Raw genomic sequence first — 70,756 nt, 5'->3', positions numbered from 1 at the left:
TCAAAGGCGTCTGGTTAGTTTGAGAAAGTGCGTTTTATACAAACCAGTGTGGATTGGCATCATTTTTAGTGACCTCCTTTAGTTCTTAGAGCACTGTGCCAGCTGTTGCATTATTTGGCCTATATCTTATTTTACTTTATTAGTTTGACTCTTAACCCTGTCCTGCAATAGAGCCCTGAAGCAGTTAATGCGAGAGTCCCATCAGCTTATATAGAAATTACCTGGCTAATTTCCATTCTTGTAGTTTCTCAGTTTATTCCACTCCTAATCCAAAAGTAAATGACAAATTTTGAAGTATCCCCTGGAATTAAAATTCACTTTACAAGTGTATTTTGATTTAATTGAAAGGTTTTCAATAAAACAGCAGCTCTGCAATGTTTTATTAAGATCAGAACACTTTGCTTAAACAAAGAAAAGTGTAATTTTTTTCAAAATCAGTACACAGGGCATTTTAATATGTGTAAAAAGGCAATCTCTAATAGAAAAATGTTTGGCCAGAACATTTTTGATCAGCTCTGCGTAGGATGAGTGAAGAGAAGATGCGCAGCGATGCTTCCCAAATTATTACCTCCCCAAGTCTGATGCCGTACGAAGGCCTGGCACCTTGCGTGGTGCTCGCTAGCTCTTCTCCCGGTTTGGTTGCAGTAAGTCCCACCAGAAGAGAAGGCAGACCTGCTGTGTGCACTGATAGAGATGTACGGCACTGGCATCCCACGGCAGGTCTGCCTGCATACCTGCTGGTCAGAGGAAGAGTAAGGGTCTTTCTTTTCGAGTCAATTAATTATAAATAGGAAAGGAGACAAGCCTGGGTGCTTGATGTTCATAACAACTGGGGGAACATCAGCCTTTCTGGCCAAAGGGGAAGGGGGGAAAGAGGGCGACTCGGTTTTCCTGAGTTGACCTTGGTTTATATCACTGTTTTTTACAGCCCCAGAAGAAAGAAATCAACTTTTTAATTGGAGCTGTAGCAGTTTATACATTTACATCTGGCAGTCGGGGCTCAGCCCCCGGCGTTGCCTGTGACGGCAGCAGCAATACGGGCTCAGCGGAGGCGCTGATGCCTCAGAGCGGTGAAGAGGTCTCAACAGAGCCACGTCTGTGTCCGGCTATCAGCTATTCCACAAGGAAATAAAAAAGTCTTAGGAATCCCTGTTTTACCCTCCTTAGCCAAAGGGTAACAGTTTTTGTTGCCATAGCTCGTGCTGCCTCCGTGGAAGCGGGGAGGTTACCAGGGGGCTGGTGGGGTGTGGAAGGGGGAGCTGGAAGATTTTTGAGGTGCATCCCTGGACCAGATGTGGTACCCCTGGCCCCAAGTCCTGATGACCTTTTGCTCAGCTGGTGGTTTGTGCCCGTGGCTGCCACGTCCTCAGTGTGAGCAAGGATTACCTTTCATAATCAGGTATCATGAATGGAGAGTACTTAATCAGGCTTTTTTTGTGGCTGTTGTTCTTATGGTAGAGGAAAATATTCTCCCGTCATGTATTTATTAACATTTTGTACAGAGGTAGCATGTCTTAATCTGCATCTCTGTTACAGCCAAATGCAAAACCTACTGTTTTCTGTTCTTACTGTATAAACCAGACCCCTAAGTAAGGGAGGCAAAAAACCCCGCTGTGTACTGTGGAAGATTTCCGATGATTCTTTCTTAAAAGCTGCGTGTATTTCATTGAATATCTATCGTATTATCGTTTGACCTGATAGTCTAGATACTTCGTCTCCTTGACGACAGACAACATCCAGCGTGGCGTATCCCGCTGTCGCCAGATGCTGCGGGAATCTCGCCGCCCCGGCGGGCAGGAGGGCTCAGCCCGGAGCGGGAGGCGAGGAACCTGTTAGCGCAGGGTGCCTGCCAGGGGAGGCAGGCAGCCGGTAGCCAGCCTGCCTTCAGCCCTGCTGCGCTCAGCCCCAGGTAAGTCTGAAAATCTACGAACCACAACAAAATTAACTTTCCTGCTTTTCAGAAATGTAAAAACTCAGTGCGATGGAATAATTAATGCAGCTGATTACAGGCGAAGATTCCACATTAACAAAGGAAGATAAGCGTTTAATTTCCAGCCTTATTGCATTTCAGACTTGAATATTGGTTCCAAAGGTGGCTGCAGACTTATTTGCCTTTCTATATATGTATGTACATGATATACATATGTATGATTACAATCTCCTGCCCTGCTTTAATAATATTCTTAATTGCTTTCTGGCCCCACCCCAAGCTGCCTAAATTCATTTCACAGGGAAAAGATTATTTGCTGTTGGCCTTTAGCAAATAAATTGCCTGCCATCCTTAATCTGGGTAATAAAAGGTACTGCATCAGGCTGCTCGCAGTTCTGCACGTTGCATCTGCTTCCACGCAAAGTATTACTGACAGCTATTTTCCTTGTGCCATCCCCAGTAAAAGGAGTGAATATGTAATGTAAAATGTAAACCCAACAGATTTGCTGAGAGTCGGATTCCTTGTCTTCCATTACTCTTGCAGTGACACTAAGTAAATTATTTGCATGACATTTGCATTTCATATTACATCTACCACGCTATCTTTTAAAATGCCATGCATTATGATAAATGATAAATATACAGATGCAATACTTGGATGAACTCGCATGTTTGCATATATGCATACCTACACAGGAAAGCACACATGTGCACACAAAATACACTCGTACATCCACACATCTGCCATCACAGAAAGCATGGCTATGGTTCATACTGTTCATGTCAAGAGGCTTTTCCCCCGAAGTATTATACTATGGGACACAAATTGAGCTGGAAAGGGGAGAAGACACATAAAAGAGAAAGAGGGACCAGTGTTCAGGTAGGATTTTTCCACCTGAGGAGTCGCTGATGTGGTATTTTTCATTAAGGGAGGGCAGCAGGAGGCAGGATTGACCACGAACGGCGGGAACACGCAGCCCTTCACTCTTACCGCTTTCACTTGGGGGACTGTGGGGATGTAACGGTCCACGGTCGTACAGATGTCACGGCCAGGCAATTCCCAGAACATCAGGTGTGAGGCTGCGAAGATGAGAAGCACGTCCCATGCTTTAAAAGTAATCCAGTGGGAGGAAGGAGCTCCTGAAGATACCGTGATCTCCTCCTTGGGGTGCATGCTGCACATCTTAAGTGCTTAAGCTTTAGGCAGCTGTGAGTGTCTTTAGTGGAAGAATACAGGGCATTGAAAGCTTCCAGATTGCTTTTATCTTTTTTTTTTTTTTATATATCAGGAGGAAGGGGTAGGAGGTGACATTTTTTCTGGTAAATATCAGACACATTCCGCATTCGACTTACCAGAAAATAAGGACAATGCCAGCAAATGTCAGCACAAATTTTGCCATAGCCTCCTTTTGTACTGGTTTTGTTCAGCTCCCCATCAAGCGAACGGCCAGAAAGGGCATGAAATCGTGACAGGTGGGACATGGTCGGGACTGGGACACAACCTGCAGCAGAGAAAATTGATCAAGGTTGGTCCCCAGCATTGGCAGACACAAAGGAGTACGGGATAGATTGGGCATGGGTTTGGTCCTCAATGTACTTCACAGCTGGTGCCCATTTAAAGCCAGGCAGATATGAAAACATATGGGATTTTGCCAGCCTGCCTGGTTTAATGATAGTAAAATATCATTCCTATGGGGGGTGGGCACCTCCTCAAAGGCAGGAGGTAAAGGCAGTAGTTAAAGTAAATTGAAATATGCTGATGAGCTCAGGAACAACAGGGCAAGAGGGGAGGTGGGTGCCCAGCAGGGAAGTGCTCCCTCTGCTCCTCGTGAGGGGGGAGAGCTGCACCAGCCCCCCTCCAGCCCGTTTTATCTCCTGGGAAGAAGCATCCTTTGCCCAGGATGTGAAGTAAGAGATTTCCCCTGTGGTTGTGCCTGAGCCTTCCTCACGTATGGGCTCTGTGTTGGCCTTCTGGGTGCTCTTGGGCATGGGCTGAGAAATTGAGGCAGTCATGCTGCTCCTTCTTCACCTGTGCTGTTTTCCAAGATGGGCCAAGTGATGTTCAGCTGCATCCCTGCTTCACCTGCACTGTGGTCTTTCAGTCATGCCAGGAGCTGGATCCGGACAGCCTGGAGCTGCCAAGGTACTCGCAGGCACATCCAGCAGGATCATCACCATGGCTGAGCACGCATCAAAAGGAAAACAGTGAGACTTTCTGAGTAGAGGGCAACACTGTGCACAGCATGATAACCTCAGACAGAGCATCACACTGATGTGGCTCTTTCTACCTGTATCTCTGTTGCCTCATTGTGAGGTGCCCCAGGTTAGCCAACATGGCTAGCGCTGCACTGCTGGGCAAAAAAAGGCAGGCAAAGGTAGGGAACGGCTTCCGCAGGAGGATGGGCTGGATAGGCTGGGATGTATCGGCCTGAAGAGAGATGGCTGTGGGGCAAGGGTGAGTATGCAAGAGGTCTGGGAAAGAAAGGGAAATGGGAAGGAACTTTAATTCTTTCTTACCAGACTTAAAGTCATAATGTAATTTTATTAGGCAGCAGGTTTAAAAGAAACAGAGGAAAAAACAGTATTTCAGCACTTAGTTGCCCTTTGAGATTGTTGGCATGGGATAGTGTGGGTGCCAGGAGCTTTGTAAGGGGTCAGAAAGCAGCTAGACAAATTCAAGAAAGCAAAATCCTTCAAGGGCTGGTAAACACATGGATGTCACCTCAAGCCGGTGAAGTCCCTGAGCCACCAGGTGGGATTGCCCTGGGCGGACTCGTTGCATGCCTGCCCTTCCCTTACGCCCTCCCTAGACATCTGCGCAGGCCGCTGGCGGGGTGGCTGGCTCCCCAGGACGGCTGTTTTCTGTTCTTGCAGCCTGCTGTGCTGTTTTGACATTCCTCCCGAGTGAATCACCTCGGCCAGCTTTGCCTCCTGGAATTAGACGTTGCAAGGGCAGAAGCTGAAGGGACCCGGCACGCTTAGCCCATCAGCCGAGCAGGGAAGTTCCCCCCTGAGCAACACGAGTCCCAGGCTTCGTGGAGGCCCGAGTGTATTGGCATCCCTGCCACACGCGAAGGCTGCAGTGAGCAATTGCGTGCTAATGAACGGGCTGCTTTGCAGATCGCAAGGTACTCTAGAATACGTTGCACACATTTGTCACAGGGCTCCTAACTTGCTCTGGCCCTTTTTTATTCCCACTTCGGGAGTAAGGCAGCCTCGGTTTTCCAATAGAATATTTTGCTACTTGTGAATATCATGAGCAGCAATGATTAATGGCAGATTTAAAAAAAAAAAAAATTAAATATGAATTTCAGAGTTTCTCATCTGGTGTCTTTCAATGCCATTTCATTGTGCAGCTTGATGACACTTAAAAAAAAAAAAAAGTTTCATGAAAACTTTCTGGCATTGCTGCAGCTCCCTGTTCCTGTAGCTCTGGGCTGAGAAACACCAAGGCTACAAGGAGCCCTGAGCCTGACTAAGCTCACGGGGACAGAAAAACAGAAAACTTCATAACTTGGTTCTCAGACCTGCTGCCTGCTAACAGCAAGGGAGCTGGTTTTAATTTTAGCGGTGCAAATTAAACTGTACAGGAACAAACTGCGAACAAAAACTAAACCACACAGGTGAAACTCCTAAAAACTGAAGTGTATAAGAGGAAAGGGAAGGCAGGCTGTGCTGTCTGGGAAGAGGCTCCCCAGAGCCTTCACTGCAAGAGCCCCCAGAGGCTGCCCCTGGGGAGGTCCCCGAGGACGCTTGTGGGCCAGCCAGGGGCCGGCTGGCTCATCAGGTTCCCGTCGGCTTTAATTGCACTGCATCTTGCATTTTCCTCCTTCCTCCCCCTCTTTCTCACAAAGCGAGTCCCTCAGGACAAGCAAGGGGTCACGAGAAGAGGAACACTGCCTTGGCAAGCCCTTGCAGAGCCCCGGGGACCGGAGACTGATAAGTGATTCTCTGGACTTTACCCTTTATCTTTCCAGGTACAGCAGCCATGTCTGACCAAGGGCTGGCTGAGGCCATCGTTTCAAAATCACACCAGAAAGGTAAAGGTGCTGCATGGCATAGCCCTTGCCCAGGGCTTGGCTGTCTCCTCCGGCTGTTGGCTTCGTGTCTGAGACGGCAGAGCCGGGGGCAGCAGGAGCTGGTGGAGGGGCCGTGCGTGCTCCCAGCAGGCAAAGGAGACCCAAGGGAGCGCTCCTTGCTTTGGGAGAGGGAGAAGAGGTGGTGGGCAGAAAGCCTGGACAGCCTCGCCAAGGTGACCCATGGGAGGAGTGGCAGGGGAAGGGGGCTGGTGTGTACCCATGTGCGGCCACACCATCCCTGCTGTCATGCGTGTCCTTGACTCGGACCCCTCGGGACCTCCCGTGGGAGGGGGCTGGGGATGCTGGATGCTGGGTAATTGGGCCATTCTCCTGCCCAGAGGCCATGGCCAAAGGGCAGGTGAAAGGGGCCAGATTTCTCCTTACCAAGTTCATGGAGCACATGGGAAGCTTGGGGGCTGCTGGCAAGGCAGCTGTGCTTAGGGCACACCAGGAGCTTTCAAGGGAGGATCATCTGCATCACTTAGCACCAGGTCTCAGTTTCAACTTTAAAATCTTAAAATCTAAGAAAAGCATTTTTTCCTTTGGTTTCTGTTGGAGGTGGACTCAGACTGAAGCCCTGGGCGCACACTCTGGCTCAAACTTGATATATAAATGAAAATCTGGGGTTCCCAGGCTCCATCATTACCCAGGGCTGCAGCAGCATCCCAGGCACAGGCATCAACGAGGCTGGGAGCGCCTGGAGCCAGAGCTGGAGAGCCGCTTGCATCTTGAGTCTCTTTACTTCATTTATTCTTAATGAGAGCTGGAGTTGCCTGTGTATGTAAATCACTCTGCTTATTGTAGTTTTACTACAGCACCATCTGCTTTCATGGGACTTTGTGGCCATAAAGATAGTTGTCACCATGAGTGTTCGTGTATATATTTACACAGGGTGTATGGTTCAGGTATCCTCAGCTATCCACAGGCAGCAGCCCTGCTGGAGACTATATAATAGTCCACGAAACTCTGAATTTGGAGGCAGTGCACGTCCACACACAGAGCAGGTGAGAGACCTCAATTGTTTCAAGACAGTGACTGGAGCATTTGTTAAAAGGAGTATCTGTTTCCCGATACCCCTTGCTCATAACGAAACCACCTTCCGTGGCATCGGTAGCCTGATGCTGGGAATTTTTCTGCCCTGAAAGCCTTCTATTTTAATGCTTTTTAAAGTTACTAGCATAAAGGAAGGGATGGGTGTTCTTTTCCCCAGTTTAGCTCAGCTTTTTCTAAAGGAAAAGCTTTTTTTCTAAAGAAAAAGCTTGCTCCAGCCCAGGCAAGCAGGTTTCTGTTTGTGAAACTGGCATTTGCACCAGGGCTGGAGCAGCAGCGGGTGACTGGCAGAAACACTGGGTGCACCCAGGGCTTAAAGCATCCCGAGCAGAGCCAGGCAACATCAGCCCTGGTGAGATGATCAAGCCCTGGACTGTGGAGATGAAGCACAAAGACCTGCTGTTGGAGAGAACTGCAAGAGGAGCAAAGGAATAAGTCTGTTAAAAAAGCAAGGTTTTGTATATCCAACAGAAATAACATTTCAGACCTGCAATAACACATAGCATTAAATTGAGCAGAGCATTTGAGCTAATATATCTTGTTGTCATGTTTCTTCTAGGTTTGCTTTGTGCTGAAAGGATGCTGTCAGAAAGCCTAAGCCAAAACCTTCAGGTTTATAAAACAAAAGGGTCTTTGAAATTTTTTTTCATTATTTCAGTAAAATAAAATGTCCATTGCTTGTTTAAATGTCCCTGGCTGGTCTTGGGAAGAGAAACAAAGCAGGGCTCTCTGACGCAGGAGGAGCAGAAGGCGTCAATGGCAGCTGGGCGTCCTTGTCCTGGCCGAGCAGGACATGAAGCATGAGCCTACTGCCTCAGCCCAGGAAAAAACATTGCATCCTGAAATGTGCTTGGATAAAAACACACCCCAGGGCCGAAGGGCAGCTCGGGTGAGGAGAGAGAAAAGGAGTTAGGGGGCTTTCATCCCCTCCTCAGCTTTAGCAGGAGGCCTCTGTGTTTGATAATATTCTGCATATCGAAAAATGCAACCGCCTTGCTGAAGAAGTTCAGGGTTATTTTTAGGCATTTGGGATTGTTTTTTGTACCCAAAAAGCTCTCTCCAGGACTACAAACAGGAGACTAGCTGGAAAGCTCAGGTTTTAGGTTTGCTTTGGACAGCCAGCACTTCCCAGAGAGCTGGGGATGGTTTGCCCCAGCCCCCGGTCCCCCAGCAGGGTGGTGGCACCAGTAGCAGGGGTGCTGGCCATGCAGGTGCCCCACATCGCGGGGACGGGGCACAGCACTGCTGCTGGCCCCAGGGTTTGGAGAGGCAGTGGGGATGACGCCCTGGAGCACCGTAGTGCAGGTCCCTGCGTGGCAGCCCCACTGGCTGGGTTGTGCTTTGGGAGGGTAAGCTGCTGCTTTCCCCCTCCCTGAAAGGACCAGGATAGAAACATCCTGGTCTGAAATTCTGGGGCTTTTTGCTGATTTGTTTTCTTTCTGCTCCATGCTAATGCTGTGCTGGAAGGCACTGTGTCCGTCATGGGGGCTGGCGTGTATCCGCTGGGGCCATGTGTGCAGCCTGCTCAGAGTGATGGTTGCAGTTGTGTAGCTGTGCCCCATGTAAGGGTGGGGGCACAGAAAGCCACATTTCCCATCTGCACATCTCACAGTGATTATTTATGGCCTTTTGAAGAGATTCCAAAGATTTTTTTTGTAAAAACGGTTCAAAGTCTTTGAATGGGGGCTGGACCCCTGAAAAGCCAGGCGCTACCTCTGGCAGGGCTCGTGAGCTCAGTGCAGGAATCGCTGGGTGAAGCTTCATGGCTGAGTTGCGAGGAGATAAAAGCAGGTCATGGTATTGGTCTCTTCTGGCCTGACTATGGATGGGTCAGCCAGCAGGAGAGCGCCAGGCTTTGCAGGGAGCGGGACAGAGCCTAGCTTAGTAAAACCAAGGCGTGGGGGAGGCTGTTCTGCCCTGCAAGGTGGAAACAAGGCTGTCCCTAAAGCCGTACCTCCCAAGTACCCTCCACCAATTTTGGCATCTGGATGGGGATCCGCAGAGGACATTGGAGACGGGAGCTGCGGGATGCTGTGCAGCGTGGCCCTCCTTTGCAATCCTCCTCAGCTGAGCTTGGACTGTGCTTTGCCCGTCCCGTTCGGCCAACCCAGGGTGTGCAAGGAGATGAGCAGGAGAGAGGAGCTCCAAAAGTCCGTTGCAGTGGCCCTGCTTTTACAGGCAATTAATAATGAACCACAGTTGAGCAGGCTGCAAACTGAAGGTTATAGCATTGTCAGAGGAGGAAAACCCAGCAGGAGCAGGTGGCAGGAGAGCTGACTCCAGGTACTGTCAGCTACGCCGGCTCGCAAGCAGATGGCATGGAGAAGCGGAGGCTCTGAATTAGTGAGTTTTGGGTTTATTTTAAGCAGGCGACAAAAAGCACTATGGAAAACTGACCCAAGGTGCATGCCCGTAGTCGTGATTTTTCCCCAAGTGTTTCTGCAGGGCTGCACTAGGTTGTCACCTCAGGTGCGGTGCCGGTTCCAGCTCTATATTTACCACACGGGGAGATAAGCCCTGTGCTGCTTGTGCATTACGCCTTCTGCTTTGCGGTTACTACCTGCCAACAACAAGCGGGATGTTTGTTATAAAGTAGAGCCATTTTTAGAGCAGGAGGCCAATTGCCGGCCGCCTCGTGGTTATCTCCAGACAGGCAGGCAGCCGCACACTAAACCCTTCCCTGACCTCCAGGGCCGGCGGTGGGAAGGCGAAGAGGACTTTTCACCTTTAAACTTTTCCATGAAGCATACCCAGGTGACTCGCAGCAGTAAAAGCTGTTCCCAGCACGGGCCGGGTAAGGACGTTGCCGGCATGGCTCCCCAGCAGCCCATAGCTGGCATAGCTCGCCCCGCGGGGAGCGTGCTGCTCCAGCCCCAGCTCCTGCAGCGGGCATGCTGCCCTGTGCTTCTCCTCACAGCATCTGTTTTGTCTATGGGCTAATATTTTCCATTCGTTGCATCCAAAAAAAATACAGCCCAGCTGGGCAGGAGAGTTCTCTGTACCCTGACACCCCGGGGCTGCAAATATCCTCCCTCCAGCAAAGTCCTGCAGCCGGAGCTGTGCGCTCCCACAGCCAGTGATGGCTTTTTTGCCTCCAGGCACCCCTAACACTGGCTCCTCGGGACGGCTGGATGCTGGGAGGAGAGACTGCGCTTTGCTTGTCTCTGAGCGGATGGCTGAGCGCTGGGGCGAAGAGATGCCCCGGCCGGCCATGGAGCTGCCAAGCCTCTGCGCCGGCACCTGGGAAGGCAGCAGAGGATGTAGACACCATCCGTCCCGCGTGTTAAAGGACAAACTGCCTGACCGGGGTTGTGTGCCTCTCTTTAAAATGGCTGGTGGAAATGAAAGCCATAATCTGAGGCTGGCTTTGGGCTCTTCTGCCTCCTCAGGGCTGTATCCCATGGTGTATTTTCGGAAAGCATGGTTTTGCACAAGGGGAGGTTTCCTGACAGGTTCTCCCCAACCTTTGTGTAGGAGGAATGGCTCAAGGTGCCAGACAAAACCAGCACAGCGGTGACGGCCTTGCCGAGCGGGAAGTCTGCAGGTGTGCGGCTGCATAGCATGGCAAGCAGTTTAATAAGCTACCCGTCCCTCACAGCGAGCTCAGGATGGACCCTTCGAAAGTGGTGGTGGTGGGGAAAGCCAGGGTGCGTAGTGCAGACCCATCATTGCACGTCTGCCTTGGCTATCGCACAGCAGCCCGGCGGCTGCTGCATGAGAGCATCGTGCTTGGGCAGACCCAGCAAGCAGCCTGCCCCGGCACAAGGGCGTTTGACTTGGCAGGGCTGATGGCCAGCCAAAGGAAAAGGCAGCAGATGTGAAACTCGTGACCCCACAATGTACTGAGAAGATGAGCGGAGAAAGAAAAATGAATATGCGCCAGGAAAGCAAAAACTACAGTGGGGGAGGGATGTTTGTATAAATAAAACTAATTGCCCGGTGTGGCGATGGCTCTAGTTTTGCTGTTTATGTCTTTTCTTTCCAGGTTCTGCCTATCCCAGATTGCAGTTGCAGCACAGCTTCCTGCAAAAAGCCGCAAAGCAGACCAGCGGCAATGGGAAAACTTCCCCGGATGCCTCTCCCATGCCTCTGGAAGAGTTGCACAGCACAACCTTGACACGCACAGCAAAGAGAGCAACGTTGCAGCATGGCCGGGAAGCTGGCAAGGGCAGCAGCAGCACCTGCTCCTCCCCAAAGGCTCATGAAGAAATTCAAGCCTGATTCTGCGAAGGACATGAGGGGTCCTGAGTACTAACACACCTTGCATAATCACGACTGGGAAATCACCCCATCACAGGAGGGAAAGTATGGCAAAACAGAGACGGAGGGAGAAAATAAGGAGCTGGGATCATTGTTGTGAGGATAGCTGTAAGAGTGATTCGCAAATTTGTTAAGAAGGCCGGTGGTGTTTAATGCATGCCTTAATGGTCTGGAAAAAGAGGTGAGCAGTGAGGTGGCAAATCCGCAGATGGCCCCAAATTGTTGCAGTTGGTCGGGATGAGGCTGTGAAGAGCATTTTTACAGCGAGGCCCCTGCCCAGGAACTTGGCCCCCAATGCGGGGCAATGGAGGGCGGTCCTGCTCATTCGGGGCTTGCTGGTGGCACCCTTTGTATTCTGGCTATAGCACACAAGGCGGCGGGGCTTCAGCTGCCCCATCTTTCAGATAGGTCCTGAAATAAAGCATGTGACAGCAAATTTTGGAGTCCTCCACCAGTTGGAGAGCGCACACCCTGGGGTACAGTGCAAGCGGAGTAACAGGCATGGGGGGCGGCTGTGCGGGCAGACGGGCAGCTGGGAATGAAGAGATGGGGAAGGCTTTCCTGAGGCACAGCCTCTCAACTGAGGTCTGAACGAGGGGGGCTCCCATGTCCTTATCTCCTTAACTCTGCCCCCATAAATCCACCCTTCATTTATCAAAACCAAAGGAGGCTGCTGCTCTTTTCTAAAAAACAGTGAGACTCTCACCTAAGGCTGAACTTCAATGCACCACCGGGAATCAAAACAGGCACTTTTGCTGGGCCAGAAATGCCTGCTTTCCCACATGTTCCCTATACAGTCGAGTGGTGGCCAAGAAGGGGTAGGATGGCACTCGGAGTGGGCTGCATCCCTCCGCCCGTGCGCCCACGGTGGCCCCTGCCGGGGCCCTGGGCTGTGTCTGGGCTGCACGCGTGCCCCCCTTGCTGACAGTGAGTTGCTGCGTGTTGCACCTTGCCAAGTCGAAGGAATGCAAATAGTCATGTGGAAATATAACGCATAATCAGAGCTTAGTCATATATATATATATATATCTCTGTAACTAATATATTTATATGGAGTTGGTATAAGAAACAGTTGTGAAACATTGGGGAGAGGAATCAAACACACTATGTCACAACATTTTGTTTTTCAAAGCCTGTGTATAAAACAGAGAGAGTGCTTTATACAGCGGTGGCCTGCTCGTTGGTGTTTGTTAAGATGCTCGGACATTGCTAAGGTTGCAACCACACAAGCAGGCAATAGAGTGGCCCTGTGATCCTTTTAATAAGAGTCTCATTAATCTAAAAATTAAATATAAGGTGTTTGAGATTTACTGAGAATGGAATGGATGGAAAAGAAGAAGAAGCTTTTTCCTTTTTCTTTCCCATTGTTTCCACTGCCTTCAGCCATACTGTGTCTGAGCATCTCCCAGTTAGGCTGGCACGCCTGTTCCAGCAGGTTGCAGAGGCAAAGCCCGGTGCGGTCCCGCACCCCAGAGCAGGTGAGGGATGTATCTGCAGAAGCAAAGCTGAGTTTGTTGTACTGAAGGTGATCACTGTCATTAGCTGGAGAGTGAAGCAGCAGCATGTTCTCAGTAAGTTGGCTTAATACCCTTATCCATTTTCCTGCTGGCACCCATCACTTGAATGCCAGGCAGGATGAAACACACAGCCACATGCCCAGGCTGGCTGGGGGAAGAACCTTCAAAGCTTGTCCCACCTCAACATGGAAGTAGCTCATACACAAAACTGATTCGTTGTCTGCTAAAAGTTTGTACGCTGCCCTTAGCCCTGGCACTCCTCTGGGCTGTGCTCAGCCTCTGCATTCTCCGAGTGTGAATTTTGAAGGTCACTCTTCCAGGCGAGGAATCATCTGCTCGATGGCGCTGTTTTGCTTTCCTCTGACATTATAGCTCTTCTGTGGCCTAGTTTGCTTCGCTTGCTTCTACAACCACACAGTATGTTATCAGCACTCAATAAATGCCACAGCCATCTCGAGGTGAGTTAAAAGATATGAAATATGAATGCATGACTGGTTTTTTGGTTTGGGGCTTAATCTATCACAGTATCTCAAAAGGTGGCATGTTTCCTGCTGTTTATAATTTGTGTTTTACCCTGTGAAATGGGATCGTTGCTGCTTGCTAGCATTTGACATAGTAAAAATGACTACTGGAATGCTACAGGTCACTAAAGGATGTTGGCCACAAAACTATGAGCGTTTGCCACCTTTAAAAGGATTTTTTCCATTTGAAGCTTAAGATTTATGATACCATAGTATTCTGAATTTGCACAGAAGATAAACAGAGTTGCTGGTTTTGGTCTCAGCAAAGCTCAGTCGTCGTGAACCTGATAGACAGCAGCATGGTAGTGCCGTTGACATAGTTTTATGCTTGGTTGAGCTACTGGTGACTTTGATCTCTCATTCCTGCATGGTGCCCAAAGTATAAAAGTGGCGTATCTGCTCCCTTTCTGGGGACAAATGTAAGCATATTCAAATTTAAGCTGTCCTAAGTCAACCAAAGCCTAGCTGGCTCGTTGAGCTAGAGTAGTTAAGGCACATAACATGGTGTGGCTAACATTATCTTCAACTGCCTCTGACTCCATGGGCCAGATCTGCATTTATAGAGGGGCAGGCAGGGGAGGTGAAGGCACAAATGAAGCATGGCAATTAAAAGCCCATCTCTGGACCCATAAAATGTGTCATGCACTTCTCTGTACAAATACTGCAGTCCAGAGGTGAAAGCAGTGGAGCTGCAAGGTTTTCACCCTGCCAAAGATCCCCTACAAAGTAGGCAAACTATTGGCAGCTACAGCCAAAATGTTATTTTGCTTCAAGCACACAATTGCTCAAGGTCTGTTTGGGGTGGGCAGCAATCAAAGGGACATCAGTGGCCGCCCAGTGACACACCTTGGGCCATGAGGGGTAACCAGACGTGGGGTGGGGGTCTGGCAGAAATGACAGCAGAAAGGCAGTAACTGGCAACGAGCAGGGGAGGGAAGGGAGTCAATGGGCGCCAGGAGTCGGAAAGAGGGCACAGCAACCTCTCCCCCCATGGCCAGCCACCAGCCACCATGGCCACCAGCCACCAGCCACCATGGCCAGCCACCAGTGCCACGGACAGTTGGCAGTGCCCACATCAGGCCATCCGGCTGCGTGGCACAAGGGGTACCAGGGCTGGGGAGCAACCCTGCTGCCTGGATCCAGCCTACAGCAGGGGAGTGATGAGTGGCCCCAGGACCCACACCCTCCATGTAGGAGACCTGAGAGCTTAGCTGAAGTTCCCTCCACAGACCCTGGCCTGATTAGGTCCAATTTGACCTTCAGGTAAAGCTGTACAGATGCTTGCATCCTTCCTAAGGCAATGGGGGGCTGGGTGAGGCAGGAATATCCTCATTTCCCTTTCATTGTCCAAATAGCCTTTGTCCTGGAGGGATTGCACAATGCCTGCAGCTGGACAAAATCCATCAGCCTGCCTTGGCTGTGCTGCGGGGAGTATATCCAAAAGCAGCTGGGTGACATAGGTGCTCATATCGTCTTGCAAGTCAACAGGACTTGTGCTGCTTTGAAAACTTTTTCTCTGCATGAGCAAAGGCCTTGAAGTATTTTTAAAGCCACTCAAGAGGCACATAAATATTTGGGTACGGTCAGCCCTATTTTAGACAAATAAAACTGCCTACAGGGACCCTCAGAGATGCTCACATTATGCCAAAGATCAGTGTGGGGCTTATGCCTCCTCTGAAGGTTGCTTGTTTGATCCATTTGCTGTTCTGATCCTTCTCTCCTCCTCCTCTTCAACCCCTGCAGAGAAAAGTGGTGACATGATTTATAGATGTATTTCAACGTATTTGAATATTTCCAGCCAGCTACCTCATTCCTGCTACCTGCTCTGATGGCTGCTGTGCCGAGGGCTCCCTGAACAAAGGCTCAGGACAAATGAATCCTCGCCTTCACTCCCAAGAAAGGTTTAAAAAGAATCACCTCCTCCTCCTATTATTTCCTTGTCTTGTTATTTTAGTTTTTTCCCCTGTGCAGACAGCAGCATTAAGCCCACTAAAGAACGAATGAATACCAATGAGATAAGGCAAAGATGGAATACGCAGCAGTTTTTTTCCCGAAGTTATAATGAAAATGCCTACAGGGAGGTGGCACATGCAGCAGATAGCACACACACACACGCATACACGCACACACGCATACCCCATTTTTGGAAAACATCCACATTTACTGAAAAATATGCCTATGTGGGCAAGTTTCTAAATGTCCATTCAAGTTCATGGTGCACACACTCTTTTAGCAATTCTATATAGTGATTGCCTCCTCTCGGTTACAGAGGGCTGCAACAGGCTGGGAACACTAGAAAGCCAGACCTGGGCTTTGCTGTGAACTCCCAAATCAAGGACTGTTTCTAAATATAAAATGCATTACTTGGGTATTAAAGGAATTGATTCCTTGCTGGCAGGGAAAAGAGGGAGAGATGTGTTTCTAACAGAGGACAGAGAGGGAGAGACAGTGTCTGTCCCCTCATAGACACTGCGCCAGATACATCCTCCCTCCAAAACTTTCTGCTTGCCCTCTGTCTGAGCCCAGCCATTTGCCCAGGCTGCCTTTTGGCAGCGTCCCCTCCTCTGCAGCCACGGGGATGCCCTCGCAACCCTCCAGTTTCATTAAAAACCAGGAGGGAATTGAGTGTTTTAGTGAGACAGGAACTCAAGCCCAAAGGTGGGGCACGAGACCGGTGTCCACAGCAGGAGCCGGTGGCTCCCCAGGTACTTTCCCCTGGTCTCCCTCCTTTCCATAGTCCTCCAAACCAAGGGAACAACAGCTGGGAACTACAGGACACGTTTCCCTTACAAGGCTGCCCAGGTAGTGCCCAGCTCCGGAGGCTTTCATGGCCTGGGTGAAGGAGGAGGAGTGGCACGGCCCTGGTGAGGCGCAGACCAGAAAGCAGCATTTTCCATGAAGCTGCGAGCAAAGAAATCCAACCCTGACCTCCCCCTGCCAAAATATTCACAAAAAATTGCCAGCTTTAAAAGGAAATTTTAATTAAAAGCTAGTTGATAACACAGTTTTTGAAAAACATGAGTGCTAGGCTTTTCGCTGCAAAGAAATGACTTGCAGCGTAGTAAACACTTTGCGAGCATTGCAAGCATTTCTTGCAGTGGAAAAAACATTTCCCATAGAAAGTTCTGATGGTGAAAACAGGCTTTTCCGACAGGAAGCATAAACAGAATTGGCTTCTGGTTTTGGTTCTTCGCAAGCTGCTGTCCCCTTACCAGGCACAGGGGCAGGGTAGCTCCCAGGAGGGCTGTGCAAGGGCTCATCAGCCCAAAGCTCTGCACAGCCGCCTCCTGAAAACCCCCGTGGGACAAAAGGGACAGAAGCGATGGTACAGCGCACCCCATTCCGGCAACGCTACGTATGCAGCGGGCGGAGACACGGGTGCCATATCCATGTAGGTTTTGAGGGTGCGATGGGGAGGGAGGGCTGGGTGGCTGCACAGAGGGGATGGTAAGCAGACAGCAATGAGCTGAACTGCTGGGAGGGGGAAAAATATTAGAAGCCGTGAAGCATGGCACAAAGCTTGCCAGCAGCTGGTGCAAGGGGTCAAGATACTGTTAAAAGAGGGGTAAAAGAGCTGCTGTGGGAGCAAGAACCAGCAAGGGAGCCCAGGGAAGGACGGAGGAGGCTGTGCCAGGGCGGCAGTGCGCACAGATGCTCCTGCCAGCCAGTTGTGCCACTTCTCTCATCCAAACGCTTGCTGCCGCTGCATCTGCTCTAAGTGTGAGGCCGGCTGCGAGTGTAAATGTGGCTTACTCTTGTGGCTCCAAGCAGAGGCGGAGGAGGCTGCAGAGCATGGCAGCAGGCTGGGGGAGCACAAAAGTGCGGGCAGGAGATGCTCGCTCTCTTGCAAACCAGTCCTCGTATTAACTCTGCAAGGCTGAAAGTCAAGCAGCAAGAGGTTGCCAAGTTTTTGCAGAAAGCACCTTTTTTGCAACTAAGCAATGTCGGTTGACTCGTGCTTTGTGTGTAAATACTTCCCTTTCTCTGACTATGGTGGCAGCCCTGCTTTGGGGTTGTCTATGCCTAGAACGCTAGGAGCATCACTAGTAGCAGACAGCAATATAATTGTTGTTTCTGTCGTGACTGAAAACCGTTTTCCCTTCATCTTCTTTATGAACTGCGTAATCACTGGAGAGCCAAAAGAGGTGGGGGTTTTTTTTGGGGTTTTTTTGTATGATAAAAAACTCAATGCTGCCCTCTGTCAGAAATGCGGCAGTACTGGTCTTAAATTGCTTGTCCTTAATTAACAAGTACGATGGGTTCTTTCCGTGGGGCTGCTTTTAACCATAAATCCCCCTCATCACATCTGAGCCCACTCATAAAGACAAGGAGGCAATCCAACTGCTTTCCGCTGCGCTATTTCATGTGCTAAACATCTGACGGTGATTAATAACCCACCTCAACTGCTCAGCTATTTACGGTGACGGCTAACCTAAGGATGACTTAATGAAAAGAAGACATATTACTGCCCAGGTAAAAAAAAAGAAATAGTGCTGTTACTCTTGTGTTTATTGCAGTTTAAGTGGAAGAATACACGGGCTTTCTTTTAAATGCTGATTAACCTAGCGTGAAGGATAATTTCCCATTTCATGAAGGCCAAGTTGAGGGCAAGCCCCCCAGGTATACTGGGAGAAAGACAACCCCCGGAGTCTGGCACAGCCCTCCCAGCTGGCCTAGCTCAGCCCCGTGCAGTGTGGCTGTAAAACATCTGTATGGTGGCAGCATCCGTCCCGCCTGCCTGGGGCGCAGGGCTTGTGCTGCCTAGACCTCTGCCCAGGGGTGGGTTTAACACACCAGGAGAAGCGATTGCCTTTAAAGGGATAAAATACAGCTCTTAGCAATGTATCTATCAAATAAATGGCTAAAGCCAGAGCTGTTTGGTCCCAGCACACTGTGCCGTAGTCTCTTAAGAGCAATCAGAAAAAGAGTGCCATTACAGGGGACGCTGCCTGGCTAAGTCACCTCTCAGCAGGGGCTGGCGACGTTTACACACCGCAGACTTACAGGTTGCTGCCTGCAACCCCCAGCAAGCAGGATGCATGTGCTGGGCACCCCACAGCTGCCACCGGAGCACATCTGAGGCACCTTTTCTCCAGCACCATGTCCTGCAGGCACGTGAGTCTCTCTCCGCAAGTGCGTGACAGTCGCAGAGGGGATCAGATGGCCAAGAGGGCGATGAGAGCCTCCCTCCTCCTTGCACCCCAACACGAGTCACCTTTGCACTCCTGCTGGGGTCACCAACATGCAGTCCTTTCACCTTCCTACAACGAGATACTACGGGGGAGCCCACCTTGCGGGCACCCTGCCGGCAGCCAAAGCAGGTCTGCCCTTGGAGGCCATTTCAGACACACTCTCCAGTGCGGGCTGGCAAGGCCAGCAGCCAAGGGAAGGAAATCTGCGCTTGTAAAACACCACATTTGGTCTGGAGCCACAAGCACAGAGCACCGCGATGCATTGCTTTTCAGGCGGGTGTTGCCCTTGAGAAGGCGCAGAGGTCTGGGATGAATTTTCCTGAACACTGACTGAAGGCACTGCAGATTTCACGTGGTTTCACAATGAGTCACTGAAACTCGAGAAAGGCAATTCACCGGGGAAATCAAAAGGAGTAATTAAGAGAACATAGTAATTAAAAATGTATCCTAAGAGATCCTGTACGTGACATCCGCACCAGACGGAGAAGCATGCCTGTACCCACCCCAGGTTACACGAAGTCTGGGGAAAGCTGCAGCCACAAAGTCACCATGGTTACAGAGGCACAAAACTGAGAGCGATGAGATGTCCTGCTCTGCCACAGCGTGCATCTTCGAGCTGCAATTCTTTAATTGACCCTGAATTATCCAATTTAAAATGAAAGAACCCCATAAAGTCTTAATATATTCAGCGATATAAAAGTAGACAGATTAGAGAAGAGATTGTAATATCTGCACACTGTACAGGGTGTGGGGAGGAATAGATATTATGTTATTGGACTGTAAATTGAGGTACTCATTATGCAGTCCTCATTTCGCATCCAAAACTTCGGCTTAGATTTGTATATATCACCTTCTGTCCTAGAGATGCCTGCATTTAACACACTGATGTATTATGTGTGTATTTGTGTGCATGTATACTAAGATGGAGTTGTAATACATCATAAACCCTACGTACTAATTATCACATGCTAATGTAGCAAATTAACTGTACGTTAGTTTCCATTAAAAGCAGATTTCCTTTGCATACAAGGTGCCAGATACAAACCCATGTGGCCTGATCAGAGTGGAAATGATGGGTGCATAATAACCACTTGAATACACTTTCCATGCTATTTTGCTGACATAAATCCTAGTAATAAAAGCATAAGAAACCACTGAGGGTTTTAACATCACCGTGTTTACTGCACATGATAAGGAAACTGGATTTCACTGTCTGAATGCATTCCCAAGGGCACAATGATACACAGACATGGTTTTAGGATAGTGGTAGTAAAATCCAACCTCACTTTTCAGATTTCTTAAGCTGGCTTGCTATTTTTTCCAAGCGCTATCTTCATCTGATGCTGAAGGGCTGCCCTGAGCTAACACATAAGCACTGCCAGAGCAAACTTAGCAGGCAGTATCTTGACTCTATAAGCGAGTCTATAGGCAGGAAGCAGCTGTCTGGAAACACAGGCTGTGTCTATAGTAGAACATAACTCACCTAAGGGTAGGACCAGAGCCAGGTCCTGTCTCTGGCCCTGAGGCTCGCAGTCCACAGGACTGCATTGACCCAGACCCTGTCCCAGTCACCGGAGAGCAAGCAGCTTGTCTGTGGCAGTGGGGAGGCCGTTCCTCTCTCCTCGAGCATGCATACATGTGGGACAAGCGAATTACATCCTCATGCTCGTACTTCTTGCATGGATGTGGCTCCTAGCTATGATTTAAGGCTTGCTGAAGGTGCGTGGATGGACGTACAGCAGCTTCCACTGAGCCACAGGATCGATTGCATCTCACCGGCAGTTTACAGGAGTGCTCTTCTGAGATGAGGCTCGCTCTCAGCAGATGCAACAGGATAGCTAGCCTTGTTTCTGGGAATAGGAGGAAACTAAACAGCAGCCTTTTTGCTCAAAAATTTGAGCTTTCTTTTCAATATACGGGTTTGTAATTGCTAAGCTACAGATACGCAGTATAAAAGGTAAAACGGTTTTCCTTGGAAGCACTGGAAACACCTGCTCTGTAGATAATAATGCATCATGACACAGAGCAACCCGAGTTTCAGACATTGAATTTCAGTAAACCTGCTACAAGTAGCGGTTTGTAGGCAATGAATTTACTGGCAGTATTCGGCTTTAAAGGATTGTAACTGCTGGGCTGGTAATAGGACTCAGGCATTACACAAACCCTGATTAGAAAAGGAGTCATTTGCCTACCTGTACACGATTACACCTTAGTCATGTCACACTGCCGTCTCGGCTCAATTTCCCTGTAAATAAGGTGACCAGGGACTGTAATATCTACCGTGATGTGCACCTGCGAGCGTTTTGGTGCGAGCTGTGCTGCATGGTGCCCCTGCAGCCCCCATGCAGCCCATTCCCGTGGCCTGGACAGGACTGTCCATGGGCTTCTGTGGCAGCTGGAACGGGTGCTGAAAGTTTAACTTTCAGCTACTGGGGCTCCTTCCCCCAAAAAAATCAAGGTCTTGGAACCAGCCTTTTCTCAAAATCTGAACTTCTATGAACAGTTGCTTTCCTCTGTGCTACCCAGTCATTTAATTGTCCGGAGCATCAAGCTGCCTGTCTCTGCTCCTCCCACAGGTTCTTGCTGCTTGTATTGGCCTCATTGCCTTTGCCGGCTGTTCGAGACATCCCTTGAATGGTTCAGATATCAGTAGGGGGCATTATTGTCTGTGGCTGGCTAGTCTGGGAGCGCTGCCTGTGATTCCTTATTTTATTTTAATGAAGACTGTGTCCGTTAGGAGATTGTGTGGCGACTAGAGAACTAAGCTCACTTTGGTGGATAATCCTACAAGGATGATCCTAGTACCAAAGCCACAGCTGAGAGGCTGGGACCATAACTATCATACTCACTATCTATTTGAAGAAATGATCTGTAGCATAAATTTGTCTATAATACTCCCATCGGTAGAATCAGATGTTTATAGCTCAGATGAGTTTTGGGGGCAGCTTCTTTGCTATGTTAAATACCACTGCGTCTCATAAGAAGGAACAGAAGAGGAATATAGTCTACTGCAAGTTAGATTCAAAGACGGGAACATGTCTCAAGGTTTCCAGGTAGAAGAGTGGTATTTTGCAATTTTACTGTTATAACACTTAGACTTTTAAAAGAGCCCAGATCCCATTCACCTCCAAATTTTCACAATGTGTCAGCACTCAGTGTGTTTCCTCTGGTCAGATTTCCTTTCGCTAATTCTTTGACTTCAGAATTAATAGAGTCATCTTCAAACATGACCTACAGCAGTGCTCTGACATGAACTTGCGCTTGTGCCTTGGATCCAATTCATTCATGTACAGAGGAACTAGCAGAGGGATCTATGTGCCACTAACACCCTGCAAATAGGACTTACGGAGTCTCTTTGCATACTTTGGCCTTGAGAGCACTAAGGAGGGGTGAATTTTAACTCAAAATTGGACTTCATCTTCAAGCTAAAATGTGATTTTCACGCCTGGGCTTTACTTACTAAAGATTTCTGTTACAGCCCCAGGACAAAAATGCTAATCCAATAGCTTTCATCTTTCTAGAGTCTCCGTCCCCTCTCATTCCCCAGCCATATTCTGGGATCTGCTCTGGGTAGAAGGATATGCTGCAAGGAAGGCTGAACAGATTGCCCGGTGTTTCTTTAACAGTTGTTTATTTAGCCACTGGCCACTATGGAAGAGTTGGAATTATTTTTATTGCATAGCCTTCTCTATGAAATAAGTCAGTCATTTGCTCCAAGAAGGAGCAAAGATTCCTCCTTTCCTCCATCCCTGCTCCAGTGCTCAGGTGAGACCCATCAGATCTGCATCACGCACAGTGAAGAAGTGCAGAGGGTTATTCTGTCTCTTAAACTGGAACTTAGTTGGAGACACCAGCCTCATCTAGGGCAGCACAGGAATTGCCATCAGGAGTAATTCCTCAGGCCATCTCATCTGGTGCTCTTCCCAAGAGAGAGACCAACACCATCTGACTTGGAAAAAGAAAGAAGAAAACCTGATAGTGCTGCTACAAAGGTTAGCTTTGGTCTGGGACCATGAGGACTGGCAGCTTCTAAATGCTTTGCATGGTACATTGCTGGTGAACGTAACTCTTGGCTGTTCCAGCTCTCCATATGGCAGCAGCTTCTTTCAGACCAATAATAAAGAAAGCCAATGGTAAAGACTGGGGCATACTAGAAAGCTGCAAACAATTCACACATTTAAATCAAGCTCAGGTGAAAGAAGCAATTTCCAAAGTATTGGTTTGCATATGTACTGTATGGTATGTATCCCATACTAAGAACTACTCATTCCTGGCAGCATTCTTGCCTGTGGAGCACAGTAATTGCAATTACACTTCCGAAAGAAGTCCAGCACTTTACCTTAAACAACCCAAAGGCCTTTTGCCAAACTCACCTGCAAGGAAATATTTTTGATGAAATGTTTGAGAAGTCACGACAGCCATCGGGTCTGACTTCAGTGTAAGCATCCCTTCACGTGACGCATCATTTTTGCGTGTGGAAAAGAAAATTAAAGCTCTTTCACCACTGGGTGCTACTCTATAAGCTAATCACTACGTTGATGTGCAGATGTTCTTTTGATACGACCTTTTTTATACTCCGCACAGCGGGCTGTTTAGGTTTTCTGTGAAGAAAATGGAAAGAGACCCAGTGGGTGCCTGATGTACTGCGTGTTTGTTATTATCCGCCTCACTCATCGTAACATCATACGAGTCGATGTGCCTGTGATTTCTTTTTTTTGAACATCTAATGCAGTCACTAGGAGTTGCCACTGCAGCGGTGCTGTCTGTGGAAAATAAAAGGATCGAGGAGAGAGGACAGGCTTAAAATCTACAATTTAAATCCAAATGGCACAAAAGGAAGAGCTTAATTTTCTATATCATTTCAGGCGTGAAGCAGCAGGTGACCCCACGGAAATCATTTTAATAATATAAATGAGGTAGGATGTGTCACCTGGAAGTGAGGGAGCAGGGGGAAGGCAGCCGCGGTTCACAGGGGGCTGTAGCTGTGGGGAGACAGAGCGGCTTCAGCTGGCGATGATTCTTCTGTCAGCACAAAGCGCGGGAGGGGAGAGCCGGAGCACGCTCACAGACAGCAGTGCTTTGAGAGCGGAGGGAAATGATGCTGCCTGAGAGACGCTCTGCTTTTCTGTGAGATGAATGCAAGGAGCAAAATACATGGACAAATGTTATATATTTTTGGCTACAAGAAAAAAAAAAAAAAGGAAAATTAAAGACAAATAAATAAAAAAAAAGGGAAAAAAAAGAGTGCCCAGGTTGCCCTATGTATACATCCTATGTATACATTCTCTGGTAAACAGAGAGGTGCTGAATTTGTGTTACAACCTTGAGGTCCTGTGTTCCCAGCGGAGCAGAACCTTATTCTTTGTCTTGTTTTCATTTATTTTGCTGTGTTAGTTAAAAATTGAGGTCCCAGGAACATATTTCCTGGGGCAGGCAGAATCCAACAAGGGGAACCAGCTTTAATAACAAAATGGGCATTAGCTGGCCGTAACCCTCCCAATTCACTGTTCTCTTCAACTTGTGTAATACGTAGGGCTGCTACCGAGCAGGGCACAGTTCTAGTGAGTTGTGTGCAAGTCCACAGGGACCAAATATTCCCACTTCAAAGCAATGCTATGCAAGGATTGGCAGTGGGTATGCTTGCCTTCTGGATGGCCTGGATCAGGATCACCTAGAAAAGGGGGACAGCCGGTTTCGCTTCTCGGTCACGGTCCGGCCCTCAGAAGAGGAGACAAAGAGAGCATTTGTTTCATGGTCACTTTGGGCACCTGAAAAGAAAAATCTGAACCCGTTCAGGCTGGAGCCAACCAGTCCAGGCTCCTCTGTGGATGAGACCTGCTGGAGGAGCAGTGGGAGAAGGGTGGGTCTACCTGCACTTCCCCAGGAGGCTGGCAACAGGGATCACTGAGCAGAGGAATCAGCCATAACTCATGCCTGCTCAGTTTTGGGAACCACAGTGTTTGTGCTTGCATGATAACTAACAAATTTCTGAAAATGAAAGTAATCTGTCAGAAGGAAGACTGGGGTGAAAAGCAAGGATTTCTTAGCATTAGGTTTGATGTTTCGCATTGTTTTTCAGGATGGACACAGCTCTCAGCTGCAGCCAGTGCAAAGCTGCAGTCTTGGAAGGGAGTATAACACCTCCTCACTTTCATAGCCATGTGTCATTAAACTAAGGTGACAAAAGTTAGGCTATGCCACACTGGGACAAAGCTCACATCATACAAAAAGCAGCTACAAAGAGCAACGGGCTGGACTGCTGTCACAGCTCAACCATCAAGTGAAGCAGGAGTGGTTATCTTCTATGTCCAGACCTCATACCTTCGCTATGGAAGTGTAAGACATAAAACTGTTTGCCTTACCTCTAAAATGGCTTCCTAAAAATAGAACATGCACCCCAAAACCGTACGTGACTGGAGGGCATCATAGCTCGTTAGAGATGCAGGAGGGATTCAGAGAGTGAGGATGATCTGCAGGATAAATACTCTTAAAAGAAAAAATCAAAATTCTCTCCTGTGCGATGACGTAGTACCAATGTCAATAATCACTCAGGATTTCAGACAGGTGACCTGGAAGAGATGGCTGAAGAGAGACTCTCCAAAGGACTGTTCATCTCAGCGAATTTCAGGTTAAACTTCAGCATCTGAGCTAACGAATGACATGGTCACCTGCTCAAATCAGGCATCCTAAAACACATTCTAGCTGCAAGATACTGGATGTTTTCCTCAGAGGTACAGATGGATACTTGGGAGCCACAACACAGGCTTAAAAAAAATGGAAATCAAATATTCTGCTAACCACAAGTTGTCAGAAAGAACTGTTAAAAATCCTGTCTCCGAAGAGCTCATGAATAAAGGAAAGAAGCTCTTTGGAAAGAGAGACAGAGCGTGTGAAAGCTGAGGTGAACCACATCTTTGTTTGTTATCACCAGCCTGAAGAATTAACCACTCTTTTATTTTATTATGAACAGTTACGTGTAGAGAAAAGGAAACTACTCCTCTTTGTTTTTTTATTAAAGAACAAATGCCATTTCAAGGTACCACTTGCTGATGTTTGTTAGTTTTGTTTCTCGAACAGTAGCGGGAAGCCCTGTGGTACTGAAACCCAGCTGATACATCACCCCGGTACTTCTAGCAGTAACATGTAAGTGGTATTTTATTTAGTTTATAAAATCAGGTGCTTAAGGTTTGACGAAGGCAGATCTGCAGCCTGAATCCATCCCCTTGTGACTACAGACTGGAATCAGCCTTTACACATGCATAGTTTACAGGAAGAGGCAGAAGGAATAGATGGGGCATATTATTAAAAAAAAAAAAAGTGAATTGATAAATTATACATTACGATATAAAATAAGAAGGTAAGACCAGCTGTATCAGCCCAAATCAAAGGTCCAAATTTATGTAGTCACAGTTCGAGTTGCAACAGTCCGGTGAATACACAGATATGTTGCACATTTTTAGTAATGTCTCTTACCAACAGTAATTCTCACGGAAGCAGGAGACAGTCCCATGTTAGAGGAATTCCTGCCAGCAAGGATGGGAGAATGAAAGAAGTCGTGGTGATAGAAGCTCCTCTTTATGGAGAGCAGCAGATGTGAGAGGGTAGGTCAAGGCACACAGGGCTGGGGAAACTGAGTCAGACAACCGAGAGGCAGGAACATCATCGAATATGGGGGTCAATCTCAATGACAGGGACATCAGGCACTGAAGTTGGAGGGCTTGTAATGCCAAGATGTGGTTAGCAGGTCTCGTATCCATCCTGTATGGAAGAAGAGCGATTAAATGCATCACATTCCCCCTGCGTTCAGGTGATCCCCCCTCTCACACCCTGCCAGTGGCAACGGCCAGCATCGCTCCTGCTACTTCCAAAACTGCCTCTGGGTTAGACATTGCTGAGTGCAGAAGGGAGCTGGTCTCTTAGGACCTGTGTAATGCTTCTCATGGGACCCGCACCCGTGTTCTCCCATTTTCTGCTGGACAACTCTCCACCTCAGCAGTTAAATGTGTGATGGCGTTGTCACCTTAAATGGGCAGATTACAGAACACCACAAATAGCAGAGCATCATCAATTCAGTCACTGCATGACATGAGGTACTAAGAGTGATGAATCTTTCCTACCCGGACAAGAAATGATTGATTTGAATAATTGCCCGAGAATATTCACATAACACTCGAACACAGTCGCTGTCATCATTACCAATGTCTCTCTTCCTCACAGCAAGTCTATAATTGGCAGGAGTGTCTCAGATAATTTATACAGCAACAAGATTTTCACACTTGCCCAGTTTTGGATAGTTGCTAATATTTCACGAGACAGTCACTTTATCATACAAGGGAGCTTTCATGAGCTTTTGGCACATCTATTGATGCCGACTGTTGCTGAATTTCTCCATTTTCCTGTCTTTTTTATTCATTGTCACTAGTAACTACCTATTCCTTCCTTGTATCGTGGAGGTTTGTATTTAGTCACGGTATTAGATTAGTGCAAGTCTTTTTCTGTATTTAAGAGGAACATCTACTTAGAGTCCATATCTGAATCTCTATACAATCCTGTTACGAGGGAAAATTCCTTATTTCTCCAGTCCCTCAATAGCTTGCCTGTACCATGTTGTTAAATAAATGAATGGCTAATAATAAATAAGGTGTTTGCTCATCTAGCTGCCCTGCGTTCCAAACTAAGCAGACCACTCCAAAACCAAGCAGAAGTTGTCGCCACTCCACGAGGAGCTAGAAAAGAGCTACCCTGTCTGTCGCTTTGCTGTCGTGCTCGCCCAGACTGCCACATGCTGCTCACTTCTGCCCTCAGCGGGATCTGATTGCTAGCGGCAGAAAGCAGGGGTCAGTGCCCTGGTTGTGGGACTGGTAACTCTTTTTGTTCTCTTAATACCACCATGGAACTACTGCATAGCTTTAACTGACATTCTTACAAGTTTTTTCAATATCTCTTTCTATAGAATAGTCACGGTTGCTTACCCGTTTAACAGCACATGTGCTCATTTCACCTCATTCTACCTGCAACAAGAGAAATAAAGGCTTAACCTTCCTTGGCAACACCAGCAATTACCCAGCCCTTGGGTTCGAGGAGCAAAACACTGGGATCAGCACTGCGCTTTCAGAACACCAAGTGCCCTCACCGCCTCGTAGACACAAGTCGCTTCAGTGGCAGCGTTGCTCAGCAGCAGATTTTTTTATTTCTTTTTTTTACTCTTGCATGTGTTCGACATCAGCATGTGAAAAATTGACACCAGGGAGTAGGTACTGATCATGATACAGCTGTTACTGGCTGTCAGGTGCTCCAGAGAGTGGGGTCACTGCTTGCATTTTCCAAATGAGAGACAGGTTAATGAAATCTTGCTCTTCAGAGGCAACAAAGTGTCTATCCCCTCCAAACAAATTCATACACCTGAGGGGTAGAAAGATATAAATATGTATTATTACTTTAGTGAATTATATGAATTTCTAAGAGAGGTTTGAGGCATGTGGCACTTTGAAAATCCCTCATTCAGCTCTTTCTGCTGCCTGCATTTAGAATATGCCGAGCCGATGTGCAAAGAGTTACATGCTGCCTTTAGTCCCACATGGCTCCACTGACGTTTTTGGCTGAAACAGTGCTCTTTGGCAGCATGATCAGATAGCAGCACACTCCATGGATGTCGCTTATTACATTTTACCAGACTTGAATCACTGGTGCTCAACCAGTTTTACATACTGGCTGGTCAGCCCACAAGCTCTGCTGAGCTGTGCTTACACCACAGGCAGACTGCCACATCCCTTGGGCTCGTACGTCCCCCTATCCCCACCTAATAAAATTTACAAAGCTGACATTTAAAAAAATCTGGGTGGCTCAATCCCAGCAAGATCCTGCCAACAACTTATGCTGATGCTTCTGTCTGTCTGTCCTGGTGTAGAAAGGTTAACAGCGCCAGCGCCCACCAAATATTCATTTGTGCAGCACACACAGACGTAGTGCAAACTGAGGGGGAGCAGAGGTGTTAGGCAAACAGGCAAAAGAACTGAGGCAACATCGCGCAGAAACACAAAAGAAAGAAGCTGGTGGCTCTAGTTGGCTTCAGCTGAGCAAGGCTTGGAGCGCTGCAGTCCAGCATGTTGGTGTTCATGAGCAGGCACATCAGCGGCTCCGCTGGACGGGGGCAGCTTCCAGGATCGAGCCCTCTGATGTTTTCTCATTCAAAGAGGTTGCACATGCAAAGGGAGCTGTAATCCAAGCGCAGAAGGTGAGGTGAGGACGTATGAGGTCGAAGCATTTCAGTGTTTGCTTGAGGCTGGAGATACAGCTCTGTCTATTGGACTGTAAAAGGTGGCTCAACTGTTCTAGCTCCTAAGTGTGAGCCCATTCTCTGTCCATGTCTCTGAAAGCTGATTTACTCCCTGAACAGTCAATTGGAAGTGATTCGGGCAGTTTAAGTGTGTGGTACTATGTTAAAACTCAAGTTCAGATCAGGCCTCTAGCTGCCGTTACACTGGTTGAGAGTGTCTCAGAGGTCCCATGTTGTATCTACCAGCCTTGTGCAGATGTCTTGGGCAACCTAAACTGTCTAAAATGGCACTAGGCACCTGTGTCTGGACACCTGAAGTGACTGTCTCCACCATTAGCATATTCACACTGCTTTCACCAGGTATACCCTGTAAAACCTTGTATTAAGGAAAACACTTCCCTTATAGGTGGTAGACTTAAACAGATGTGGGTCTCCAAACTTGATACTCCAGGAATAATGAATGAACTATTTGGCATGAAAAGTTTATCAGATTATGCTCTTTTCCCATTGCAGGTTATTCTGAAGCAGACATGACAATAAATCATGGCAATCCTATGAATATTTCATAGAAACACATTTCAGCTTATGGGTGTTCTTTTTTTTCTTGAATGATTATGTCTGTGTCTTTGGCCATTCATCGTCTGTGATACGTGACTGGCCGCTTAATTCAAAATACTGTAATGTCTGGCTTTTTGACTGGTTCATTAAATATTTCATAACAAGGAGGAAAAGTAGCACTGTGGATGACATTTATGTGAATATGCAAACAGGTATTTGTGAGATCTTAGTTTCCAGGCAAGATTTCTACTCACAAATGCTGTGGAGAAATTAGTAGAGAACTCTAAACATTGTTGAAATAAATAGTGACTTTTTATTCCAACAAATGGTAATGAAAATGAAAATGATGATGATGATGATGATTTTGCAGCGTTGCTGCAAGGATGTGGATAAGCAGCATTCTGAAGTCTCTGTAAGACTGGAGTATAACTCACAAACTTAATGAGAAATGGAGTAGATGGGATCTCTTGCAATGAATTTCATTAGTGTAATGGTTCTTGAACAAACTCTGGAAAACGAATTTCAGAAGCCTGACATTTGCCTTATCAGTCCATGGGAGCTCAACACTAAAATTCATAGAGACTGCAATGAAATTAAATTCAGAATAGCAACGAACATTTCTGAAAACCCTCAGTTCTTGTGTGTATCTCTTATAACACAAGACTGTTCTTCGGATCATTAGCTACAAAATCTACAAGACAGAAAAAGAGGCTGGAGGAAAGAGTACTAAGCTATTAAATTTGATTTCCCCCAAATGACTATCAGCTTTTCAGGGGCAAACATTTCAACGGTTAAAGTTCTATATTTATTTCCTGCACGCGTGTTTAGCAATCCTGTCACTGTGGGAGCATTTAGTTATGCATACAAACACCAGCTAATGTGAAAGATGCTACCAAGCCATTAATTGTCCTTCTCATTGATTGAGAGCACTGCGTGGGTGTGGAAATGGAAAGCTCCCATGAGAAATCAAAAGCCTCAGTGAAGTGAATGCCAAAAGCCCCGTTGACGTTGGGAGAGGCTGGGTCAAGGAGAGGTGCCATACCCACGCGCGCCCATGCACTCAGCTGATTCGACCTCTTGTATTGAACTCAGGGTGTTCTCAGCCGTTTATTCAAGCTGTAATAATCTCCAGATTGCTCTGGTGAAGTCTGACGCTATCAAACCTCACTACGTGAACGTGACCTGCCGCTGCTGTCGCGCTTTCCCTGGTGGGAAGAACCTTCCTCCGGTGAAGATGGAGGGGCCTGCTATCTGTCAGGTACTCCTAGTGGATTTGGAGCCAGGTACTCATAATGAGGATGGTTGCCCCCCGCTTTAGCGTGTATATTGTGAGCAGAAGAAATCAAGAGGCCAGGGAGTGTGGGCAGAGGGAAGGAGAGGGTCAGGGAGGGACCCTGAGGGACAGGGGAAGGTCAGCGCGGGAAGGCGGTGGGAGGACAGCGGAAGAATGGAGGCTGAAGGAGATGTGGGGAAGAGACGAGGAGCGGGGGTGAGGAACGCAGACAACTGGGAGAAGCAGAGGGGTTAAGGAAATTGACTGGGTGGGGAGGCAAGGACTGGGCAGCCTGGGGAGAAAGGTGTGAGGAGAAGCCACCCGACTGAGGTGGGAGCAGGGCTGAGGCGGGAGGGTCTGCACCAAACACCCCGGCACGAAGCCCACCCTGAGGAGACGAGGCACCCGCAAACTACACCCCCCAGAATGCCTTTCGCGGCGCCCGGCGCTGAGCATGCGCAGGGGCCGCCGCGCCCCCGAGCACGGCGGGCGAGGGCCGCCCGCCCCCCTCCCCGTCACCCCTCCTCCCCGCCGCCGCCGGGAGCGCGGGGGAGGCGGTGCCGCCCCGCCCCGCCCCTCCGCGGCCCCTCGGCGGACAGCGCCCGCCTGTGAGGCCGTGCGGAGGCGGTAGGGGCGGCGGGGCTGGGCCGGGCCGGGCCGAGGGGGCGGTTGCTGCCGTTGGCGCCGCGGGCGGCAGGTGAGGCGGAGCGGGGCGGCCCGGGCCGGGCAAGGCAAACCCGCAAGGGGCGGTTGGCGGGGGACCGGCGGCTGCCGCCTTTTTTCTGAGGGGAAGGTGGGTGATGGGGAGCGGAGCGATGTCTCTTGTGGTCGGCGGCGGCTCCACGGTGGGGCGGGGCGGGGGTGTGTGTGGAAATAACCCAGGGAGCCCCCCCGGAGCTGGCACCTTGGAGGTGGAAGCCTGCCTTCGCCAGAGCCGGGGAGCGACAGCCGTCCGGGCCGGTACCGGGGGCCGGCGACGCCGTGAAGGTTTGCTCTCGTAGGCAGCTGCCTGCACCACGGAAACGCGGTTCAATTAAAACTCTGATAACCTCCCTGGAGGTCAAAGACGCTGCAGGTTTAAAGCCTAGCAGGGAAAGTAAAGATGTAATTATGTTCTCCCGACAGCTTTCGTTGATGGCTGGGTGCCTTGGGAACCCCCCCTAGACACCTGTCTTCAGCTCTGAGAGCTTACCGCTCCTTGTGACTTTGGCCCCGGTGGATACGGATGCTGAATGTATCGCGTCCTGCCCCTTGTCGTTATCGTGCGCTGACGAAGCGTGGTGGAAAAGTTTCTCTCGCGGATGTCAGCTCTGGGTGCGTTGCACGTGCATGTTCGGAGGTCAGGCTTACCGGTCTGCTTGTGTCCCCTTGCTTCCTTCCGGCCCCGCTCAATTAACCCAGTGTTTAAATGGGTTATTAAGATAATGGCTGCTGCTTGGGGGGGGGGGGGGGGGGGGGGGAAAGAGGCACACTTCTCTGGTGATGAGAATAATGACTGTATCTGAACAACTGGTAAAGGCAAGGGAACATATTGGTGTTTTCACACCAGTACCATAGTTGGATAACTATTGACAAATGCTGACTTTTAAGCGGTGGCTGCTGACTCAGGAGAATCTGTTGACTTTGGTAATAAAACAGTAAGGGCTCCTTTTGATAGTGATCTCAAAACACTTGAACGGATAGATTGGCTTGTTAGCTCAAGCCTTGACTTAGCTGAGAACCAGAAGAGCTCTTGTTCTCTGGGACGACCTTCTCCCCCAAACAAATCTGACCTATGCTAAACGCATCAACGGTAAGAGTGTTTATTTTGCAATGTCATTTTCAAAAACGTGGTAGATACCAAATGCGTGAACTAGATACAGGAAACCTGTTTTGCAGTCTGCTTTTCTGCCAGAGCGCATTTTGAACAGTTTATGATTGCAAGGTGGCAGTTTTACTTGGAGTCTCACTTTTGTGTTTTAATTAGCTGTCATCAGAGCTGGAGTTCAGCCTCCAACACTTGTGAAGTGTGCCATGAACGTATCTGGATAATGTTTTGGGACTAATTACCTAGAGCCCATTCTCTATTAAGCAAAGTACAAAATGGATTGACTATATGGAAATCTTTTTCCAGTTAAATTTCCAATCTCGTGAGTCGCATCTCGCTGTGAACTTACTGAGGTTTGCTTCAATCATGTGAAAATTGGGTATTCTCATTCCTCTTATTCTCACCCCCTTCTCTTAAAAATTGTTGCTTTAAAGTCTTCACTAAGTGCTGTTGATTTATACAGTTCCCTATGACAGCAGCCCACGTTTAGTTACTGTTCCCCAGAGTTTTTAACAGATTTATATCTGGCCTGTGCTCTAACACAGCAAGGTCTTTAGGAGGTGTTTTAAAACATAGAGGCTTAAAGATCCTCCAGTGGTAAAACTATCATTTTGTTCAAATAAACAGAGCCATAGATGACTCCTCTCAGCAGAAGACTTGCTTTCTATTTAAAATGGCTTTTCCAACCGCAGCGTATCTAGACTGTGAAGGAGCGGATTTTTCTAGGAAGTAGTGGGAGGCAGGAAGAATCACGAAAAAGAAAGTGGCGCAAAGGAGAGCGTTAAACCATGGAACTAGAAACAGATCAAAGGTTCTCAACTGTGCAGACCAAATTTTGCCTTCTCACACCGTGGAACAATAATATCTTCAGTTGTTATCCACGATGGGCGCAGAATTCAGTTTTGTGGTTCGGAACAAGGCGTAGAATGGCTCTATGGGTCCATAAAGCTTGAGGAGGAGTGGGCTAGGAAGGGTGAGTGGAGTTTCAGGGAAAATCATAGAATTATTAAGGTTGGAAAAGACCCTTAGGATCATCGAGTCCAGCTGTTAACGTGGCACTGCCAAGTCCACCACTAAACCATGTCCTCAAGCACCACGTCTGCCCGTCTTTTAAATACCTCCAGGGATGGAGACTCAACCACTTCCCTGGGCAACCTGTTCCAGTGCCTGACTACCCTTTCAGTGAAGAAGTTTTTCCTAGTATCCAACCTAAACTTCCCCTGGCACAGCTTGAGGCTGTTTCCTCTCGTCCTATTGCTTGTTACTAGGGAGAAGAGACCGACAGGTGACACTTGCCCTGTTTTGCTGGCCACCTTCCTGGGGAAGCCAGTGGCTGTTCCTAAGGGACTTTGCACAGTCGGCACAGAGCGCTGACTGAGGGTTAGCATTGGTTGGCGGTTCTGCTGTACTGCATGAATGCATGACATGGGACCCTCTTCCTTCTCCTTTTAGGTCTTCACCCTTTTCCTTCACCTTCTGTGGTAGGACGTGTTTCCTCCTCCATCAGCACGCCGCCTGCTCCAACACCATTCTGCGTTCTTACCCCCGCAACTGTCTCTCCCTGTCCTGGCAATGAACTGGTAGGTGTGAGGTGCTGGAAGAAAGTAGGTTTCTTTCTTTGCCCTCCAAGTGTGCAGGCTGGGCCTGGCAGCACAGGCAGTGGAAAGGCGGCCGCTCACATTTGGTCACACTAGACAGCCCTCGGCTCTGCCTGCGCTTGGAGCAAGCTGTGAGCAGGGCATTGAACTCAGCATGGCAGAATTTAAGCTGCGGGTTTTCAAAGCCAATTACTGGACGCAGTCTGTGTCTGACAAGCTTCAGTTTCATTAGCTGCCTCCCAGGAGTATCGAGCTGCGTGGCTCACCTTTGCAGAGATCAGATTCTCCTCTGTGATGTTATTAGGTGTTTTTAAAAATAGCTTCATCAGTCCACTTTAAAAGAGCTGGTCTGCTCTGATAACAGTGCCTGCTGGTGCTTTTCCAGATAAGGAACTTGTCACTTTTCCTGCTGTCATACATGCAGCTTCTGCCCTATTTAGAATACAGCTTAAAAAAACCCTACAAAATAACCACCAGTCTTGTGTAAAGATTTATGCGTTTGGTTTAGGAACAACTGAACACTCCTTATTTAACTGCTTTGGACAGTATTGGTTTATGAAGAAGATAGGATCAAACTAAATGCAGAGTTGAAAGTAATAACATATACCTGTGTCTTGAGGAAATCTTGATTGATGAGATCTCTTATATAACAAAATGAGAACAGGCCAAAGATCTCCTCTTTTTTTCTTTTGGTCCCAATTAGAAGTTCATTAGCTTTTAAAAGGATCTGAAGTATTACATTGTGCGTGTATGTGTGTAATCTATATGGTGGGAAGCAACCAGATGAAACAGTATAAAAACAATTTCAATCTCTTTTGAGGGTCTGAAAAGTAGTTGTGTGGTTGTGCACACCAGGAGTATCATGGGGAAACTGCAATTACATGGCAGACCTAGTAATTCATTCTATAATGGTGTATGCAGGAGCAATGTGCTAATTTACTCATTTCTTTGATGTTTTGTGAGCAGATGGCATTTTTAAAAAGATCTATTAATTCTGTGGGAATTTGATAATGGCTAATTGCTGGTAGATCAGAAGAGAATAGCAGTCAAAGTGAGGCTCCTGACTTCTCTGCTCTCAGAAGAGAGGCAGTCCTCCACAGCCTCATTTGTAAGCTACTATCCTCTTAGAAATCATTGCCCAAGAATATTCACCGATGTCCTCAGCATAAATTGGGAACTTGTTGATAGCTCTTGATTAATTGAACTGTGCTCCATGAACGAGTCACATACTATTACAGGAAAAAAAAGCACTGAGGAGGTCATGGCTTATTGTAGGACCCAGTGCACTGTGAATTTTCATAGGAAAGCCCTTTACTCTTTCCCTTGTTCTCACTTGCTTCTCGGTTTCTTTCCTTTTTCCTTTCTCTGTTTCTGTACCTTTCACCATGCCTTTGACTTAGGTCTATTCATGTACTTTAAGCACCTGCCTAAGTGTTTGCAGCATAGGACATAAGTACTTATTTGCACTGTAACATCAAAGGATCACATTTCAAAATTACAACTTTTCCTTTGAACAAGAAGAAAAAAAGGTTCCTGGTTGCTATGGTGATGAGCACTATATAAATTCCTATAAATAAATAAAATAAACAGCTGATTCTTGGACTTTGATTTGCAGTATTTTTGCTTTTCTAATGAGATATAATTAAATATCAAAATGGGAGGAGGTGACATTTTACCAGTTTTATTAAATATATGTCATTCTTATGCCTTCTGTTTCACAGTATTTCTGCTGAGAACAATTAAATAGTAAGTTGTTTATTTTTCTCTCTGTAGAAAGTTGATGTTTTGAAAAATCATAGTCTAGTATTTATAGAAAAACTTTTAGATGCCAAAAGTCACTCCGCTAAAAAGGTGGCGTCCATTTTAAGTTTAATCAGAACATACATTATGAGCTAAACGTCTATTTTTCTTATCTCTAAGAGACTATTATGTGCTGTCACAACATTTAAGTTCCAGTCAAAAGTGCCTGTAATTATGTTCCTCTGCAGTGTTTGAAACCCCGCTGGTGCACAACAGCAAAACTTGAAAATGTCACTGACTTTTTCTTTTATGTTAAAATGACAAAGGCAGAATAAAAAATTGGATATTCTGTGTTGAAGTTTGAGGAGGGGAGAATTGACTTTTTTGTAAGCCTTTTATGCTCAGGTCCATGATGTAAAAGTAGCTTCCTCTCTGTGCTAAAGGTGATAATTGCAAAATGGATTGGATGGAGACAATAAACTGCTGCTTCAGAAGTCAGCGAGTAGCCGTCAGCCATTGCTAAAAAAGCCCTTTTCATTAGTCATCTCTGGAGCCCAGTCCACTCACTTGCAGTTTCTGAAGCACGACTGCAGCCCAGTTCCCCGCCAGTGCACCGGAGTATTCCCCCTCGCAGGTCTTTCTCACTCAGGAAATGGATGCGCTTTGTTTAACAGCAAAGGAGAGTTTATAATGGAAGGAACTTTCCTTAGGGGAAGGAAAATAGGTATTTGTAACATACAGAAATACTCCTTTGTTAAAGGCTCAGTCTAGTTTCTTGGTGGAAACTGATTTTGCCACAGTGGCCTGAAGAGAGCTTGCTTCAGTCCTAAGCTGGGTAGTGCAGCTTGTGCACTGGCAGGGAGTAGATCTGCTTTCTGCCACAGTCACCGCTTTGTATTCAGAGAAGCTCCCAGATTTCCAAAGAACTTTGAAGCACTGTCCTATCCTGGTAAATGTTTGGTAAAATAACATCACGTTATTCACTGTCTTCATTCCCTCTGTGCATTCAGATTCGTATCTACTTGCTTTACCAATTTAAAATATATTTGACTGAATACCTTTTCCTTCAGAGCATGTGTAATTGGGAGGACAAGGATACACGGTATTTTTTTCCAGTTACACCCAATTATTTTTCACGGAGCGAAACATGCACATCTGCACACAGCTATTGAAGACGGGCAGAACAGGAGCAAGGAATGGTGTCCCTGAAGGTCTTGCTTGAGCAGTGACAGCCTGTGCAGGTTTGATTTATGTTTCATAGGCCTGTCACTTTTGTCCCAGCTGAGCTGCTGCTGTGGCCAGGCAGGTTCTTCCCCCGAAGAAGACCAACAGCTTCAGTGTTTTCCTGGCCGTGAATTAACCCCAGAGCTGCCTCTGAACCTGGTGCTTTGTGCCATGGGACTGCGCTGACCTCCTGGAGGGTGGCACAGAGTCTTGACCCTGTGCCTGCCCCAGCACTGTGTTTTGTGTGGGCTTGAGGCCAGAATCAGGAGCAGGTAGTGCTCTCTACCTGCTGGAAGATGTATCACAGGCAGTTTTACCTGCATTGAGGTTGGGCCTGGACAGTCAGTGTTTGACCTGCAGGTCTCGGCTGCCTTCCCAGGATTGTGTGGCTGACAGCAGACAAGGCAATCCAAGGTCTCTCCCAAAAGGGCCATTGCAAAGGGTGATGAGGTTTGTAGGGAGCCTGAACCCAAGCAGAATCTGTGCTGCCTACAAGAGCAACAGGGAGATGGGAAGGGAGTCTTGAAAGTGCTCCGAGTTTGCAGCTACTCCCAGGGCTAACCGCTTGGGTTTGGTGTACCTGGAGACCATGTTGATGCTGGAGCAGGACCAGGCTCCAGGGTCCTTGAGAGAGTTTTCTCAATTGGAAAGCACCATTATTGCTAGTACATACTGCCTTTTAATGGAGTGGCATCTTTATTTGGAAGCCTTTTCTTAGGGTAGGAGGATGAAATATACATATTGATATTAATGCAGGATGAGCTGTTGAGGACAAGAGGTGGAGCTATTGTGTGTCTTCTTTTCCAGCATGGATAGGACAAAGAGTGAAACAGTGCTTATACCAGATTTTTTTTTCTTCTTCAGAAGTTCTGCTTTTCTGTGTGTTTTTTTTTTTTCTTTCAATTTTTTTATTTTTTTTTAATGGATGGATATGATCCAGGACCATCTGGTGGAATTTGCCGTTGTCACATCTAGGTTTTCTGATGTATTGCCTGTCAAGTTATATTGTATGTTCAGATGAGTTTCTCATATGATGTGCTGACAACTACTGACAGCCCTGAGATAGGAAGTTGGAAGCTTGGGGGAAAGAAGAGAGGGGCAGAGTTAGCTTTAAAAATGTAACCTTGATTGCTCTTGATTGGTGGGATTTAATTTCTGGTACCTATGGTTGACTTTTTTAGTAAAGAAAGGTGAATGAGTGAACTTTAAACCAAGTGCATCTAAGTACACCTAAGGTACTGTAATTAAACTTGGAAGATTTGTAGTCCACTTGTTGATTTTTTTTTTTTTTTTTCTTCCTTCTCTTTGACACTGGGTTCCTCACTTAATCTGTCCTTAGCTCTCCATCTGTAGACACTCTCACACTTATTTAAATTGCAGCTTTTCCTTCCTCCTTTACTCCTCAATCCTTCCCCAGTCCCTCCTTAGAAAGGAGATCTCAAAATGTTTCTGTTTTTATTAGGATACTACCAGGTGTCCTAATAACTGTAGTATCCCAGTATCCTAATCCTAAATCCTAATACCCTAATAATTCTGTAGTAAAATGAACGAAGATTTTTGGCAAATTAGTATTAACCTTTGCAGAGAGACCACACATATGAAAGTAATAAGCAACTCTGAAATAACTACAGTAATTCTTTTCTTGCTGGTGTAATACTCAAATAATTAATTAAAGCAGGTTTTTTTGATGTAGAGGTCCACAGTGCAATTGCATTTCCTCACAGATTGACAAAGATAATGTTGTACTTTGTAAACCAGAATCCAAAGAAGCTATAAACAGTTCAGTTTTGTTCCTCATTTTTTCTGCCTTAATTTGAAGCTGCAAGTAGCAATTAGGGTAGTGACAAGATAAATTTCACAACTTATTATCATTCTTCATTTTTTAATTGGCCAGATCAGTGAAGAAGTTATTTGTGTTTGAACTTTAAAGGTTCTTAGTCTATGTAGTACTGGTAGAAAGCACAGTACAGATATTTGTGAATGGGTTGGAAGGAAACCTGTTTGTAAACGGAAATGGGATTGCACTGCAAAGGCATGTCCAGGTGTGGTTCTGAACGCAGACTCTCCCCCTCCCCACAGCTGTGGTGGTTATACTGGGTCTCCTGCTCATTAGGTCCTACGTAGACATTGACGAAGTTGGAAGTTGCTCTTGGAAGAGAAAATCTTTCTTCCATGGGAGTTTGAAGCTGAAGATGAGAGTCCCCAAGCTTAGGGGACTCTTGTTGCAGTTTCTTCCAGCTAAAGAAGCAGCTGGAAAGTATTTACTTGCCTCTACTTATTCCTGTCAGTAGTGTTGGAGCACGAGTAGTGTCTTCTCTGTGCTGCTTCTTGACCTGAGGACTGCAAGTGCCCGTCTGTAGCTGTGGAGAGATGTCGTGTTAAGCTGAGCAGCCTGAATATAGGAAAAAGCAACCACTGTTTCTGACTCTGATCTTCCACAGTTTCATACTTTGTGAGTATCAGATGAGGAGACTTGGAAATGATCCAGCTCCTGTGCTGTTGTAGGGGAGGGACTGGGGTATGCAAAGGTCAGTGTGAGGGTACAGCAGCTCTCCATGGTGGTGGTGGGTTGTGTTGTGTGGGGCACTGTTCTTGTACTGATCAAGCATCAGCTCAGCTATTGTCGTAAGAAGTCGACTTTGGAGGAAACCCCATAGATGGAATATGGCCAAATTCTCTGTCTGCAACATGTTTGATAGCACCGCAGGGAGGCAAGGCTGGTCTTCGGTCCTTAAACGCATTAAATTAACTCTGGGCGAGCTTGCTGGGAAAAGGGTAATGAAGCAGGTTGGAAACGGGATGTGTGTGCTCAAGCACATGCAGTGGGCTTAATACTCCAGGCAGCATTCCCGCAGGCACGTGGCTGGGGAGCTGTTCGTTAAACGTATCACAGTCCACAGATACAGCCAAAATCACTTGTCCAGGCATAAAAGATAAAGTCAGTTAGGAAGGAGAGCAATCCCATTGGGAGAAACTTGTGAGAGCAGCTGGATGCAGTCTAGCATAATGCTGGCTGCGTAGGGCGTGTACTAGCCAGCACCCTCTTAGGGGTTGCCTGAGTCCATTGCAGCAAAAATTTCAGCTTCTGGTAGGGGAGACTGATGAAGATCTTGACACATCTATTCTGTTGTATCAGGTAAAGGCAGCTGCTGAGTGGATCTGCAATGTGACTGACGTTGTGCAGTGCTTCATCTTTATTTCATGTGACGAGGAGGTGGGAGGGTGGAGATTACTTGAAGTGCCTGGCTAGAGACGGAACGTAGTTTATCAGTGTTCATTTGTCTGGAGGGATACACAGCCCATATATAATTTAGAAACGTGTTAAAAAATAGGGAGCTGTTGTCCTTTAAAATCAGTGAGCACTCAAGTCTGTTGGTTTAAAATCTTGTTTCGGTGACACATAAATGTGCTGCCATGCATTTTGTATTTATAGTGTGTGTACAGTATAAGCGATATGTCTAAAATGAACCAAGAAAGTGTATATAAATGCTACTGATAAAACTAAGCCCTTCATAAACTCAGAGTAATGTGTATTTTCCATATTTAGGCTGAAATACCTGGAACGGCACATGCGTTTATCCTAGTCAGTTATTCTGAGATGATATTTAATTTGGATGTTCTTTTCATATATGATCTGCAAATGGATTTTTTTGTTTATTCGTTGCAGTAAGTATCCTTTTCCTCTACTTTTTATTCTTCTCCCTTTGAGTCTTTTTCCCTTTTTCTGATTCAAGCCTGGTAATGATATGCTATAGCTAAATTATCAGAGGCAGAAAAGGGATATCAGTGTCTTCTACCTTGCTGTTGAGAAATCTGTATTTTTGTCTTCTGCAGTGTAATAAGAGCAAGAATGAGCAGGGTGTTACCATCCCTTATCACAGGCAGAATGATAAATTACATGTCCTGGAAAGTTTAAAGATGTGTAAGAATGCAAATCCATGGCCCACAAGGATGTGTGGTTGAAAGTGCTGATCCAGCCAGGAGTTAAGCACGTGCTTAAATCTAAGCACAAGCGTTGCTTCCATTGGGTGTATCTACCTGGCACCATGCTGTGTGGGGTAAGCAAAGCTCTTGCTATGAAAGGAGGATTGATTTGGTTTAGTGGCTTGAAGTAGGAAAAGGAAATGAGCCTTTTCCAGTCAGCTGGAAGAGTGGTCTATGAGTAGTGCAGGTGCTGCTCTTGTGTTTTTACTGTCCTTGACTCCACAGTGTCAACTGATGTGGCTGGAGACCCTAATGGGTTGGCATTTGCTACTTGGCAGTGCATCTGTCTGCTTTCCCTCCTCACTTTTCGCACTCTGCCCATGTCTGCTAACCATGAGCAGAACACCTTGTCTGTAGTAGGTGGTACAGTAGTGTGGTGCCTCTGCCTGCAAAGGCTGTAGCATTAGAAGAGACAGAGGATGTTACAAGGGAGCGCATAACTTTTCCTCCCTTGCAAACAGGGAAATATGTAGAAATTTTCAGTAGTTTACAATTTGACCCCTTTCCCTCCTGCCTTTGGACCAAAGCTCCGTATAGCAGCTTGCTCTCCGCTAGCCTGAGAAATCCACTTTTCCAGAAGGTTTCCAAAGGAGGACTTTTTTTTTTTCTGATTACTGATGGCAGTGTGCAGTGGACAGAGTCCAGATCTTTTCTTCGTCTGGTTCTTATTCTGGTTGTCCTTTAGCAGAAGCACTCTTTTTGGCTCTGTTCTCTTTCCTCCACTTTAGTTAATTTTTGTGCCACATTTCTTGCTCCTTTGAATTCAACGGCATCTGTGCTTTCTGAGGAACCAGTGTATTCTCTGCTCTGAGTGCTGTCTGTGTACTCCTGGTGGTATGAAGCCATCCATCCCCTTCCTGCTGGATTTGAGCTTGCGTTCAAACTGGGAGGGGAGACATCATTTGTGTGTACAGATGGAAATGTTTTTATTAGTTTTTTTTGGTGGTGAATTAGATGTCATCCCTCTTGCATCCTTGACACTCTAAACAAGAGATGGGAACTGAGTTTTCCTGATGCACTGATTTTATAGCATTGTTCGTTTGCAGTGATTTACCGCCAACTGGTCACACAGCATTGCAGCTGGCACTGCAATTCTCACATCCATCTCCTGTGTTTTAAGTGATTTTGTTTACTTCATACAGTGCAATGAGGTCTCAGGCTCATGATTGGAAATTCCTTGGTGCTTTACCGATAAACACAGATCAAAAAGATAACCTCTCAGTCTGGTCTATTTTTTCTCTGGAGCAGTCTTTGAAGGTTGCACATTCTTCTGCTGTACATCCTTTGTCTACGTGTGTATTCTTTTTGTTCTCTATTCCCTTCCTCCTTGTTTCTTTTCTTCCTTCCCTTTATTTCAGTCCTATGTCTTCTATATTCTTTTGGCTTGCTTTGTTTATGTTTGAGAAGAGACTCACTTGAGTTTAAGTATAGTTGGCTATTTGGACTTAACTTCGAAGTTTTCTTAAGAAATGCTTTGTAAGCGAAGGGCTCAGTAATTTGCCCTTTCAGCTCTTAAAGCTTTTTCCACCAACAGCTGAAAAGTTTCACTAGCTTTTCCAATCCTGCCTGCAGCTTTCATTGCCATTTGACTGTCTCACACACCAAAGCTTGCTTTGTCATGCCTATGAGAGGCTGTGCTGCACAATTCTTATATCTGAACCAACTGACGTTTCCCTTTTCCATGGTAAAATATTTTGCCTTTTCCTTTCAAAACACACATGCCAATGTCCTCCTCTCTCCTGGCCTTTGACTTAGCCTTATAAAACTGAAACAGAGATGTAGATAATTATTGACAGCTGGGCTCCTGCACAGTTGGATCCAGGAGCTCCTTCTTCAGCTGCTAGATGTTCTGAAGACCACATGTGTGTAAAAAGGGGCCAAGGGGCATTTTGATGTTAAACAAGGATTGCTTGGTTCTTCTGTGGAGATGGCATATATGGAGACTGGGATTAAAGATGAGAGGAATAAGAGTTTATTTGATAACAGAAGAGGTTTTTGTATTTGTGGAAAAAGTGGTTTTTGTACCATCCAGCTTACTTGCTAAAGTTCAACTAGTAAAATGTAATTCTCAATAAAAATGGTTTCATTTTTTGGTTGCAAAGATTTTTTTGTATATGGTGTTAATTTCCTTTCCATCTTTTTACTGGTTTACCTTAGCGATTTGATAACATATGTATTTTTGCTCTTGAGAGAGACAGTGGGTGTGATACAATCTCTGTTTTAAACCGTTATCATGTAATTAGCAGGGAAAGATGTCTCTGAAGTCTTATCTGCTTGCTTCTTTGTTGCTCAGGGAGCAAAGAGGAGCTGAATTCTGGGATTTGGGTCCTTGATTGGAAGTCCTTGTGTGTAAATTTGGCATAGGGTACTTCTGTTTCAGAGAACCATGTCTTTCTTCAGCTTAGAGCTGTGTAGATGCTAGGACCATGCTTGCATGAAGCTGAGGAATTATAATGAGTTTCCTAGTCATGCTCTGTGTACCTCTTGTATGAAGTGGGCTTGCACATAGATCTTTCTTATTCATCTAGTTATGCTCTCTGATACAGTAATCAGTAGACCATATAGTTTTTAAAAAATTCTTTTATAAACTCTTGTGGCTAGCACTGAAAAATAAGCTTTGTTCTCCCTTCTTGGAGCTTCCCGTCTTCAATACCAGCGTGTTTGGGGTGTTTGCTACATTCTTCTCACAGCTATGCTGTAAGTTTTTCATTGGTTTTGGAGCTAAAATTTCACGCATTATGTTTTAGGGCCCACTTTTGCATACTGTTCGCTGAATAACACTTATTCCTGACAGTTCAGTTCTCTTCAGTGGTGTACCAGTGTGAATGTGTTTTGTTCTGAGAGTGGTACCCAACTGAGAGTTTAAACCCTGATTTCTTTAAGCTCAGAAACCCATGTGTTGTTTTAAGCTGTATGTGGATTCTGGACCAGTGGTGACCAATGAAACATCTAAGCATAGTCTGTGTAAAATACCTTGGCAATTGCAAATGCCTTGAAGGAATTTGAAACCATCTGGCTCTGTCCCTTCTTTTGTCCCAGAAAAAGCCCTCCTTAGTTTGGATGTAGGGGCTGTGCTCCCTCTTCTGAAGAGGAATGCTTTGTATCGCCAATGACTTCCTGAATGCGATGGGGTTTTGCATTTGCTTCTGGTAAGCAGACAGTCAAATGTAGTTACAGGATGACCACAGCCCATTGCATGGGGCAGTCACTGATGGGCCTTTGATGCACTGGAAATGAGTTAGCCTTAAATTGCTTTGTGTCTTAGTTTGCTATTGGTTTCCCCTCTCCCAGCTGGCCACCTGTAATGTAAATTGAGTGGGATGTTGATGGTTTGTGAGTTGAAATCCCTTTGCACTGGCAAGATTAATTTCCAGTGTTTGCTCCCCAGGCAGATGAGCCTTTCACCCATACCTGTGTGGACAAAAAGCCCTCTCCGGAAAGGTGTGTGACACAAGTTTCATGACTGCTTTTTTTGCACTGACTCACCATATTGTAAGCTCGCTTGTGTGAGCCAAACCAGACTCAGGCTGTTCCTGCTGTTTTGAATTTATTTCAATTTTGTTGTGAATCATCCGTATTTTTCCTCTTATCTTTCACAATGGATGGGAGGCGTGGAGGGAGGGAAGAGGAGGAGGGGTGGAAAATAAAAAGGTGCACAAAGATTAATTTGCTGTGTAATTTACTCTTTTAGAAGGAGGGAGAGACACACTTGGGGAAATAGCTTATCAGACCTCTAAGAACATAGATGAAATACTGTCCTTTGTAACAGATACTCTGGTGTCATGCTGAGGCAGTCACTTACTTGGCACTAAAACTATATGACCAGGTTCATTTTTGAGGAGACGTGGTTTTCTGTGCGTGTGTATTTTTACTGCCTTTAGCTAAGTTAGGGCCCTTGGCACTTACCACTTCTTAATGATTTGTTCTTACCCCTGCTCCTTGCTTCTGGCTGTTTGTTCTTTACTACTTAGGTTATTACTCATGTTCTCATGCAGGGTCCTGAGAGTTAATGGAAAATTAAGATTGGAGTTGTTCTCCCCTTCCCTTCTCCTGTAAGGTTATCTGGGACAGCTTCACACACACATTTATATATGGCTTTGCAGCTTCTTGGCTTCTGACTGTTACGATTATGTCAAAGGTATAAAATGAAAGCTGGGAAGCTAGCAGCTTATTGAAATTAATTTCTTTAAATTTATAAAGCCACTGATTAACTACCTTTTAAAGCAGGTATAAAGTTAAGAGTAATATATAGTCTATATATTAATTTTAATCTTTTATATGAATTTTGTAATAGTTATACGTACACATTATATAGCTATATATATATTTAGCACAGAGGTCACAAAGTCAAGTTATTCAAAAAGTTCCCTAGTCCTTGTTTCATTTATGTGCATGTCTTTGTCCCATTGGAACACAGGGCGCTTAGGTACGTGCTTGTCTTTAAGTGTTGAATATATTCAAGCAAATTAGAGAAGGGGGTTTTTATTTTAGTATATTTCAGGTTTTATTTTAGTATATTTCATCACCTTGATGGTAAAGAAATGGTGGTTATTTTGTGTAACCTTAAATCACTTGGCAAGATGGCTATTTTCTAGTCAGTCCTCAGCCTCTGACTCAGGTGCTTTCTCCTTTCGGATACTTGCTGCATTAATACAGGTGCAGATTTGAGTCTTCATAGTTGCAAGAGGAGCTTTGTGTGCCTGTAGCTTTAATCCCTTTGCCTGGTAAGAAGGGTTAGCTATCTCAGCAGTCTCTTCCTGTCAGCCTTCAGGACAGATTATAAGCACGTCGTTCTGCCATGGAGAAGGTGGAGTTGGATGAGCCAAGGCAGGAAGGATGGTTCTGCCTGGGATAATATATGTCCTCCATCTCAGACCCCTCCAGACTTGGAATGGGTATCACTGCCTATGGCTGATGGATATGTATATCTTAGTCTTGTCTTTTCTCCAAGGTCACAAGAACTATCCTCTTTGAGGATGATGGGTGTGACAGTACGTATGTTTTTACTATGGGTCATCTTGGGAATTCTTTGCAAGTGGGAGGGTTCAGACCTGCTCCAACCCTCCCTGTGCTTGAGTAATGCTGTAGGGCTTCCATAAGGGCTAGATGGCTTCTGTGGGGAATGGCTGCATCAGCAGCAATGCTAACAGAAGTCTAGAGGTGGGGAAGCACATCTTGACGTAGAGTGCTGCCTGCAGTGCCCTTGATGTCTCGAAATACTGTGTAAAGTAGCTGAAAGACCACTCTCTTCTTGGCTTTGCAAATAATCTGCACATGGATCCAGGGCTGTACATAATGAATGGGGGCAGATGTTTTTAAGTGCAGCTGTTTTAAACAGCAGTTGGTTTATCAGGATGATGTTGCTCTGCTCTCAGTGACAGTCAGGTTACACTTCAGTTATTTGAAGAGATTCTCATTGCCAAATACTTGACTCAGCATTTGACTCAACAGAGGCAGCAGATCTTGCCAGTGGGAAGGAAGGGAATAGAAATGAGCTGCTGCAGCAGGGTTGGGTGAGGAATCTCCTGTCATCAGAGGGCCACCAGTGAATAGCAACTATGTCAGTAGGTTTGCAGATGTTCCCCTCCCAACAGATATTTTCTGCTTTTTCTCTGAAACTGTCACCCTCTTGTGTGCGTTAAATGTCATATCAGCTATTTATGTGGGTGTTCTAACCTCCGTGGAGGTGGGGTGAGAAGGAGGGCTGTAGAGAAATGATACGTTGATTTATTCGTGGGATTTATGGGGCAAAAATTAACTACCTTATTTTAAATTACTATTCAAATAAGTAGAACTGTAAGTCTTATAAAAACAAAAAAAAAACCCTCAAATCAGGCTTGAACTTCTTCCTCTTGCTGCTGTGCCCTTGATAAATATGCCTAGATTCAATAGTCCTTCCATGAATTTTCAGGCTGCCAAGGGCATGAAGAAGTTCTTTGTAGCTATTGAACTGTAAATTGTTGCATATGACACCTGGAGGAGTTGGAACGGTTTTGTACAAGTAACTCAGTGTATTCATCACACTTCCCCTATTGCGTGCAGTGGTTCACATTGAAGCTGAGAAAGATGATTCATATTGCTTTCTTCTCTTCCCCCAGTCAGTAGCAGCGGTAGCCCTCAGAGCAACATTTGAAACAGTAAATGCCTGGCCCACAGCCACGTGTTACTACTGCTCTGCTGGGCCCTCTGATGACACTGTAATCAGATGAGAGGCAAGGTAAGAATTGTTCTTTTCCACAGGGAAAATCAGACTAGGGTATTTAAGTACTAATCAAAAACAATTTTAACAAAATGTTTAAATTGGCCAGCAGACATTTTTCAGTCCTATGGCCTATGCTGTCAGGAAACACCCTTTTTTCTGCTCCAATATAAGTTGTTTTAGATGATTCATGAGACCTTATGCTCTGTTCTGAATTTTCATGTGAATATTAACACCCCTGGGATATGCTGCCAATCCAGAACATGGGTGTTTTGTGCTCCCTTAGCATCAGTCTAAGTGGTTACACTGGGGGGGTGGTATCCAGTAACACTGTGCTCCTATCAGCTGTTAATATTACTACTATCATATGAATAGGGTTGGGTTATATGCTCGCTGCATCCCTTTAAGATGCGAGGCTATGGTGTACAAGTGTGGCTGAAGGGGGCATTGGAGGTAAAACAATCTATTTGCAATTATCGGACTCAAAATGGCAGTAAACCTTTTTATTTCTCCTGATTTGATTTAGATTCTCCTTTACCTTGGCTCTGAACTACAGTCCTGTCATGCTGCTGTGCTAGACACCTCCGGGCGTTTGTCAGAGACTGGCTAATTGAAGCACACGCTCCAGCTTGGATCGAAACTGCTGTTTTGATCAAGATTGTAGACGCTGCTGCTGCCTCCTTGTGGAGTTCTTTCCATGAAGTACTAGGACTTTGGTTTGTAGGCTTTGGTTCTTCAGGGTTTTTAGGAAAGCACAAAGTCTCTGAACAGACCAGAAAGTGGAAGCTTAGGGCAAAGACAGCTGCAGGGTACAGTCCTGCTGTAATCTTGCTTGTGAACTGAGGTGTTCTCATCAGTTCTGGAACAACTGCAGCTCACTTACAAACAGGTGCATAATCCAGTGAAGGCAGTGAAATGCTTGGACATCTTAAGCCCTGTCCTCCAGATACTTCCACACACTTGTTAGCTGTTCACCCCTACAGATCCGTCTAAGTGCTTGACAGTTCTGTTGTTTAGCCTAAAATGCAAGTTTTGTTATTTCTGTTATTTCTCTTCTTTTACATACCATGCTCATATGATGTTCGCATTCAAGGATGTTTTTCCTTTCAACAGCTGTATTTTGCTGTGGTATTAGCATCTTAATTTCCTGAAAAGGTCTATGAGACTTGCTGGTTATGACTACCCTGTTTGTCTCAACAGACAGGAAAAACGGACTCTCTCTCTTTTCCTCCACCCTTCTCAGGACAAGTCCATGCTGACAAGGCCTACAACTTCAGGCTAAATTGTGGCTGCAAGGGGTCTCCCAAGCATGCAGGAGGCCGCACGGCAAGTGTGGATGGGGATAGAAGATGGGAGGAAGGTGTGCTGAAAGCAGAGCACGTCAGGCTTATGGCTGCCCTGCCAGCAACTGTTTCAGAACAACAGTGACAGAGCTGATAACTTAATCCTCCCTGTCCTTTATCATGTCTAAACTGTCACCTGTGATCTTGGAGGCCCTGGCTCCTGTCTTCAGCCCTGGATCCTATGGAGATGAATACAACTTTGGGGTACACCAGAGGGTTTTATTGTTGGTGGGTTTTTCACAGGAAGCTGCTACCATATTTGTGGCTGCTGGTGTGGTATGTCCTACCCAGATCCCTTTGACAGTTTCAATCTTCTCATCTGTAAAACGGGAAATGTGTTTCTTCAGGTGGTGTTGTGGTGATAAAGGCCTAATGTTAAAGTGTCATCTGAGAGAAGGCAGATGATCTTACTGCCGCCAAGGCAGTGGGCTGTGGGAAGCACCATGGTGAGGCCGTCAGCAATACCCAGGGATCTTGCAGGCAATGTTTTACCCTTGGTTTCTCATGTTGGTCTAGGTGAACATCATTTACTTACCAAGCTGCTCTGATGAGCATGAATTATCTCTGCTTCCTTTACAGACACATTGGCACTAATTACATTTGCAGGTACGCAGTTGGCATAGCTTGTAGGAGAGGGAATTGGTTTGTCTGTGTCATCCTGCTGACTTGTCATTACTGATGACAAAATGGGAACCTGAAAGAGCACAAGTGACACCTAGCTGGGTGGGAACAGCTACTGAAGCCATCTCCTGCCTTGGAAACTAGCGAGTGACTCTCCCATGCCATTCATCTGAATAGACATTGCATATAGCTTCAGGAGCAGGCCAGTATGTCCCTGCAGTGCTGCTAGGGTGGTTCCTAATGGGGATGGAGGGATTGCTAGAGTGAATAGTTTAGCATATGACAAACCCAGACAGCCGGTGTGCTTTTTCATAACACATATATATTTTATATGTATAAAATATGCATATATCTGTGGAGGAGAATAAATATCTATGTATTTGTCAGGTTGATGTAGAGACATGTAACCTAAGTGTGTGTGTGTGTGTGTGTGAAATGTGTTTGATCATACTTACACCTTTGTAAACCTAATATTTATGTAAAACTTGCATCCTACGTCTCTTAAGCCTGGGAGTATGTCATGCTTGAAGCAGTTGAGCAAAGTGGGGTTTGGCCATTGAGATACTCTTCAAAAAATACCTTTTCCTCTCTTGAAGTATATTCTTGCTTAGAAATTTTCAATATTTGGCTGAAGTTCTGGTCCTTTTGACATCAGTTTTAATGTTAGCTTCTGCAGAATCAGAATGCCATGCTCTGTGTGTGGACTCCCAATCTTGGTGTCCAGGAACGCAACGCTTCCTTTGTCTCCTTGTGTGTTTATCAATACAAGGACTTTTTTTTGTCAGTTCAGGCATGAAATTTTTTTGTGCTATCAAACTGAGATGCACTTTTGGTTGAAAAGCACTGCAGGAAGAACAATTTCTTATAGAGCGTACTTCTGGGACTATAAATAATAAATGCTATGCCTCGGAATGACGCAGGCACCCCTGCAACTTATATGTGCAAGGCAGAGATTCAGTAAATAATGATTTACCTGCTCTTTGTCAGTCCTAACCCCCTAAAGAAGGGTCTATTCAGGCATCTTTGCTGGCTTGATTAGTATTGTTTGTGCTGTTCTGCTTTTTAGGAGTTCCAAAAATGTTAACTGTTTTTCTTTTGTGGCACTGTTTTTGGAGTCTGCAACTTTATGAGGGGTATTAAATATTTATCAAACTCTTAGTTCTGAGCTAAGACAACCTATTCAAACCTCACCAACTTGCAGTAGGCTGGTGGTGCTGACTATTTGAGAAGAGCTTAAGGCTGCCTTAGTGCCTTATGATGCAGTAGTAATAGACATTATTTCAGAGTTGTTGGATTTATTTGATTATGTGTTTCCCCCCCCCCCCCCCCCCCCGTTTATTGATGTAGTTTTGTTCAGTTGCTTTGCAGTGTGGCAGATTGACAATAGGACCCTCTTCAGGACTGCGATTAAACTATCCATCCCCATGTGATGTGATAAATCATATCTCTGAAATCTATGCATATATGTCATTCCAGGGGTAGAGAAGAAGCTTATTCATGAATAGAAGACCAGTCTGTAAATGTTGTACTTTTCTTCTCTGTTAAAATCAAAGCTTGACTAAGATAAGGAGCCCAGCATGGTATCTCTGGGCTCTCAGGGGTCCCGCTGATAAAGTCCCTAACCAGAGGTGAAAGTCTGTGGAGTCAGTGGAAAGGCCCCTGTTAGCATCAGTGGAAGGTAGGTCATGCAGTGGAGCTTTCTGAAGTGCGGAAAACACAAAGTCAAGATGTGATTTCTCAAGTGAAGTCAGCTACAAATCTAACTCTGCTCCTCAACTTTCAAAAGTCAGAGGAAAAACATCTGGCTTGTTTGAAACAGTACCTTTGCATTCACAGGGGCCAGAGGTGACCTAAAAAGAGAAGGGTGACTCTGGATATCCATAGTCCCAACAGGACAGGCTGGGGACACTGGGTGGGCCTGCCAAAGAGGGGATCTCTTCTATTTTCTCTTTTTTTTTCCTCTCTCTTTTTTTTATTTCCCCCAAGCAGCTTTGACCGACCAGTGTCCCTTTGGGGTCCTTTCAGGACAGGCATAGTCTCATGCTGTAGTTCAAAGTCCACCTTGAGTTGGTGGGAAGAGGTGGCACAGGCCTGGAAAGGAGGGTACTGAGGTAGATGGCACCTTGTCCTGTCAATCCTAGTGGGTTTTAGTGTTTCCAGGAAGGCCAGAACCATTTTGCTTGTTTTGTACCAAGAAGGCAGAGATGTAAAAGCAGCACTCCAGAGCAGGAGATGAGAAAATGTTTGGTTTACTTCTGTGATGTCCTAGTTCAGTAGATACAACCGTTGTGTTTATTCATCATGTTGGCAGGCTCATTTTTAAAGGTCTAGCTTTGTCAAGAACCTTCTGTCAATTTTGCAGAATGTTATTTGGGTTTATTCTTTGTTTCTTTTATCTTATTTTTCTTTTGTATTTGGCTTTCAACTGGTAGTCAGAAACCCAAGGTTATAAATTCCATGGTATTACTGTGTTTCTAAGCATGTGTGATGCTGAATGACACCCACATTTCTCAGCTCTGATGGTGGCTGTATTCAGGCTAGCGGTCTTGGGTCCTGCCTGGGACAAGTCGTGATCTTCCTGGGGCTGCTTTGTGCTTCCCAGTTCTGCCACATCTCTGCCTCAGGACCACCCCGTTTTCATTTTATATTGGAGAAAATGTTGCCTCTGCCACAGCAGGCAGGAGAAGCTGGATGAGGGACATGCCTGTTTTGAGGCAGTGGATCCGTGTCCTGGGAGGGAGGAGGAGACACCCAAGTGCCATCCTAGATTGCAGGTTGTCCCCACACAGTGGCCTTCCCCAGAGGGGAGTCCTGGCTTCAGTAAGGTCAGGGTACTTGATGGTGAATGAGGGACCCATCACCTGCAATAACTTGAAACACTGGTGGATCTTCACCCCAAAAGTTGCAGGATATTGCAGTACTTAATAGTGTGTTCTATTGCTACTGTGATTCAAAGTGTATTGCTCCTCACTGCCCTCCAAATGCTTCATCCTGTCACTTACTGCAGATTAATTTGGCAGGGCTGCTTTGCCTTCTTGCATGGAAACAGAAGGTTTCTCGGGGCTGGGGTTCCACAGTAAGCAGGGGGTGTTCAATGGACAGTGATTGCAGACTTGGTAAACAGTAACCAGCCCAGGCAGTGTGACTCCATAATGCAGTGAACCACCACAAATGCTGTAAATTCATTTATCCCCTCCCTCAGATCACTTCCAGCATGTTTTGGGGAGGGTAAAAAGCTGGAGATGCCAGCTTGTCTGTGATGCATATTTAGAGGGAGAGCTGAAGTAACATGCTAACCCTTGTAGCTGCCAGACTCCCCTAATTGAGAGTTTTGAGTACCCCATATCTTACCTAATTGCATTTTTTAATGCAGAGCCATTTGAGCTTCTTCATTTTGGCAATGAGGATAATTCCTGTCATGAGCAAAAACCTAGGGATGCTTTTCTTTTTTTCCTTATGTAAAATGGTTGCTCTTCATCTGAGAGTATCTGTATAGAAATGTGTGTACACGTGAGTGTTAAAGAACTTTTCTTTTTTTTCATCATTCTTAGTTTAGCTGTTAGGTCTCACTTAAAGGGAAAAAGCCTCCCAGATAATCAACAAGATGGATCCTGCAAATATATAGACAACACATTTGCAGGAAGCCTCATATGTTTCCTTGTGATCTGTCTGCCAGTATGTCCCTACAGGGCTGGGATCTCACTCCTAATGACTGTGTTCAGTAGTGTGACTTCTTGACATGAGCCTTTCGGTGAGTGCCATGGGCAGAACCAGGCTGCTCTTCTGATCCCGCCTGTAGATCCAGTTGTGGGATTAGGACTTGAAATGTTCCCAGTCAGTACTGCCTGGTTTGCCATCTTCAAGAAACTACTCAGTCCCCACACGTTCAAGGTCCGCTGAGAAGATTGCTTTAAGAGACTTTCGCCTTCATGACCTTCGGCTCGGACACAGTAAGATACTCCCTTATAAGCCCTGGCTCATTTTTGTGCCTTTGTATTTAGGAATTACTGTTTCCACCATAAAAGATAACTTCCTTTCAAAAATACGGATCTCTGAAGAAGGGCACTCACAGCCTTGTTCAATACTAAGCCATTTGCTGACCATCACAGCTGGGAAATCGCTTCCCTGGTGACGAGGGAATTGCTAGAAAGCACGCCGAATGGCTTTCACATCCTCTAGCAAGGGGCATTTTTTTCCTTTCTGTCCTATTGTTTTGTTCTTCTGTGTGAAGTGTTTGGAGTAGTAGTGGCATTAATAATATCTAAAAGCAGGATATCTAAAATGTGTCCCCCCGAAACCGGTTTGCCGTCTGTCTCCCAAGACATGCTCAGCTTTGTGAAACAGCACGGTAGTGTTTGTTTCGGTGTGGCCGCCCTTTGGGGATTTGCAGGAATACTGCAGCAAATCATCCTGCATGCAAGGCTGACCTCTGGGAGGCTAACAAATTGAGGTGAGCCAGCTGGAGCGATAGGACACTGCCAACAGACAGAGCATGCTCAGACCGGGGGGAGAAAGGTAGTTCAGTCTGCAGAGGGTGCACGGGTTACTGTGCTGAGAGCTGTCAGATACGATTTTTTCTTTTTCTTTTTCTTTTTCTTTATGGTGGTGGGGAAGGAAGAGGACTGGAGAGTGTTCGTTCCTCTGCAAAGCGTAGCTTTAAGGTGTCTTCTTTTTTCTTCTGTGAAAGAGAGGCACCGGATAGCGTTTCCTTTTATTTAGCAACACCAGGTATGCGTGCATGTGCTGAAACACTAATCTACCAGGGATAGTACTTCCAAGATGCTCTGAATTACTGTGTTTCTTTGCTGGGTGTTATTGTAACTGTGCTCTGTTTGCTGTGCTGATCACATACGGCTCTGAATTCAGTTTTGTTGGCGCTCCTGGCTGCAGTGTACTTCGGGGGGTGGGTTCAGCATGTTTTTTGATGCTGTCTCCTTGCTCCCCCCCCGCAACTTCACACTGAATCTCTCCTCTATGGCTGTGCATGTGTGGGAAGGAGGTCAGTAGTTCATTTGTAATTCCAGCTCTTTGTAGTCCCTCTTTGTTTGACTGGTGGTTTGCTTTATCATTTTTAAACAAAAGTCTCGTGGGGAAAACATCTTTGATCTGGACTAAATTCTGTAGGTTTTCAGAAATATATTTCTTACTGGACAGGTGCTGCTTTGGGATTACTTTTTTTTCTTACCCTACATGCTAATGTAGAGCTTGTGGTAACCAAGGAGGGATTATTGCTGTTCTTTTTGGCTGTGCTGTGCTCCGAAAAATTCCAGCTCCTGCTTAGAATTTGCAGCACACAGGAGCGGTCTCAGGCACCATGCTGATGAGAATCGGGGAGAGCTCAGGCTGTAAATGCTGCTAAGCACCAGTCCCAGTATCCAAATAACACAGGTACTCTTCCTGTTGGAGAACAGAGAAAGAAAGGATAGATGAAATACACAGAACAACAAATGGCAGCTGAAGCCCAAAGGCATAGTTGGAGTGGCTGAAGATCATCTTGTTCAGTACTTTGGGATTTCACATCATATTCTTTTAAATTCACTTTTGCAGCATTAGTAAATTTTCCCTTCAGCCACCTCCACTTCATCTTTACTTTAGGTAGACCACTGAAGTAAGATAAACCTGCTGCTCTCTGGCACGTTTTTGTTTCTGACAAAGGTGTCTTGCTTACAGACTAACAATAAGAGACCAGGCAAAAGGGAGAGGTTTTTTACTCATATGACAGTGCTGTTAATGCCAGTAAAACCTGATAGGTTTTGATCGGATACTTGGGTGAACAAAGATCGACTGGAAGGAACTTCCCCCTCTGTCTAGCCGTGGTTATTTTGAGTACCTTGGGTTTTCAACTTTAGGCTTGCGACTGTCAGAAGGTAAAGACTTGAGGGATGAGAGACATACTTTTTTTTCTTTCATAGCTCATTTTTCTTACATCTCCCACCTCAAGCTTGTTTATCAGAAATGCATCTTTTTTAGGGGAATTTTCTGGAGATCAGGGTTAGTTTTTGTTTGGGGAAAGGATTTCACACTCCGTGTCATTCTGGATGGAGAAGGGATCTTGGAAATGTGGACCTTAAAAGCCCAAGAAGTATTCTTTTTAGTTTCATACTTTTAGCTCAGTTTTGTGGTTTGCTTATATGCATTGACTGCTTAGTGTTGGATTTCCTTTTTTTTTTTTTTTTACCTGTTCTTTCGTAGATCAAGACAGCAGTATCAACAAATATTAAATCAATGGCTGCTAGTCAACCTGAAAGTCAGGTTGGATGTCTTCCTATCCCAGCTCTCACAGCCTCTGAAATTAAATGGAAGAAAACTTAGATTTTTCCATCCATAAGTACGACTGGAAGGTGTCCAGGAGCCACCAGTATTCTCCTGTTCGTATTGAAGGTATGTTTGCAGTAGGGACCATTGCACAGAGCCTCAGTCTCCTTGGTTGCAGTCTTGTATAGAAAGACTTACAGTTTTGCTTTCTATTCCTGACTTATGCTAAACCATAAAAACTGAAGATAAACCTAAGTTTGGTTACAACTATCTATAGATAACTTAAGTTTTTGTGAGACAGTTGTTTTTAAAAAAAATTGTTACGTTTTGATTTTTTTTCTGAATAAAATTTTATATTTGAAATTCCACTTAAGGCTGCAGAGTTAAGGTGTTCTTATCTTTCATATCCCCTTTTTGTACCAGGCTTCATTACCGATACTTGTATCTTTGGCTGCTGGGTTTGCTTCCTTCAAGAAACTGCCCTTTTCCTGTTTAAAAAGTCAGCACTTCTACACTTGGCTGCTTTTTACAGAGAAAATGTTCCAGTATATCAATCATTCAGTGTACCATCCTTTCTTTAATGTGATATGTACTGTGAAAGATATATGTATCTCATTAAACAAATACAGTGAATAAGATGATAACAGCCTTTTGGGCTGTGGGGATTGACTTGCTTGTAGTTCTGCAGGAATCTGTGACAGAGATGAGAATAAAAGCCAATTCTTGGCTGCCAAATCCTAACTCCCCCTCCTTCCAATCGGGAAAGTTGCCTTCTAGGAACTTCTGCTTTGAGCATGAATGAAGTAGGTATTTAAAACTGCATGCATTACATATACTGCCTCCTTAACTAAGCCTCTTGCATCAGGGATGGGAGGAAGAACAGAAGACATTTTGCAGGGGGAGTGTGAAATGCCACGTTTGCACGCTTTACTTTTCCTGTTCCGGTCCTGGCAATCCAGCCAAGCAAGAGATGGATCTGGGGATAGGGAGCACTAATAGGGAAAATGTCCTCGAGAAGGGAATATCTGCTCCCACCCCTCCCACTGCGTTGCCATAACAAGAAGGGTCAGGGTCCCCTGCCCATTTCCTACCCATGCAGCTCTGCCCCAACTCCTTCCCTGTCCTCTGGCAGGAGCAGCCCCAGTCCAGTTCCCAGTGCATTTCTGGGAACTGCGGAGACGGTTCTGCTTGGACACCGCTGCCACGACTGGCAGGCTCTGTGGGGAGCTGGTCAGCTGGGCCAAACCCAAGTTGGCCTCCATGTAGAGGCAATTCTCTCTGTGCACAGAGTGGTGATGCTTTCTGGAAATGTGTGTCCTTCATGCTTTTTTTTTTCAATTCTGTGAGGGTTTTTTAGCCTGCTGTAGCTCTGGAAAACTGAGCATTGGCTTGGAAAGTGCTTGGGCAGTTAGTAACAAAAGCTTGGCAAGGCCTAAGTAGACAAAACCAGCACTTCTCATTTTGTTAGTGCCTGCAGGACTGGGTGATCCCCTTTTAGATGTGCTGTTCACCCCAGTGACCCTTGTTCTCCCTAATCAAGCTCTTGTTTTGTTCCTCTGGGTGTCTTAGTAGTGCATGTTTTTTGTCTTTTGTTTTTTGTTGTGTGGACTTTGTAGCTTTTCTCCTGATTTCTTACCTAGATTGTAGGTTTTAAAATGGAGAAGATATTTAAAACATTGTCCAGCTTTAAAATAGTGATTCATCCTACCCTAGCTTTATAATTAAAAAAAGAACAACAGAACTCATGCCTTAAATGAATCCAAACAGTCCTTTATGCCAACTGCCTATTAGTAGAAATTCATCTCTCCCATCCCACCCACTCTGATCTCCTCGACATGTTAACAAGAGATGAAGAACAGCTTCCCCATCTATGCTTCGTGTTGCTTTCCCACATCCTGAGGATGTTTATAACATCAGATGACCAGCAGCTAACAGGCAGAAGGTGTTACTGTGTCCAAACTTCCAACAGAGCATTATGGGCCTGCAAGATGCTCCAGGTCTCTGCCAGAGGTGCTTGCTGAACACACCAGATGCATGCTCCTGAAGTCTTTACCTGCTCACCAGTAATCAGTGCTAGTTAGAGCAGCAGTAGCCGGGCTGAGAGGATGAAGCTGTGACCTTTTTGCTAAGTTAGTGAGGGTGGAGGAAGAGAATGGGGTAAGCTCTTCATGCCTGTGCTCTCTTTTGGAAAAAGAGGAAAGATAAGATGACCAGAAATAGAGTCCCTCCCACAGGCTTTTAGCCTCTGGAGCGGCATCCATTGTGGCTGAGCTGCAAACCTCAGGGCACGCTCGTATTTCCCTTGCAAAGTCTTGAGCTGCCCCTATGCCGGTGTGTTTGTTGAGCTCCCCATCTTTGACTGTGCGGTGCTGTAAGTCAGCTGCCCCGCTGCCCTGTCAACATCGCTGCCAGGGAAATCTGCCGCTTCTGTCTCCCTCTCTCAATCCCGCTCTTCCTCCGCAGCCTGCCCGTGTTGGGAGTCCTCAAGGGCACGTCCCGTCCCCTCCCATGGGGCATGGTTGCCCTCTGCCAGCTTGGCAGCGGGAAGCTTTGTGCTGCTTCTATGTGCACGTCTCTTCCGGCAAGGCTCTGGTCTATCAGCCGTCGTGTCTTCTGTTGCTGAAGGATGGTGCTTTAGCATTTCAAAGCAGAGAGTAAAAAAATGACAGTCCATGCGATTTCCTTGGTAACTGGGATGCATTGCTCACGTGGAGCAAAGCCATGGTTATCCCAGTGTCACTGAGAAGTGAGAGGGTAGATGAATGTGGTAGGGATGGGGAGGAGATAGTCTGTGGGCAACTGGGGGTGTGAACGGCCTAGATGCTGACCTATATGTAGAAAGAAACAGCACAGAGGACTCTGCTCTTAAGGAAGGTAGCAGTGTGTCTGGCCTGCCACTTCTGCAAGTGCTTTTTGGTTCTTAAGGTTTTCTCCGATGACACTGTGGGAGGGGAGTGGTAACTCTAGACCTGTTTTGTGAGGGAGATTTACTAACGAAAGTTTCTTTTGTTGTGAAGCAGCTCTCTTCAGGTGGAAGACTAAATGCTTTCACTTATTTCAGAGTTACTTACTACCTCCTGGGAAAGTTTCCCATCCCAGGACTACTGCTGCTGACAACACTTAATGACTGATCTCAGCTTGGGAGACTGAGGAGCCAGGGGACATGGAGAGTGATTGCTTGCCTTTACCCGCTTGGTGCAGCCTCTCCTGGGTATGGAAGAGCAAACAGCAGGGTGGTTTCTTACTATTTATGTTGTGTCACTTCCTGAAGGACCAAAGATTTTAGTTCTCAAAGGTCTGCGTTCACTGAAAGCATCAGATTAAAAAAAAAGGTGGATGGTAAAATGTGGGAAAACAGGCCAAGTATCAAGACTGTTCCCTGAGTACCTGTGAAATTCTCCTTTTAGTTCTGCCTGCAACACCCCTTCCTGTCCACATCTCCTTGTTCACTTCCATCAAAAGCAGCATTCAGCCAAGCAGCATGAACTGGGATTTACAAACTGGCAATGAGGAACAGGAATGAAGATGGATTCCTTTAGCATTGCTAGCTTTTAACATTCATTCCTGACACCTAAAAGCTAAAGCACGTACACTCACTTCAGCTAAGTGCAGGGAAGTGAAAGACCTGCAGTGAGGGAAGAGATGGAGGAGGGCCTTGCAGGTGATTTTTATTAAAAAGCTGAGTTGTTCATTTGTAGCCATTTAGCAGGTATTGCTGTAACAGAGTCTAAAATGAAAATTGCTGACCTCTGAACATTGGCTGCATCCATCAGGCTGCATCTCTGAAGTGCTTCTTATGCCCCTCCCTTGGGGCTGGAGGGGAGAGAACAAATCAGTCAGGGGTGAAACATTAGGACAGACTGTTTCCAAGGAGGCCTGTTCAGCTCAAGGGGTTTGTAATGGTCAGCGGAGCTCCCCACCACTGAGATGCCCGTGAAATGCAGGTGGTATCAGTGGTATGGACTGCTGCCTTCTGATGCCTTTGAAACACCCACACATACACGCTCTCCCCGCTGTACTGGAATAATAAAGAAGCCATGTGGTTTTCCCCCTCCGCCAAGCTCTTGCAACTTGCATTGACTCCATTGAACTTGTAGGTGCTTTGTTCTTCTGACCCGCAGTACTTAACTTTCACAATGCCTGCAGACTGGCCTTCTTTTGAAGTGTGTGCTTGTGGCAGAGGACTTGGTTGTTGAAGGTCTCCTTCACGTACTGACTAGCAGGCTTTGTGCGTGGCTGCTTGCGCTCGGTCCTTTCCTTGGTGATGCTGCTGAAGTCATTTAAAGCTGTGCTTACGAGATGAGAGGTCCGTAGTGGAGAGGTTATGTGGAGAGTTGGATGATATCGTTGGATGTCTTTCAAAGATAGTGAAGAAGTAAATGAAGCTTTGGAAGCCTCGTACCAACAAAATAACTTAAGATCTGTCCCTATCAAAAATTTATTTTCCTGAAAACTGGTTTGCTTGTATTAGCAGAACCTGAGTGATGTTCTGCTGTCCCCAGTAGGTTTCCATTCAAGGCTGTCCATGGAACAGCTGCGGTTGAGAGTTGCAAAGCCATCAGGAGCAGCAGTCATCGCCTGTTACAGAGAAGGAAAGATTGAGAGGTGGTGTGGCAGCCATCGTTCGTCTGTGCAGGGTATCTGTGGCACCTGGGACAAGACCAGGTTTAAATTGCTGTGCTGGAAACAAAGGCCGAGTGTTAGGAAAGAGTTTATCACAGTCCTTCATGCCTTTATTGCTGGAGACTGGCTGAAGAGATGAATGAATATTAAGAATGAGATAGATAAGCATCTTTTGGGGAGTGGTTTAGGGAGAGCTGATCCTGCCTTGGCAATTAGATGACCACTCTTGAGTCCCTTCCCATTTCCTTTTCTATGGTTGAAATCAAAACACCTTTTTAATTCGCTGCTTGCTTTTAGGGAGTTGCTAGATGAGGCAGTTTTTCAGACCACTTGCCAAAGGAGGTGGACTTCATTTCTGTTTCATTTGAGTAGCTAGAGCTGTTCTGAAATTGAAATGAATTTGTTGCTGAGATCCCCAGAGACCACCTCTTGAATCTGTGTGACTTACAGCTAGCACTTGTTTCTTTGGCATTATTGAGTCTTCCACATACCTTCATTTCTTCCTAAGACAGAGATCCCGCAGGCTGTTGGGATCTCACAAGCTGTAGGGATCCCTTCTAACTTCACTGAATTCCATGAGTGATTCTCCATTCAATTCCAAGCTGTGTGAACCAGATGGCAGGATCAAGCTTTTAGGCTGCAATCTCTCTTTTCAAAAGAACTCCCTTGACAGTAGAGAAGGTGTTTGCAGTGGTCCTAAATATGCCTTGCTGTCTTCCTCCACTTTGGCGTATAAAACCAAGCATCTCTGGGTTAAAATGCTAAGGAACTATTGCTTGGTATGTCAGAGCATGTGCTTGAGACGTTGCTTTTTTTCCCTCCCTCCAAACTTGCAGCAAAAGGAGTTTAAATCGCTACCTTTAAAAACTGCAGTTAGAAACAGTCTAATCAGGTATATACCAATCAGAGATTTGCCTTCCTATAGTTCCCCATGAGTCATGGCTGCAATTCTTTACAGTCTGACTAGCAGCAGACCTTGATGCATAATAAATATTGGAGCCCATAAATACTGTAGGTGAACACATCTCAGCTGAAGTTCACAGTAGAAAATGTAATCAATACTCTGATATAAGCCAGTAGTGTTTCTACGTAAAAAGAAAACAGCGGCAGGATCTCTCCCATAACAGAAAAAGAAACAGGGAGGCCTTGGAGCAGCACAGAAGAGGTTCTCAGGTTGGGATGGGAAAACACCAACACTAGAAGCACTTCAAATGTATTACCTTCCCATTTGTTTAAGGGTTGGTTGTGGTGGTGCAAGCCAGACTCTCACTAAATGAAGGTTTGATTGCTTTAATGAAACATCAGTTCCTTGCATAAAGAGCGGAGCTCTCCTCTCTCCCATGCCAATATTTCTTTTGGAAGACAATGGCAGTTGTCAATCCTAGCTTTTGATCCCAGATTGCAGCCAGTGAAACAACTGAGCGACTTGGGACGCAGGGCAGTTTGCAGACCTGCAAGTTCTTCCCCTAAAAATTAAATTGAATGTTATGTTCACCAGTTCACATTTCATATTGGAATGGAGTGTAGCGAAATCTATATTTGGCAGTACTCCTTGTACTTGTATTCTCTTCACAGTAAAGGCGAGAGGCAGAGTTGGGTACTTGCAGACACGCAAAAGGCCTATGGCAGGCCAGGAGAAGGAGCTAGGTCTCCCAAGCCCTGTGCGAGTGGCCCAGTGATTGCAGCGCTGTCTTTCCTCTCGTTGTTGGACTGGTCTGCAAAAAGCAGAGTGAGCCAAAGTCCCATGAAACATACCGTTTTTTCTGAGAAAGCTTCATAGAGCTTATCCACAAACTGTTTTACTTTTTCTTCTCCAAAAGGGTAGAAAAGAAAATGAGAGAGGAAGCCTTCCTGTAAAGCAGCTCCCAGTTCTGTTTGCTTTTTTTTTTTTTTTTTTTTTTTTTTTTTTTCCCCCCCCAGTTTTGGGTAGTGCTTTGGCACTCTCTTCTTCTTTTCCTCATTCCCTGGAAGGGGGAAAAAATACTGAAAAAAGCCTAAACTCTTGAATAGTCCATAAAATGTGATTTATGGTAGAGCTATAAACCTGATGTTTAAATGGTTCCTTTCTTGTTTTATTTTCCACAGGTCTTTTTGCCCTCACCATGTCAAGGAGTGTTAACGATGTGTTCCCTCTCCATTGCATTCCCCACCTGTTATCTTGCTAGGATCTAACTACAGAATGAACATAGCAGCTGTGTTTAATGCCCTGCTCGTGTCTGTCCTCGCTGCTGTGCTGTGGAAATACATCAAACTGCGAGAGCATGTCTTTATGGTCGAAGAGGAGTTGGTCCTCACGCGTCAGTCTCAGGAACTCTCTCAGGTTCAGATTGACTACCATGCAGCTCTCCAGGCACTGGTGGAGGACGGTACCAGGATGGTGTGCACTGGCAGGATGCACACCGACCGCATCTGCCGCTTTGAGTCCCTCTGCTACTCTACTGAGGCTGAGGAGTTTGTCTACTTTCACAGCAACTCCTCAGTCATGCTGCCCAACCTGGGCTCCCGGAGGTTCCAGCCGGCTCTGCTTGACCTCTCCTCGGTGGAAGATCACAACACCCAGTACTTCAACTTTGTGGAGCTGCCAGCTGCTGCGCTGAAATTTATGCCAAAGCCGGTCTTCGTGCCCGATGTGGCGCTGATCGTTAACAGGTTCAACCCGGACAACCTGATGCACGTCTTTCATGACGACCTCCTCCCCATTTATTACACCATGCAGCAGTTCTCTGATTTAGACCTGGAGGCACGGCTCTTCTTCATGGAAGGGTGGAGTGAAGGTGCTCACTTTGACCTCTACAAGTTACTGAGTAACAAGCAGCCGCTCCTCAGGGAGCAGCTTAAAACCCTGGGCAGGCTCCTCTGCTTTACCAAATCATATGTGGGACTGTCCAAAATCACCACCTGGTACCAGTACGGATTTGTCCAGCCACAAGGGCCAAAGGCTAACATCTTGGTTTCTGGTAACGAGATCAGGCAGTTCACCAAATTCATGACACAGAAGCTGAACGTCAGCTTGGAGGAAAGCTCCAGTGAGGAGTACATCATAGTGTTCAGTCGAACAATCAACAGACTTATCCTAAATGAGGCAGAACTAATCCTGGCTCTCGCTCAGGAGTTTCAGATGAAAACCATTACCGTCTCTCTGGAGGAGCATTCATTTTCTGACATCGTCCGGTTGATCAGCAATGCGTCCATGCTGGTCAGCATGCATGGGGCCCAATTAGTCATGTCTCTCTTCCTGCCAAGAGGTGCCACAGTGGTGGAGCTCTTTCCTTATGCTATCAACCCTGAACACTATACCCCTTACAAAACCCTGGCAACCCTTCCTGGCATGGACCTGCAGTACATTGCCTGGCAGAACACTGACAAGGAAGACACCATTACCTACCCGGACAGACCTTGGGATCAGGGCGGGATTGCTCATCTGGACAAAGCTGAGCAAGAGCGCATCATTAAGAGCACAGAGGTGCCGCGGCACCTCTGCTGCCGCAACCCCGAGTGGCTGTTCCGTGCCTACCAGGACACGAAGGTGAACATCCCTTCTCTCATCCACGTGATCAGGCAGACTGTGAAATCTAAGCCCGGACCCAAGAAGCAGAAGTGGTCTGGCAGCCTCTACCCTGGCAAAGTGAGGGATGCCAAGTGTCAAGCCTCTGTCCAGGGCACGAGCGAAGCTAAACTTGCCGTGTCCTGGCAGATCCCCTGGAACCTGAAGTATCTCAAGGTCAGAGAAGTGAAATACGAAGTGTGGATACAAGAGCAAGGGGAAAACACTTACATGCCTTATATATTGTCCCATCAGAATCACACCTTCTCAGAAAACATTAAGCCCTTCACAATATACCTGGTGTGGATACGCTGCATCTTCAACAAAAATCTCCTGGGACCTTTTGCAGATGTGCTCTTGTGTAGTACATAACCTGTTGCGCTACCTGTACAGCTCTGCCCTGCTCTCCACTCCATCTGTGGTTTAAAACTTCTTGTCTTGTAGTTTGTAGAGGGCTGAAGAGGACTAGACTGTACCAGTGCCTGCGTGTCCATTTTATTGCACTCCATGTGTATTCTTTAAATGGTATTTATTTCCAGTGAGTGTTTAAAAAAAAAAAAAAAAAAAAGAAACCTCTGTGTTCTTCAGAGTAACCTCCAGAGGTTAAATTACATGCTGAATACATGTAACTGAAAACAGAATGGAAGTGAATTGTGTGTACCTTGGTCGTGATTTAAATTCGTTTCTATTGTGTGGTGAGTATTTAAGCACAGGGTTAAACCACAGTTAATTCCATGGCTAGGTGGGCAATTCTCATCAGCTTTTTCATTGTAAGTTATTTTTTTCAATAACTCTGACTGTAACTTTGGGTTCAAGATTTGGTACAAGAGCCTTCATTAAACTGCTGTAAACCCTCTCAGTATTTTTTTTTTTGCTTTTTATTATCTGTCAAAATGGTTATTGTGATAGATTTATCTATTGCTGTGATAAAATGTGTATATGGGTAGCTTTTTCTTTTTCATATTTTGGCTGAAAAAAAGGAGACTACAGTGTCAGCTCCAAGTTTTAAATCAGATTTTACTGCACCCCAATAGAAAAAGGCTGGAGTAGCAGATGGGAGATAGAAGGGATGAAGTGGATAAAATAATTTACTGTGTTTTAAGATCTGTTTTCATTTTGTGAGTTATGTACAGGTCTGTGGAAAAGGAAGGGGGTGGTTTGGAAGAGGTGATGGGGAAGAGACTGCACTTACGGCAATCTGCTTGAGAAAATAATTTTTTTTGGTGTTTGATCCGAATGATCTGTTGATAATGGCTGCTAACGGGTACGTGCTTTGCTAAGCCATAGGCAGGTGGTCACAAAGGGCAGCTTTCTGGGCACAGACGTTGGTGGGGGGAAGCGGAGTCAGGCGGGGGGCAAGTACGTGGGCGCCGTCGCGTTGGGCTGGACAGAGGGAGTGGCAGGGGCTGGGCTGATGGCACTCGCACCTCTGTTGCTCTGGTCAGGGCAGTAGTTTATTCTAGACTGATACTGGTTTTCCCCAAGATCAGAATCTGGCTTCATTGCTGGGGTAACACACTGCCTACTTAAGACCTGATCCTGCACAGTTCTCCTTTAGGTGGAGATCCTAAATGACGCGGTCTTTGACAAACAGCTCCGTGTCAAAAGTACAGGCCTTGGGGAAGAGAGGCGAAAAGGGGCAGGAGCGTGAGATGTTTCGCTGATGGAAGTTAGCATCCTCCATACTTTATAACCAACATTAAAGCAACAGGAAAAGTGCTTTCTCCTCTCCCTCCCTAGTCCCCACCATCCTCTCGAGGTCTGGATGGATGTTTGAACAGTAGGATAAATGGCTTGCTTTCTGAGTGATGGGCTGATAGATGAGCATCTCAAGGCAGGATTATAACACGAGTTCTAGAGAGAGGGGGGAGAGAAACATTGCTGTACAAATCAGACAACAAACAGGAGGGTTGAAAAATGAGTGAAACACCGCAGTACAACATTGGACCTTCAGGCAAGTACTACTTCTGTATATGCATTTTCATTATGTCTCACTTTGTTTACAAACACATTTATGATTTAAAGGGGAGGGAAAAAAAACAGAACAACGATCCCAGAGTCTGTGTTTGCTTTGCCATTGTAGCCTTGCCAACTAATAATTTTTGTCTTGATATTTTAAAGGGGCGCGTGAATACTCCCACTGTTGTTTTCTTAGGACAAAATGGGCTTCTTGCTGAAGTGAAGTGAGTATCTGAGCTGTGCCCCGAAGTCTCCGTGTGGCTGCTCATCACATGCCATGTAGGTCAGAGGTGAGAAAAACTTCATAAACAGGTAACAGCCGTGAGAGCAGGCTCTTTAGGGAAGCCACCAGGACCTGCAGCTCCCCAGGACTTCGCTGGCTGATTAGCTCCCACTCACGGCAGGGTTTTGCAGCAACCTTGCATCCCCACATCCGTTCAAGTTGCAAGTAGCCCTGTGGCCACTGGCCATCTTGCTGGCTGTTACAAGGGTGGTCATGTTGGCACCCTACAAAGTCAGTATTAATACTTAGGAGCCTTAATTAATAGGAGCCTTCAGGAGGGTGAAGTTTGGTCAGCATTTGTTTTGCACCAGTTTTCAGAAGTAATTTTCTTTGGGTGTGTGAGCTGCCTGTGTTCCCCTAGCCACCTTTTGTCCTGGGCAGGGTATTGGTCTGTGTGTTGCTTTCCTGCCTGTCTGTCTTAGGGCCTTTGATAGCAATCCTTTGCCCGTAATTTGTAGACCATCCCATTTCACTTAAAATTGGTTTTATATGATGGCAGATTTTCTAACATTTGCAGATGGGTTACAGCACACTAACTGTTTTCTTCTTGTATCCTAATGATTCTAATCAACAAAATTGGCTACAGAGCAATGAAGTATCATATATGCAGGTTTCTGTGCTCTTAGCTCTAGCATGAAGTGGTCTCTTGCATTCAGAGACTTGCTTTTTCCAGAAGGTAATCAAATGTGCTTTCCAAAAACGTGCATTCAGGTTCTGTCTTCCTCATCAGTGCTACGAGTACTTTATGAGGTGGAAACAAAATTAAAGGATTTTTCCTTTCCAAATTCTGAGACAGCTGAACGCTGAAGTTGTGACGGTGATGTGGCCATTTCCCTCCAACGCCTGCCCAGTGTAGGAATGTCTATGCCGCAGCCTCACTGCTATACCTGAATTCCTCCTCTGCCGCAGCACGCGGCACTGAGGGTACATGGCCCAGCCTGTAGCTGTCATAAACTGAGCACAGTAACGTTATGCTGATTTATACTACCTCAAGAACTTCTTTGGAGTACTAGCACGTTCCTGTAGTGAATTTTCTTTCCTTTTAATAACTTTGCCATCAGTGCTCTGCAGGCCCATTCCATTTTTCGCCCCCGATCCTCTCCTGTCCCATGGGCTGTTTGTTTCCCTTGCTTCGCATGAATATCCTCTCGCACGGCCTCCAGCCTTCACGTTTCAAGAAAACCCAGCGGGACTTTTCTCTGCCAATGCCCCTTCTTAACTGATCAGAAGGAATGCTTGCCTGGCATTGCTTAAAGTTTAATCCTGTAGCGAATGCAGGCTCTCCATGCTCGGGGGCTGGGGCTGCACCTCCAACACGTGCGGCGAGGCAGGGCTGGAGCTGGGTTACTGTACTTCCAAAAGAGCTTGTTCCTCAGGCAGGCTTATGGGGCTCCTTTTGACAAGTTGCCTTGTGCAAGGGACTTGTACCTTCCACTACTGCATAATTTGTTTTTGCTCCCAGAGCAAATATATTAAGCTCTGTGGTGCTGTCTGGCCCCACTGTCCTGGAAGAAGAGAAATAGCTGGGATTAAGTCCAAAGCCCTCTGGGGGCAGTGCAGGATACTAATAGCAAGCTGGTCTTGAACTCACTGCTGCTGGGCTTGGCCATGCTTACGGAGATGGATCGTCTGGGAGGATATCCTCTGGCTGCGGTTTCATCTCTCATTTTAATTAGCCAAAGTGCAAGATGCAGCCAGCTGCTGCGGGAGGGCTCCATACCGACACGTACAAGTGCGAAGAAGGACCGAAGGGAGCGCTTACCAGCTTGCACACGTGAGGTGTTGGAGCAGGAGCTGCAGGTCGTATGGTAATATGGTTCCCTACGGGACGGGACTTCTCACTATCCAAGAATAGAAGCATTTCTGAAGAGGCTCAACTCCAGTCTGGCTTGGGTGTGTTTCTCGAGAAGGACATGCTGCCACCGAGGCTGTGGAGAGTTGAGACTTACAGATGGTGCTTGCCTTAAATGGACCACCCCTTGGCCAACACAGGGGAAGACCAGTTGCCCGGAGGTGCTGCCTGAGGAGCAGGTTAGAGTAGCACCAACTGAGGGTGGAGAAGCTGCTGAGTCAGACCCTCTCCAGGACTACTGGGTGGTGGGAGGGACTTCTTCCAGCCAGCCTGGCCGGTGGCATTTGGCGTGATCGCCTGCGGGAGCTCATGTCAGAAAATTTGTAAAGCACTTGTGTGCCAACTTCTCAGGAACCTAACACACTGGGAAATTAATCCTATTTTTCCTTTTGTTTTATATGTATATTTTAACAGTCCTTTTGAGATAGCCCATGTTCCGCCAAGCGACTATCAGCATCCTCTGTGGCTTTTAAAGCCTTGTTCTAGGCAAGAATTATCCTCTAGGTGATGGAGAGTGGCTTAGAGGTGGGTGTCCTGAGCTTGCTCCCTCGGCTGGGTGCAGCGTGAAGACATCACTGAGCTATTGGCCAAGCGAGAAGCAGTGAGGATGCTGCTCTCCTGTGAGCAATGTTCTTGTATGGGTGCAAGCCGGCTCCTCCTGACCTTCCTCAGCGCAGCCAGTGGGGTGCCTTGGTGGGACATTGGGGCAGGGGAGCAAGGTGGGGGCCACCAGCTGATCGTCTTCTCACCAGCCAGAGGTGAAGCTGGTGAAGCTCCAGCGCTTCCACAGTGCACTTAGACCTTCACAAACATGCAGAATCCTAAACCTCATCCAGAAAAACCCATGCCTACCATAAATTATTACTGGCTAGCTTTTGCTTAGCAAAATTATTGCGACTTTTTTTTACTGGCCCTATGGATTTCTCCAGCTTTTGGCTTCTTTCTTCTCACAGGCTGCCTGTGTGTGGTAGGGGCAGGCAGTGACGTGCTAGCTGCAATCCAGACTGGTCACCCAGTGCGGGTTTTACACCTTCAGAAAGTGACCGGAGGTATTTACTCAAAATATTCAGTTTTGCAGAGTTCAAAATGAGATTTTTCTGTGTCCCCCCCCGATTCTTTTGGACAGATCCTTATCTTAAGGAAATAACAAGTCTTAAGAGCAATAACTTGGGACTTCTAAGAGCTACTGTGCGGGGAAGGAAAATAAAAAGGAAAAACAAACCCTTTAGAAGACAGCTTAGGAACTATGTTTTCAGGAGAAACTGGACCGTTTCTCAGAAGATTTTGGTGAGAAATAACTCTGCCTTTTTTGACTTCATCACCTCAGTCTCTAACAACTAAATACGTTACTCAAGGTAAACGTACTACAGGAATATTTTTCAAAGCTGTCTACTGATTTGTGGTTGGTTTGTTGTTTTGTTTGGTTTTTTTTCCCCCCTCTTCATTTCAGGCCACCTTCTTGTCCTTGTCTCTAAGGCTCTGCTCATCCACCGCTCCAGGGTGTCTGGATGGCTTGTCCCGAGACACCAGCACCTCACAGGACCCAAATTAAATTAAGACACTTAGGAAATGATTTCTTTTAAGACATTGCAGGCTGTTGGTGTAGATGGCTCTAAGGCAGAGCCACATTTACTGCAGGTGGGCTGGTGAGGGCTCTGACCCGAGCCTTTAACCTCTTTAGTAAAGACAGAAGTTGGTCCACTTGTGCAGCAAGGAGGTTGTTGCTCTTCAGGATCCCTGGGTGAAAAGGCCTCTATAAGCACAACTTCATTTAATTTATGTTAAACAAAAGGGTGACTTCAGCATCTTTATTGCTATATCTCATCTGCTGAGCTATATAAATAGCAGACTTATTTCTACAATATTTTTGCTTCTGGTGTCTGTGCCGTGTAAAGCAGTGTAGGTTTAGTGGATAAAAGAGCACTTAATTTTTCCCTGCTGGACTTGAGGTAGGCACACTCTTGGAATGACTTTCAATGTGATGACTGACAGTCCATCTGTGCTGTGGGTGGTATGAGAAGCATCACCATCTGCGTGTGTGTGAAGCACATCACCCTCCTTATGCAAGAGAAGTCACCTCCCCAGCATGTCCCCCCCAGGGGGGCTTGAGCCAAACCCTCCGCTGGCACCGGGCTGGCTGCGACTCAGCAAGCCGGTGTGAATTTACACTGACTGAGGGCCTGGCCCTCCTTGTCGCCCTCTCAAATCCTCAAATCATCCCTTCAGAACATGCTGATTACTAAATTAATTGTTGGCACGTTCGACAGATAAACCGAATAGCCTCCTGTTTGCTTGAAATAAATTGGCAGCGATCATCACCTTTAAATGCTGTCTAGTCCCGCCATTTGAAAATGTGTTGCCTTTAAAATTTAATTGAGTTTCCCTTTGTTTGGTGTTTATTCAAATGGCTCGCTCGAATTGCCTGCGTTACCTTCTGGGTTAGCCGTATCCCTGTACGCATAATGTAGCATCCACAGATGAACCCACTCAGCCTGAGCATCTCTCTTCTCTCTCCTAGAGACTCCCTGTTCCTTTGTCCTTCCTTCCTTCGGTGTTATTCTGGTTGTTAGCGAGAGCGGTCACCTCCACCAGCTTGGCCAGCGTGGGGGTAAGGTGGATGGAGGTGGGACAGGCTGTAGGTATACCGTCCCCGGCAACAATGTTGTTTTCCCACTGCATGTGCATTTCCCATGGTGTTTCCCTGTGGATGTTTCTATCAGTGTGATATTTCTGTGAGGAGTCAGTTCCTCCTGCTTCTTCAATCCGCCCGGCAAAAACCTGCCAGGTCCCCGTTGCCATCCACAAGCAGGTACTGAGACGGCAGCTGCTGTGCGGACTCTGATGGATCTCTTCCTTTGGGGTGATTTCACCAATATTGAGAAAAACAGAGCTCAACACTGGCCTTTCCCAACCCTTCAGCCCCAGGGGCCATGTCTGCTTGTATTCAGGGACCGTTGATGCCAGGAGTGTCCCCAGGGGCTCCTCGGAGGGTGGCAGTGCCTTCCGAGCAGATACAAGGCGCAGGCTTGGGCGGGCGCAGAGCAGTGCCTGCTGCCCGGCGGCTCCCC

The 70,756-nt window shown here is 46.3% G+C and overlaps 1 protein-coding gene and 1 long non-coding RNA gene across 24 annotated transcripts; one reads left to right on the top strand and one right to left on the bottom strand.

Moving 5' to 3' along the window:
• Window positions 1–25,905: 25,905 nt before the first annotated feature.
• Window positions 25,906–27,702, bottom strand: LOC148057595 (uncharacterized). The gene is made up of 3 exons (XR_015701984.1): window positions 27,683–27,702; window positions 27,522–27,560; window positions 25,906–26,307 (listed from the first exon to the last, which is right to left on the bottom strand). It is a non-coding gene; the product is annotated as an uncharacterized LOC148057595 (long non-coding RNA).
• Window positions 27,703–31,132: 3,430 nt separating this feature from the next.
• Window positions 31,133–64,453, top strand: POMGNT2 (protein O-linked mannose N-acetylglucosaminyltransferase 2 (beta 1,4-)). Of its 23 annotated transcripts, XM_087770389.1 has the most exons (10): window positions 31,133–31,353; window positions 31,782–31,970; window positions 33,916–34,043; window positions 39,314–39,477; window positions 40,573–40,691; window positions 47,108–47,226; window positions 47,735–47,924; window positions 53,787–53,900; window positions 55,365–55,553; window positions 62,136–64,453. In XM_087770389.1, exon 10 carries the CDS (start codon window positions 62,230–62,232, stop codon window positions 63,964–63,966), a length of 1,737 nt encoding a protein of 578 aa, XP_087626515.1. In that variant the 5' UTR covers window positions 31,133–31,353; window positions 31,782–31,970; window positions 33,916–34,043; window positions 39,314–39,477; window positions 40,573–40,691; window positions 47,108–47,226; window positions 47,735–47,924; window positions 53,787–53,900; window positions 55,365–55,553; window positions 62,136–62,229; the 3' UTR covers window positions 63,967–64,453. The 23 variants fall into 23 exon arrangements, with proteins under 23 accessions (XP_087626515.1, XP_087626517.1, XP_087626506.1 ...); XM_087770391.1 differs by lacking the exon at window positions 53,787–53,900 and having other exon boundaries at window positions 39,317–39,477; XM_087770380.1 differs by lacking the exon at window positions 53,787–53,900.
• The last annotated feature ends 6,303 nt before the right edge of the window (window positions 64,454–70,756 follow it).

The sequence above is a fragment of the Nipponia nippon genome, unplaced genomic scaffold (assembly GCF_047370975.1).
Source record: "Nipponia nippon isolate SJK-2023a ecotype South Korea unplaced genomic scaffold, ASM4737097v1 scaffold_1, whole genome shotgun sequence".
Classification (NCBI taxonomy): Eukaryota; Metazoa; Chordata; class Aves; order Pelecaniformes; family Threskiornithidae; genus Nipponia; species Nipponia nippon.
This window is presented reverse-complemented; position numbering and strand designations above follow the sequence as displayed.

Bases quoted from the DNA above. Each gene is read 5' to 3' on its own strand.
- POMGNT2 (XM_087770560.1), top strand. From the start codon at position 62,230: ATGAACATAGCAGCTGTGTTTAATGCCCTGCTCGTGTCTGTCCTCGCT.